The sequence below is a fragment of the Osmerus eperlanus genome, chromosome 11 (genome assembly GCF_963692335.1).
Source record: "Osmerus eperlanus chromosome 11, fOsmEpe2.1, whole genome shotgun sequence".
Taxonomy (NCBI): domain Eukaryota; kingdom Metazoa; phylum Chordata; class Actinopteri; order Osmeriformes; family Osmeridae; genus Osmerus; species Osmerus eperlanus.
The window spans coordinates 6,397,361-6,467,699 of record NC_085028.1 but is presented as its reverse complement, the minus strand read 5'-3'; the positions used below and the strand labels follow the sequence as shown (position 1 = coordinate 6,467,699).

The 70,339-nt window shown below is 45.2% G+C and overlaps 4 protein-coding genes, 1 long non-coding RNA gene and 4 gene segments (V, D, J or C); 4 read left to right on the top strand and 5 right to left on the bottom strand.

Annotated features, from left to right (window-relative positions):
• Positions 1–891, bottom strand: part of LOC134029059 (CD276 antigen-like) — a 4,662-nt gene extending 3,771 nt beyond the window's left edge. Inside the window, exon 1 of the mRNA XM_062473032.1 lies at positions 139–891. Coding sequence (XP_062329016.1) covers positions 139–193 — 55 coding nt within the window. The 5' untranslated portion in view covers positions 194–891. The remainder of the gene's footprint in view (positions 1–138) is intronic.
• An 814-nt stretch (positions 892–1,705) lies between these two features.
• Positions 1,706–6,514, top strand: LOC134029634 (uncharacterized). 3 transcript variants are annotated; one of them, XM_062473885.1, is made up of 5 exons: positions 1,706–2,037; positions 2,183–2,243; positions 2,720–2,950; positions 3,280–4,435; positions 5,278–6,514. In XM_062473885.1, exons 3-5 carry the CDS (start codon positions 2,818–2,820, stop codon positions 5,462–5,464), a joined length of 1,476 nt encoding a protein of 491 aa, XP_062329869.1. In that variant the 5' UTR covers positions 1,706–2,037; positions 2,183–2,243; positions 2,720–2,817; the 3' UTR covers positions 5,465–6,514. The 3 variants fall into 3 exon arrangements, with proteins under 3 accessions (XP_062329869.1, XP_062329870.1, XP_062329872.1); XM_062473886.1 differs by lacking the exon at positions 1,706–2,037 and having other exon boundaries at positions 2,044–2,243; positions 2,752–2,950; XM_062473888.1 differs by lacking the exons at positions 1,706–2,037; positions 2,183–2,243 and having other exon boundaries at positions 2,911–3,030.
• A 10,929-nt stretch (positions 6,515–17,443) lies between these two features.
• LOC134029477 (Ig kappa chain V region K29-213-like) lies at positions 17,444–18,061 on the bottom strand. The segment is given in 2 exon segments: positions 17,444–17,847; positions 17,988–18,061. Coding segments are annotated over 2 exon segments (400 nt in total).
• Positions 18,062–20,337: 2,276 nt separating this feature from the next.
• Positions 20,338–20,871, bottom strand: LOC134029337 (Ig kappa chain V region 3374-like). The segment is given in 2 exon segments: positions 20,338–20,636; positions 20,813–20,871. Coding segments are annotated over 2 exon segments (348 nt in total).
• Positions 20,872–23,215: 2,344 nt separating this feature from the next.
• LOC134029050 (Ig kappa-b4 chain C region-like) lies at positions 23,216–24,575 on the top strand. The segment is given in 2 exon segments: positions 23,216–23,327; positions 23,986–24,575. A coding segment is annotated over 1 exon segment (246 nt).
• Positions 24,576–29,936: 5,361 nt separating this feature from the next.
• LOC134029043 (Ig kappa-b4 chain C region-like) lies at positions 29,937–31,296 on the top strand. The segment is given in 2 exon segments: positions 29,937–30,048; positions 30,707–31,296. A coding segment is annotated over 1 exon segment (246 nt).
• Positions 31,297–35,150: 3,854 nt separating this feature from the next.
• scn4ba (sodium channel, voltage-gated, type IV, beta a) lies at positions 35,151–47,525 on the bottom strand. The gene is made up of 5 exons (XM_062472739.1): positions 46,658–47,525; positions 41,423–41,586; positions 40,603–40,822; positions 40,276–40,405; positions 35,151–39,846 (listed from the first exon to the last, which is right to left on the bottom strand). The coding sequence occupies exons 1-5, from the start codon at positions 46,749–46,751 to the stop codon at positions 39,753–39,755; spliced, it is 702 nt and encodes a 233-aa protein (XP_062328723.1). The 5' UTR covers positions 46,752–47,525; the 3' UTR covers positions 35,151–39,752.
• Positions 47,526–50,303: 2,778 nt separating this feature from the next.
• Positions 50,304–63,120, top strand: LOC134029196 (uncharacterized). Its single transcript, XR_009931622.1, has 2 exons — positions 50,304–50,560; positions 62,359–63,120. It is a non-coding gene; the product is annotated as an uncharacterized LOC134029196 (long non-coding RNA).
• Positions 53,352–62,660, bottom strand: scn2b (sodium channel, voltage-gated, type II, beta). Of its 4 annotated transcripts, none has more exons than XM_062473226.1 (7): positions 62,513–62,659; positions 61,955–62,044; positions 58,267–58,433; positions 57,785–58,001; positions 57,265–57,460; positions 56,703–56,769; positions 53,352–54,721 (listed from the first exon to the last, which is right to left on the bottom strand). In XM_062473226.1, exons 2-6 carry the CDS (start codon positions 62,037–62,039, stop codon positions 56,760–56,762), a joined length of 675 nt encoding a protein of 224 aa, XP_062329210.1. In that variant the 5' UTR covers positions 62,040–62,044; positions 62,513–62,659; the 3' UTR covers positions 53,352–54,721; positions 56,703–56,759. The 4 variants fall into 4 exon arrangements, with proteins under 4 accessions (XP_062329210.1, XP_062329207.1, XP_062329208.1 ...); XM_062473225.1 differs by lacking the exon at positions 53,352–54,721 and adding an exon at positions 54,741–54,874; XM_062473223.1 differs by lacking the exons at positions 53,352–54,721; positions 56,703–56,769 and adding an exon at positions 54,728–54,874 and having other exon boundaries at positions 62,513–62,660.
• Positions 63,121–70,339: the final 7,219 nt, after the last annotated feature.

Below are 70,339 nucleotides of genomic sequence, written 5' to 3'. Positions count from 1 at the left end.
ATGTCTCTCTCTATTTCTCTCTCTCTCTACTACATTTCCCATTCTCTCTCTCTGTCTTTGTGTTGCCAATCCATGTAAAAAGTTAATATAAGCAGAATTCACAGGGAGCTGGTGATGAAATGATGGTGTAACTCCTACCAACATGCCCCAGCGCAGGCCTGGTTCTCTCCTCCACACAGTAGCTGTCTCCCATCCCACCACTGGCGTGCAGCGCGAAGGAGCTGTAAAGCAATACCCTTCACAAAACAGGCAATGATTTCACTGCAGCAAGAGAAGAAGGTTCAGATCATGTCATCCACACAATGAAAGAGCTGCAACAGCATGTTCACACACTGGAATGGCCTGAACACTTGAATCTTAAATCTATTTTGTCATTTTGTTCATATTTTTGTAATGCAATCTAACTGTAGCCAAAGCATTATGTTACTTATCAACTGTCATTGTCATTTGAGAAAACAAATGCATGTACTGTAATATAATCTTGATTCATAATCTCATATTTCCTGTGTATCTCTCTGTTGGTGGACTTCCACCACAATAATGAGAAACCCAGAACCCAAACCTGTGTGTTCAATGTGTCATTGTGTGGTTTTAATGTAAAACAGGTTACACAAATGATGCATGTAGAACGCAATGAGGAGGAGTCTAACTGTCTGACTTTACATATACGGAGTGAGATAGGAGGAGACCCGATGTTTGGGATACTGTAATAGTAGAAATAAATGTCAACAAACAGATGGACACGTCGTAAATCCCTGGCAACAGATGTGCCATATAAAAAATAAATAATAAACTAGGGGCAGTGTTCCTTATTACTATAGCAACAGGGAGATGAAGCAACCCCCATCCAATTTTGGAGGATAGGAAAGGTGGGGGTGGGAGAGGGCAGGACAGGAGGAAGCATGGGAGTAGTAGCTCTGGGGGTTGTGGAATCTAGAAAGAAGGGGTGGGGGGGCAAACTGGATGGAGGAGAGAATCCACAGACTGAGAGGGATGCTGAGGGATACTAATGAGGGTTCACGCTGGCATCTTCATCTCTGCCCTTGCTTGTGTCCTCGGATGCTGGTGACCAGCAGAGAGCCCCCCCCCTGGAAAACATCAGAGGTCTGCCTGAAATCTACAGTGCTAAAAGAGTCTGTGTTTTCAGATTGTATTAGGTAATGTGGCACTGTCAAATATTTCCTCTCAACCGGAAACATCTGAAAATTACATTACAGCAGATAAGTGTTGCTTTGTAGACTTTCAACACGCAAAAGTAAAAACACTGTAGTGTTTGTAATTTTATTTAGATTTATTTATTTTATTTTTTGGGGGGGGGGTGATTGAGTGATATAACAGGTTATTTTTAAAATATTTCATGTGAGGCATGTATTAGGGCTGCGTGCTACAGGTTAAGCAGAGAAAATGTTCTCTGTAGTCCTCTAAGACCTTGAAGACACACTTATTAGAGTAAAAACAAAACACCACTTAAGGCGATCCGTGACAATTGAAAGTCATTGAACACTCGATTACCGACCAATAGCGTTCTTCCTCTATAAACCAATGGTGCGGCCACATTGTTACAGCATTCAGCGAATCCCCTGCGGGTCTGATGCAACAGGACTGCAACTAAAGTTACACCTTCCAACTGCAAGACTGTGTCCTTCCTCTCTGGCGTGAGATTAAATAGTTCCTTGTAATAAACATCAGCTAGTGCCGTTATACACAGCCTGTTGCAAGGGACTGTTTCTACGTTATGTATATCTTTGTAGCACTAGGAAGCGTATCTTTGTTGTATTGTTATCTGGCTTGATAACGCTTTTAAAGATAGGCAACCACACTTTGCTGGAGTAACTGATCTGGGTGTGTTTAGTAGTTATCGTTCATTGGAATAAATTGCGCCATATGTTTGGTATGAACCCAAATTTGGCTTATTTCTTCTGTTTCATATTGTGTGCTTAGGAAAAACACACAGGGAACTAACCGGAAAGTCCCTCGGATCATGACGTAGAGTTTAACTATACGTACAGTGCGGAAGGATTTGTACATTGTGATAAGGTCGGTTTTAGGAGTTCGAGAAGAAGTAGAGGATTTAAAAACTTTCTGTCCGCAGCACAACCCGTCTTAATATCACTTCATGTGAAGTCCTTGCGTCCCAAGGAAATTATGGTTCTCTAAACTGTTGTTCTTGTTACCTCTACAGTCGTTGTGCTTTGCATCTGCAACGCACTTCAAGACCAACCAACCTAGACAGGAAGAATGGGGTAAGTGAACCTTATTGAATGTCTTTGACCATGCATAAATGTAAATTAAGTCATTAAGTAGTCATATTCATTGGGAATTTATGTTACAGTCACTTTTGGATAAAAATGCCTTTTTGAGTCCTGACATTTAAAAAAACCCATCTCTCAAACTTTGAATAATCAATAAAATGTTTATTAATATAGTTTAAACATACAATATTTATATTAGGTTATAGTCATATTAACAACATAATGAGGAATGTTCTTCACATTTAATAGACATTATCAGACTTGGGGTGACTGTCATCATAGTCATCGTTATCTAAACAACAATGTCAATGGATGCCATGTTTCAAGAAAATGTTGCCACCTAAAAAAGTGATTTCAACCCATTCCAGCAGGTGTTCTAGCCATGGTTTCAGATGTGTGAAAAGGTGAAATTGATGTTGGGTAATATGGAATTGCAGGAATGATACTGATATTTATTTGTCCTACAGGTCTCCAAGTTTTTCCTCCATTTTGTCCATAGTGACGCTTGGCCCCATCTCTTTAAAATTTGGTGCATTTCAACGTTTTGACCAAAAAAGAAAGCAAGATGCTGGCATCGATCCTTCGCAAGAAGGTTCCTCTTGTTCGCATGGTCGACCCCATCATTCCCTCTCCCCAACTGGCTAGCCAATCAGGGGACGAGAGGGGGGCGGAGTCACCGGAGAGGCAACATTTAATTGGTGAGTTTCGCCAAGACGCTTTTTTATTTTTCCACATTCCTGGCAGGAGCCGCAGTGCAGCACGGGGCCAATGTCGTACAGTGAGTACAGCTAAGTGGATATTTATCGAGTGCAGACAATGTTGTTCAATCATTTTCAAGTGATCGGTTAGTTTTTTTTTCTGTTTTGATTTTTCATTTATCCATTTGGATGAAAAAAACTGTTCTTACCAGTTTGCAGCATAGTCATCATTTGTCGCTTCAATAAAATATTTTTTTGTTCCACATTTGTCACGGTTTCTGTTTATCGTGATGTTTTATGATTTTAACGCAAATTGTGTTTTTTCGCAGGTGATGGTCAGACAGACTGGATGACTGAAAAAGTTGATTTGTCTTCGTTTGTGTCGACGACTGAGTCCTCTCCCAGCTCGTCCCTACCGCCCTCACCTCTGGAGCAGGATGTCAAGGTGCCCTCAGACCTGGAGGTCATGACCTCTCTGCTGCAGGAGGAGCTGGCCCAACTCGAGGACTATTTCCGCTCCGAGTCCTCGGCCAACAAACTGGAAAAATCCTCAAAATGTGACAGAAGCGCCCAAAATATGGGCTCCCAGTCATACTACCAGCTACCCTACACTTCGTACAGCACCAGCCAATCAGAAACCAGTCCTGTGGTTGTTACCTTGGCAACAGGGGAACTCGACCTGGCAGGCTTTTGTGGCGGTCCAATTGCCAGACCTAAAATGCCGAGACCCGCCCCTTACAGCTACCACCGTTACCACAACAACAGCAGGAGAATGTCTCCGGAATCAGTGAAAGTCGGACAGGAAGTGGGGCACGAGCTGTGGAGCTCCAAGGGCAGTTACTCAGGGAGCCCAGAGAGCCACTACCCCACCCTGAAGACGAGCGTGAAGAGCATCGCTAGTGTGAAGAAGGTCAGAGAATGTGCTTTAATGTTGAAAGAGGAGGAAAGTTACTGTTTTTCAGAAGGAATGTTTTGCAGCGAAGAGATTGCCCGAGGGTTTTGTCTGGGAGGCTCCTTCGATAGCCACAAGAGAGAAGGACAGTTGATGCACGGCAGCGCGAAAGTCGGGGCCGCTTACGATGCCCCGGGAATCGAGGTCCTGCACTGCAACAAAGATGGCGGACTCCCTGGTGCTGGAACGGCTGCCCAGGAGCAGCTTGGCGGCGAGGGCTACTTCCACCAATCGCTGGCCACCGCAGAGCCTTACCACAGCTTCATAGCTGAGCTGGAGCAGCCGACTCAGGCACATGCTGTGGAGCCTGTGCACGCCCACTACCTCTACCCAGAATGCCTTTCAGACCAAAGCTATGAATGTCTGTCCAGAGGGGGAGGGGGGGAAGGGCCTATGGTGGGGGGTCCCCTCCAGCGCCCCGCCCCCCCCAGGCTAAAGGACGACTCGGTGCTGCTGGCCACGCCCCCTCTGGAGCCCCCGACTGGAGAACGCAGGCAAAAGAAGAGAGACCAGAACAAGACCGCTGCTCACAGGTAAACCGGTTTCTGTATTTTCCGAAGTATCTTGGATCATGCATGAGGGTGCACAAAAAAATTCTAGTTGGTCACTTATGCTTTGAATAAACTTCTGCTAATTGACTAAATGTAAATTAAATCAAATACTGTAATAAGTCACTATAATGCAGTCAGATATTTCACTGCATAAGAAGGTACTAACATATAACATTTAGTTACTTTCAATACTGTGTTTATAGTGGCTCAATGGCTCCTACAGTGTTGTTACTGGGGTTTTATCGTACAGTAATATCATGGTGTCTGTGATCTTATACATGTGTTCTAAATCAGTTAATAGGTCTGTTCCTTTCAGTGTAATTCTGTTAATTGTTCCCCCAAAATACGTGGTAAAAATCAGTTGAGAAGTTAGGTCCAGTCTGTTTGCATGATGTTTGTGACGTGAACATCAGGATGTTGAGGACCCGAGGCGGGGGTCTCCTCTGTGTGGTGAAGGAGGCACGGAGAGGAAGCCAGGTCAGACCCTGGAGACTCAGACAGAGACAGTTGTATACTGAATCTTTCCTCCTTCCCTAGCCAAAAAAAAACAAAAAACTGCTTTCTATTTATAAATGTTTTTATTTATTTATTTATTTCATACTGCAGTATCAGAGCAATTAAAAGTACACACGATTCTACATTTAGAGAATAGGTTTTCCAAATTTGAATGAGGATGTTAGGAGGATGTGAGGATTATGACAGGACCACTTGATGACTGTGGCTTTAGACATTTGTCCTTCACATCAGAAAGTGCGACCCCCACCTTCCTACCCAGGACCCACCATCCCTACTTGGCTGATTTCCCTGCCCTCTCTCCTCCCCAGGTATCGGGTGCGTAAACGGGCGGAGCTCGACTGTCTGGAGGAGGAGCTACATGGTCTGGAGGGGCAGAACCGGGAGCTGAGAGACAAGGCGGAGTCGGTGGAGAGAGAGATCCAGTACGTCAAGGACCTCCTCATAGAGGTATACAAGGCCCGCAGCCAGCGCCTCAAACAGGATGGCAGTGCCTGAGCATCCCGTGGCAGCTTGAACCCCGCCAGCACTAGGACCCAGAACTGCCTGGTCGTTCCACTGTCCGACCGGCCACACGATAGTTGCATGATTTCGGTAGTTTTTCTTCAAACGAATGACATGACGACCGCTTTACTATTGCTCCAAGAGGAGGACGAATCAACACAAACACCTTTCCGGAATGTGTACCTGGGTGGGCAGATCCAGTCTCACCAGGGCGAGGAGGGTAACCCTGGACATGTCCGTTACCACTGTGATAACCTGACCCAAGCTCCCGGCCTTGTGACCATGGAGGCTGAGCTTGCTGTGTCTGGCCGTTTACACAAGCTGTCTGGACAGTAGAAGTAGCAGTGATTGAACAGAGGTTTGCTTGTTGCATAGTGATATGTGGTGGGTGGCGTCAAGGCTGCTACTTGCTATATTGTTGGACATTTTGATTTCATTTTGTCAGTTTGATCGTTTTTGCCTCACCCAGTCTGAGTTTAATGGATTGCCAGGGAAATGTTTTCAATTTCAATGCTGTGCAAATGTTCTTTATCATTATAACCCGATGCTACCACTTCTCTCTCAAACTGTATAGTGTTTGTGCCGACTCACAAGGACGAGCCCGAAGTAGCTAATGCATGTATGATTTTGGAAAAGCATGTGTGATTGTTATTTGATGAAGGCGATATTCCGTTATCTGCATGGCTTAACTAACAACCTCCCACAGAGCACATACTTGAGGGACCTTACATAGTCTCGTCAACTGCCGACATCAGACAGAGCTTTAAACCCCTTCTCATTCTCAGGTTGGGTTTTTGTATGCGAGGAGGAGAACAAACATGGCGTCCACTAGCTTTTCCCCTTCCGCTCTATCTTGGCTGTACTTGCGAACAAACAATCATCCGTTGACACGACATTGAAATTGTTGTCGAGTAACTGTCTGTGACTTTATGACAATCTAATTCTGATTTGTTCAAATTCAGGCCGTAGAGTTCAATACATGTTACTGTCAGGAACTGATCAGGTAAACAACAGCCAAATAAAGCAATTGTGTTGTACCCTTAACTTTGTTGTGTCACTTATTGTTTTTACCATGTATGTTCCTAATGCAGTGTTATGATCATGTGCACAGAACACCCCACAATCCCAAATAACCCTAATACAGTGTTCCTATTTTGTTTGTATACAGAACACACAGAACCCTAATAAACCTAATACGATGTTACTGTAACAGTGTAATGGGTAGTGACGTGCTTTGTGTGTGTGCATACGTGTGTTTTTGTGTGTGTGTGGTATGTTTATATGTGTGTATTGATGTGTGTGTGTGGTAAATGTATATATGTACCTATGTATGTGTGTGTGTGTTTTGTGTGTGTGTATGTGTGTTTGTTATAGTGTCAGTAAGGAAAGTCCCATGGCTAAAAGTCAAACAGGCCGGTTACAGTTTTTTTTATTCGCTTTGGTACTATTTTCATAAGTATGTGGTAAAACCTCACAACTGTTAGTACAAAACTCAAAGCAGATCATCAAAAAGTCTGTTTTTTCAAACATGTAATCACATGTTCAATTGACAAAGTACAATGCACAAAATACACAATCACTTTTTCACGACACCTAATCAGTGTGTCATCAAAGCTGGGGGCGTAAACACTGGCAATTTCTTTCAACATAGCAGGATAGACAGCAAGGAATTGGAAGAGCTCGTGGACAAGGGATCCGTCAGAGAGGTGGGCATGGGCACCAACAGAGGTCAGAGAGGTGGGCATGGGGCCTCTAAATGTTATGTTTTGTTCTCATTTAGTTACATACTGTAATAGAAAGTATACCTATGTTACAATTATATCTGAAAAATAGTAAAAACTATGTAATTTGCCCAAATGATGAACAATGTCTTCATTGATCCTTCACTTGATTACACATAGGATGGATATTTTGGAAATTATTATTTATTATGTAAATGTGAGTAATGTAAGTGTATTGCCTAATGTGAAACTGTGTAATCTGTCTTTTACATAGTACTGTAGCATATTAATTTCAGCACTTCTAAGGCCGATTTGAAACATGTATCTTGCATTGTTTGCTGTTGGATGAACTGATTGTTAAAAGTACTAAACTGAAAGAAGATCATACTGTTGTGTTTCGGAGATTAAACCAAATGTTCCCATTACATATTACAATGATCTTGTGTTTGAAACAATGATTATGTGGACTGGAAAACATGTGCAACTGACTGAAAGCATTCCATCAGGTTTTGAAAGAATGACTAGCTGCGTTACAAGTGTGATCAGTTTGGATCTTTGTACTAAGAGTTTTGAAAATGTACACCTTACTTGTGAAAATAGTACCAAAGCGAATAAAAAAAACTGTAAAAGGGCAGACAACATTGGATTCCTGCAGTGACGTCACGGCCCCGCTATCTCCTATGCCACCACTTGGCGGGCATATGAGCAGCTTCATATCTGCCATACCCCTCCCTGGCCCCAGAGACACATGAGGCAATACAACACAATCCTTGCAGACAGAGAGATGAGAGTGGAGGAGGGAGGAGGAAGGAGACAGGGTTGGAAGAGAGGGGTAGAAGGACAGGGAGATGAGGGTGGAGAGGGGGGAGGAGGAAGTAGACAGGGTTGGAAGAGAGAGGTAGAAGGACAGAGAGATGGGGTGGAGAGGGGGGATGAGGAAGGAGACAGGGTTGGAAGAGAGAGGTAGAAGGACAGAGAGATGGGGTGGAGAGGGGGGAGGAGGAAGGAGACAGGGTTGGAAGAGAGAGGTAGGACAGAGAGATGGGGTGGAGAGGGGGGATGAGGAAGGAGACAGGGTTGGAAGAGAGAGGTAGAAGGACAGAGAGATGGGGTGGAGAGGGGGGATGAGGAAGGAGACAGGGTTGGAAGAGAGAGGTAGAAGGACAGAGAGATGAGGGTGGAGAGGGGGGAGGAGGAAGGAGACAGGGTTGGAAGAGAGAGGTAGAAGGACAGAGAGATGGGGTGGAGAGGGGGGATGAGGAAGGAGACAGGGTTGGAAGAGAGAGAGGTAGAAGGACGGAGAGAGATCTGTTTGGAGCTTTATTATGAGAGCTATGTTCTCAACTCAGTTTGAGTACTTTCGAAAACTGCAATGGGTACCAAAGTGCTGTACATGGAGTTACAGAAAATAAGATGACATACTGTATTTCTTCTATTAAACGCCGCCCTCAAATAAACGCCGCCCTCGAATAAACGCTGCACCAAAAATGAACATTGTGTAATAAACGCCGCCCTTGATTAAACTCTGTACCAAAAAAAATATGAAAAAGGTTATTTAATTGGTTAAATTAAAACAGTATTTATTACACAAGTAGCATAAATCACAAGTGTATTATAATTCCCTCGACGCACTGGCAGACACAAGTGGCTTTCTTGCTACAGGTTTGAAGCTTCTTCTCCAAATCCACCGTGAAAAGTAAACCGTTTTTCACGGTTATTTTCTCGATATATAACGAGAAAATAAAGACCACATTTATCTTAATATGAACATACAGTCAGGTCCATAAATATTTGGACATTGACACAATGTATCATTTTGGCTCTGTATACCACCACAATGGATTTGAAATGAAACAATCAAGATGTGCTTTAAGTGCAGACTTTCAGCTTTAATTTCAGGGTATTTACATCCAAATCAGGTGAACGGTGTAGGAATTACAACACATTTTATATGTGGCCCCCCCCCTTTTTAAGGGACCAAAAATAATTGGACAAACTAACATATTCATAAATCTAATTGTCACTTTTAATACTTGGTTGCAAATCCTTTGCAGTCAATGACAGCCTGAAGTCTGGAACCCATAGACATCACCAGACGCTGGGTTTCGTCCCTGGTGATGCTCTGCCAGGCCTCTACTGCAACTGTCTTCAGTTCCTGCCTGTTCTTGGGGCATTTTCCCTTCAGTTTTGTCTTTAGCAAGTGAAATGCATGCTCAATTGGATTTAGGTCAGGTGATTGACTTGGCCATTGCAGAACATTCCACTTCTTTGCCTTAAAAAACTCCAAACCAAAACTTGGTTGCTTTCGCAGTATGCTTCGGGTCATTGTCCATCTGCACTGTGAAGCGCCGTCCTATGAGTTCTGAAGCATTTGGCTGAATCTGAGCAGATAATATTGCCCGAAACACTTCAGGATTCATCCTACTGCTTTTGTCAGCAGTCACATCGATAAATACAAGGGAACCAGTTCCATTGGCAGCCATACATGCCCACGCCATAACACTACCTCCACCACGCTTCACTGATGAGGTGGTATGCTTTGGATCATGAGCAGTTCCTTCCCTTCTCCATACTCTTCTCTTCCCATCATTCTGGTACAAGTTGATCTTGGTCTCATCTGTCCATAGGATGTTGTTCCAGAACTGTACAGGCTCTTTTAGATGTTTTTTGGCAAACTAATCTGGTCTTCCTGTTTTTGAGACTCACCAATGGTTTACATCTTGTGATGAACCCTCTGTATTTACTCTGGTGAAGTCTTCTCTTAATTGTTGACTTTGACACAGATACGCCTACCTCCTGGAGAGCGCCGTCCTATGAGTTCTGAAGCATTTGGCTGAATCTGAGCAGATAATATTGCCCGAAACACTTCAGAATTCATCCTACTGCTTTTGTCAGCAGTCACATAATCGATAAATACAAGGGAACCAGTTCCATTGGCAGCCATACATGCCCACGCCATAACACTACCTCCACCACGCTTCACTGATGAGGTGGTATGCGTTGGATCATGAGCAGTTCCTTCCCTTCTCCATACTCTTTTCTTCCCATCATTCTGGTACAAGTTGATCTTGGTCTCATCTGTCCATAGGATGTTGTTCCAGAACTGTACAGGCTCTTTTAGATGTTTTTTGGCAAACTAATCTGGTCTTCCTGTTTTTGAGACTCACCAATGGTTTACATCTTGTGATGAACCCTCTGTATTTACTCTGGTGAAGTCTTCTCTTAATTGTTGACTTTGACACAGATACGCCTACCTCCTGGAGAGTGTTCTTGATCTGGCCAACTGTTGTGAAGGGGTTTTTCTTCACCAGGGAAAGAATTCTTCTGTCATCCACCACAGTTGTTTTCCGTGGTCTTCCGGGTCTTTTGGTGTTGCTGAGCTCACCAGTGCGTTCTTTCTTTTTAAGAATGTACCAAACAGTTGATTTGGCCACACCTAATGTTTTTGCTATCTCTCTGATAGGTTTGTTTTGATTTTTCAGCCTAACGATGGCTTGCTTCACTGATGGTGACAGCTCTTTGGACTTCATATTGAGAGTTGACAGCAACAGATTCCAAACACAAATACCATACTTGAAATGAACTCTAGACCTTTTATCTGCTCCTTGTCAATGAAATAACGAAATCCCTTTATGAGGGAATAACATACACCTGGCCATGGAACAGCTGAGCAGCCAATTGTCCAATTACTTTTGGTCCCTTAAAAAGGGGGGGGCCACATATCAAATGTGTTGTAATTCCTACACCGTTCACCTGATTTGGATGTAAATACCCTGAAATTAAAGCTGAAAGTCTGCACTTAAAGCACATCTTGATTGTTTCATTTCAAATCCATTGTGGTGGTATACAGAGCCAAAATGATGAAAATTGTGTCGATGTCCAAATATTTATGGACCTGACTGTACATGCGCAGCATAACGTTCACCAAAGTAAAATACACAATCCAACATGGGGTCAGATGGCTGAGCGGTTAGGGAATCGGGCTATTAATCAGAAGGTTGCCGGTTCAATTCAGGCCGTGTCAAAATAACGTTGTGTCCTTGGGCAAGGCACTTCACCCTACTTGCCTTGGGGGGAATGTCCCTGTACTTAGCCTACTGTAAGTCGCTCTGGATAAGTGCGTCTGCTAAATGACTTAATGTAAATGTAACATACCTCGTTGGCTGCATGCTGTAGGCTACACAAGGGAATAGAGGTTTCCTATCGCTAACATCCGATAACAAGGTTAAAACTTTCATCAGAGCATTAAATTGTCCGTGCTTCGCTGTTAGCTTGTCGACTCACGAGCGTTCCAAAAGGCCTTCAAAATAAAGGCACTGTACTCTTAACAAATAAAGTCACTTAATAATACACTGAATGCAATTATATAATTCTAAATTATGACATTGGTTGAAAACAAATTCTACATTATAATAATGTAATTGCAATAATTAGGCTACATGTAGCCTACAATATAGCGAGGTAGGCTAGCTTTCATCAACCCCAAGTTCGCGTGCTACAGATCTGTTGCTGCTGGTGAGTGCTTTCTGCACAGCATACATAGCTTTCTGTTTGAAAGCTGAAGTGTAAGAACTGCTTCAGATTTCTACACAATGTAGACACATGCGCGGCTTCAATGTTATAGGCTACTAGGCTTTGTGTTTGACCTTCTTGTCTATTCTTTGTTTATCAATGGCCGCACTGTAGCTGCAATTCTCGAACTCTCTTCCTAATTAAACGTCGCCCTTGAATAAACGCCGCCCTCGAATAAACGTCGCACCGGTATTTCTTATTTCTTCGAATAATTATGATACAGCTCAGAATACAACAAGCATTTGAAACAGACAAGGACAATATAAGACAAATGTACACATTAACATGTATAATGCAATTAATTCAAAGCTAGGGAAAATAAATATGTTTTTAAGGATCCCTGGAAAGACACTAGAGATGGATATGATGTTATGGCCAACTGAAGCTCATTCCACAGTCTAGGGGCTGCCATCGCAGCGCAATGGTTCATGTTCCCCACTAGAGGTCCTCTCAGGATTAGGAAACAAACTTTTAACAATAAAGGCATGTCTGTCTGTCTGTCTGTCTGTCAGTCTGTCTGTCTGTGGCCCAATGTCGAGAAACTGGCACTGTATGCAGTTGAAAATAACTGGCGTGTTGCTCAGGACACAAAGATGTGCAGATCCATGCGTGAAGTTGTTTGAGAGGTATGTATTTGAGAAATAAACATAATATAACTAAATTTAATAATACATTTGTCAACATGTTGACCTGCACAAAAGCGATGGAGCCATGGATGTCACATTATCCTGCCTCTCCTTCTCTGTCTTTGCAGATGATGGTTGTTCACAAGCCTGCCGTTGTCTGTCTTCCTCCTCCCTTCTTTTCTTCTACTGAGACTGGCAGTCATGAGGAGAACAGAGAGAAGAGCCAGGAGAGTCCTGGAGCTGGAGAGACAGCAGAACATACTAGAGGAGCAGAGACCACAAGGACAGGAGGAGGATGGAGAAACAAGAAACAATGTCACAGAGGAGAAGGTTGATGACGGCAGTGATGATGTTCTGCTGTCTGAGTCATGTTAAAAACCTAACAGTCACTGATCAACACTGAGTCTGAATGAGTCCCCCTTAATCCCCTGGGGTCAGGTGAGCATCTGGTGACAGTGCTGCTCTATTCTGGGAGTAGCAGAACCAGCCACCGTGAAGATGCAAATCTCAGTTTCACTCCCACAGCTCCTAATGTACAGTTGAACAGTTGAGTCTAAAATACCCTGGACTGGGCCAGGTGTGAGGGGGGGCTGGTCTCATTACTGAGGGGGGAGAGGAGGGGGTATAGTGAGTCATCTAACTCCTGTCTGAGATGAATGTTACACAGGAATGGAAGTGGGGACTTTCTCATGTCAGAGGTCAGACCAGGACCATGTGATCTGATGTAGAACACACTAAAGAGTTTATGACTGGTTAACATGATGACAGAGAGTGGTGAAGTGTGTGGTGAGGTCTCACATGAGGTTTCAATGAGACGTATGACAATGACAGAGGCAGAAAGGAGTTGATCATGATAGGGATTATGATCATTAGCAATGTAGACTAGCATGATTGTGGTATCTTTCCTGTGTACTAATCCTTTTAAATGACATTGAATTTAATTACTGTCCAGTAAATTTTCAGTATCAGGAAAGTTCATCAGCCTGATGAATGTATAACAGTCTCTGATTAACACTAAGTCTGAATGACGGTCAGTGAAGACAGGTTTTATCCTAATATAAACAGAAAGTGTTTTGTTTTTCTATAAGTGGTTTCATATCTTAACTTCATTAACTAAAACGCTTTAAGGAGTGCTTTGACATGATGGTGGGTTAGTTAACATCACTGATACATTCATCTCAGTGTAACAAAGACCAGTCAGTGTTCCATGTCACTGTCTCTTTCCCCTCAGCACCTGCAGTAGGTCCCAGCTGTAGCAGTGCAGTCACTGTGCAGTCTGACTGAGGGAGGTTTTTGTACGGCTCTATATCACTGTGTGAACACCCAGACACTGTTAGGGATGTGTAAACTCTGACAGTAGTAATCTCCTGCATCTTCAGCCTGGACTCCACTGATAGTCAGAGTGAAGTCACTCCCAGATCCACTAAACTACTAAGATCCACTGAATCTAGATGGAGTCCCAGACTGACGTGTTGTAGCCCCGTAAATGAGGAGTTTAGGAGCTTCTCCTGGTCTCTGGAGGTACCAGGCTAGATAAATATTACCGGCGACAGGACTGCTAACTTTACATCCTAAAGAGACTGTATCTCCTGCAGGAACAGCTTTCACTGCAGGAGTCTGAGTCACAGTGTACTGCCCTCTGGACTCTGGGTGTGAAGAGAGAAGATGAAAGAAGAGACAAATATTAAGGATTTATCTCGATCATACAAAGTATACGCATTGCAGAAAACATATATAATTAGAGGTAATCCTGAAGTTGATCTTTGATTATTTAACTCTCTTACCCTGTATGTAGACAGCCAGAGTCCAGATGAAGATGGTGATCAGAGTCATGGTTGTTGTGGGTTCTGTTGTCATGAAGGACAGCTCTCAGTCATGAGGTGTTAAACTCACAGGACTATAAACACTCCCAGACCACTGAAGCATGTGCTGCCTATGCAAAGTGTCCTCTCTGTTCAGACACACTTTCTTGGACCCACAGAGAAACTGTAGTTGAAGAGATGTGTGAACTGAGGCTTGATGCTGTGTCTCAATGATCACAGTCTCTGTCTCCCTCTAGTGGTCAGTGTCAGTATCTCAGTCTGTGTGTGGACTCAGTGATGCTGCTGACTTCAGACTCTATCTCTCTTCAAACAGACTCTGAATACATGTGATCTGCTGAGATATATTCATTATCAGTGACCTGTTGTTCAGTAAAGCCAACAGTGATTATATTCACCCAAAAACAACAGTCTTGTTGTGCTCTAGCGTAGTGTAAACACAAAGTTGTGTCATTATGTCAGAAACCTGTTAGAAAGGATTCATTAGTGTTAATGTCAGAATGTTCAACTTTTGTATGTTGAGGAGACTGCATGCAGCAGTCTTATTTACTGCACAGTAGCAGCTGTGTCCTGACACCATCTCTTTTCAAGGGCTCTGTTGATGGAAGCACATGCTATTTAGGTAACTTCACACATAGTTTTTTCCTGGGAATCCTGAACCGAGTGAACACTGATGTTCTTCTATGCTCAGCTTGTGAGCTACGTTTTGTGCACAAGTCTCAAGGCCCATCACCCCTTTACTAACGAGCTTACAGAGACACTCAGGTGAACTGGTGACGGACGGACAGCTGATGAAAGAAACAATGCAGAGTCACGGAACCAAGCAGGAAAACAGAGAGATGTTGGGAAGGGAAGAAACGGAGAGACGGATGACAGGGCGAGTTAGAAAGTCAAAGAGAGCTGGAGACACAGAGAGAGAGGGAGAGAGAGAGAGAGAGAGAGAGAGAGAGAGAGAGAGAGAGAGAGAGAGAGAGCGAGAGAGCGAGAGAGAGAGAGAGAGAGAGAGAGAGAGAGAGAGAGAGAGAGAGAGAGAGAGAGAGAGAGAGAGAGAGAGAGCGAGAGAGAGAGAGAGAGAGAGAGAGAGAGAGAGAGAGAGAGAGAGAGAGAGAGAGATAGAGAGAGAGAGAGAGAGAGAGAGAGAGGGAAAGGAGAGAAGGACGGCTGATGCAAAGACAGACTGGGAGACAGAAGGAGAGACGAAAGCCTGTGGACACAGACAGGGAGGACCTGCAAAGACAACTTGAAAGAGAGAATGACAGACAGAGAGATCTGGAAAGACGGCGAGGACACGAGCTCCAGGAGGAGGAGAAAAGACAAAAACAAATAGAAAGAGAGAGAGAGAGGATGCAAGACAGAAAGAGGATCTAAGAGGGAACTGGAGAGACAGAAAAATATAGACAGTGATGCCAAATGGGATGGAGGGCGCAAGAGAAAAAGAAGCACTGAAAATGGATGGTGAAAGACCTGAAGTGGATTACAGACAGAGAGAGATGGAGGGTCTGCAAGAACAGGAGCGACAACAGAAGGAGAGGGAGAGAGCAAAAGGAATAGAAAGAGAGAAGACAAAAAGACCAAAGGAGGACCTTCAGAGGGTGATTGAAAGACTTGAAAGAGAACTGAGGTGGGAACTTGAACTTGAACTTGCCGTTAAGTGTCTACACATGGGCCCGGTGGTCTCTTCTCCTTTAAGAGGACGTCGGGAGAGAGGGAAGATCCTTCCTTTTGTCTGCAGCACGCTTTTGTTTTGAGTTGTGGCAACCTTTTGACTTTTGTTAATACACCTTCCAACACTGCTCACTGTCATGAGTCACGCACACACATGTACACCAATGATTTACTGACTTACATACTTCACCTTTGGTTATGTTACATTAGTATTATTTAATAAATGACCACAGCAGATAGCCCTCGCACATGTGTTCGACTTTGTTCTGTCTCAACCACTGAGCCGGGTTCGTGACAGACATGAAAGTGAAAGCCTCAGACAACTATTGTCTCCAAAAAGCATTCAATTCACAAATAGATTTAATTTAAGATAGGGAGAGAATTGTGAGAGAGGATAAGAAAATGAAAGAGTAGAAGAAGAGAAGGTAGGAGGAAGACAGACAGCGGCAGGCTTGTGAACAACCATCATCTGCAAAGACCAAGAAGGATTGACAGGTGAATGTGAGACTGGTAGTGTTATGGCAGTTTTTGACATAGTTACAATATCTATGTTTCTTTAAGCGGTAAAAAGTAAGTTCCTTTGTTATAGACAGACGAATGTAAGAAACTGAGGCTCTGTGGTGTGGTTTACCCTGTAGAATGGACACTCAGATTGTCTTAAGGTATTTATGATACCTAACTAAGAGCCAGAGGGTCTTAGTTAGGTCTGGGGGTTGGGGGAGATTGTTATCTCCTGATGAGCGAGCTGACCTAACCTTTTGGCCAAGGAGATTGTGTCCTGTGTCCTGTTTGTGTATCATTAACCATCTCCGTCTTTAGAGAGGGAGCTGGGGCATCAAAGAACTGTGGGACACTTGATGTGGAGTCAAACTGTCAGTTAGTTAGTTAGTAGTGCTGGCCAATCACAGAGACCGCTATATTGATGGATTGACCATCAGAAGAACCATTTGTTCTAAGTTTATATAAGGCATGGTTTTAGGGTTGTTCTTCACCACTCTCTCGGACGACCTGTAGGTTACATCTGCATGTCTTTCGCTATGACCGGTCCAGAGTACTCTGTTAATTCTTAAATTTTACAAACTAAATAAATTGTATTGAAACCGCCATCTTGACTATTCAGATCTACACAGTGCCACTTGAATTTCCATCATGTCAATAGTCATGAGGAGAACAGAGAGACGAGCCAGGAGAGACCTGGAGCTGGAGAGACAGCAGAACATACTAGAGGAGCAGAGACCACAAGGACAGGAGGAGGATGGAGAAACAAAACACAATGTCATAGAGGAGAAGGTTGATAACAGCAGTGATGATGTTCTGCTCTGAGTCCTGTCAACAGTCACTGATCAACAGTCTGAATGAGTCAGTGTGTCAGTGTGTCAATAGGGACACGTTTTATAACAGCTATATAATGAATATTGCTGGACATAATTTCATCATAATCAAATGTACATGTTTTAAGGAGTGCTTAGACATGAAGGTGGGTTAGTTAATATATGAACATCACTGATATATTAATCTCAGTGTAACAAAGGCCAGTCAGTGTTCCATGTCACTGTCTTTTCCCCCTCAGCACCTGCAGTAGGTCCCAGCTGTAGCAGTGCAGTCACTGTGCAGTCTGACTGAGGGAGGTTTTTGTACGGCTCTGTATCACTGTGTGAACACCCAGACACTGTTAGGTAAGTGTAAACTCTGACAGTAGTAATCTCCTGCATCTTCAGCCTGGACTCCACTGATGGTCAGAGTGAAGTCACTCCCAGATCCACTACCACTGAATCTAGATGGAGTCCCAGACTGACGTGTTGCAACCTTGTGAATGAGGAGTTTAGGAGCTTCTCCTGGTCTCTGGAGGTACCAAGCTAGATAAATATTTCCAAGCACAGGACTGCTAACTTTACATCCTATAGAGACTGTATCTCCTGCAGGAACAGCTTTCACTGCAGGAGTCTGAGTCAACGTGTACTGCCCTCTGGACTCTGGGTGTGAAGAGAGAAGATGAAAGAAGAGACACAAATATTAAGGATACATCGCAATCCTACAAAGTATACGCATTGCAGAAAACAGTTAACATTAGAGGTAATTATGAAGTTGATCTTTTCTGACAGAACTCTCTTACCCTGTATGTAGACAGCCAGGAGTCCAGATGAAGATGGTGATCAGAGTCATGGTTGTTGTGGGTTCTGTTGTCATGAAGGACAGCTCTCAGTCATGAAGTGTTAAACTCACAGGACTATAAACACTCCCAGACCACTGAAGCATGTGCTGCCTATGCAAAGTGTCCTCTCTGTTCAGACACACTTTCTTGGACCCACAGAGAAACTGTAGTTGAGGAGATGTGTGAAGTGAGGCTTGATGCTGTGTCTCAATGATCACAGTATATGTCTCCCTCTAGTTGTCAGTGTCAGTATCTCAGTCTGTGAGTGGGTTAACATGGAGTCCGGAGGACAGAACATTGTAACTCAGACTCCTGCAGTGAAAGCTGTTCTCCTTTAAATCCTTTAATCAATGTCTCAACTCCTCCTTATATGATGCCACAAATGAATGTAGAACAAATATAGGTGCTTTTCAGATTCAACTGCTGACAGTGACAAGGGGACTCTAGCAAAGCTTCCTGTTAGTCTGCAGGCAGCATCATACAGAATGGCTGAGCACAGAACAGTTTCTAGTAAAAAAGTAAGATGTTTTATTTAGGCTCCTGTTGTACCAAGGTCATAGGTCATGTTGTAGACGTTACTTAGTTCTATAAAAATTCCTCAAGGCTTCCAGCTTGATACAGTGAGGAGAGAGTAGAGACTAACAGTACAGGATGAGTTAAGATGTTGACATGTGTGGAACCCCACTGAGACTGAGCTCCCATGGTGCCTTCAGCACCAGACACACCACCTCCACCCAGCACGCAGCTCTCCAAGTTCATCACCACACACACCACCTCCACCCAGCACCCAGCTCTCCAAGTTCATCACCACACACACCACCTCCACCCTTCACGCAGCTCTCCATGTTCATCACCACACACACCACCTCCACCCTTCACCCAGCTCTCCAAGTTCATCACCACACACACCACCTCCACCCAGCACCCAGCTCTCCAAGTTCATCACCAGACACACCACCTCCACCCAGCACCCAGCTCTCCAAGTTCATCACCACACACACCACCTCCACCCAGCACCCAGCTCTCCAAGTTCATCACCACACACACCACCTCCACCCTTCACGCAGCTCTCCATGTTCATCACCACACACACCACCTCCACCCTTCACCCAGCTCTCCAAGTTCATCACCACACACACCACCTCCACCCAGCACCCAGCTCTCCAAGTTCATCACCAGACACACCACCTCCACCCAGCACCCAGCTCTCCAAGTTCCAGACACACCACCTCCACCCAGCACCCAGCTCTCCAAGATCCAGACACACCACCTCCACCCAGCACCCAGCTCTCCAAGTTCCAGACACACCACCTACACCCAGCACCCAGCTCTCCAAGTTCCAGACACACCACCTCCACCCAGCACCCAGCTCTCCAAGATCCAGACACACCACCTCCACCCAGCACCCAGCTCTCCAAGATCCAGACACACAACCTCCACCCAGCACCCAGCTCTCCAAGTTCATCACCAGACACACCACCTCCACCCAGCACCCAGCTCTCCAAGTTCAGCACCCCTCAAGTTTCCCACTCTTGAGCTAATTGAGGACCAGCACAGCTACACCTAATTCCCTCATCAGCCTCTGTTCCTACAAAAGCAGAGCCACAGCAGCTCAAAGGGAGAGAACAGTACCTGTGGGCAGATGGGTGAGAAGTTGAGTGCGGCACCAAGGAATGAAGACCGTGAACTAACCAGTTTTTTCTATGTCCACTGTGCAGCAACAGACCGAGTCATCCCAGAGGAGTACGGCTTCCTCTCTACAGAGGAGCAGAAACTCTACAGCAACAATTCCACTAAAGATGGCTGACCTGAGTTTTCCTTTAGTTTTTTCATTATTCATCAAAGGCACAGCTGTGCAAACCTGACTTTGTCCGACTCCTCTGCTCTGGCTGTGCTATACATACGGGTCTCTGTGTGATTGATTGTAAATAATTCACTCTGTAACATCTCCACTTCATTCGTTTGACCACCAAGACCCAGGCAGTGATGGATCAATTACCTGTACTGATACATTTCTGTAATTAATAAGTAAGCATGTATGTTTTTTCTTGGCAACCACAATGGTTTCCTATGAGTTATCATTATTAAATACTGTAGATATTCTTATCTTCTACCTTTACTGGAGTCTCCTTAATGTAAAACACACAGAACCAGAACACCTTCAGTGCTCATCTTCTTGTAACATTGTTGGTTCTAGAAGATAATGGTACAGTAGTTGTTGTTTAGACCTGTGAGCTGCACTCCAGAGAGCAGATGTGAAGCAGGGAGAGTACTTCCTCATAGCTTGGGGAGGTTTTTGTACGGCTGGATTTCACTGTGTGAACGGTAACGCTTTATGTTGCTGACAGTAGTAATCTCCTGCATCCTCAGCCTGGACGTTATCGATCGTCAATGTGAAATCAATATTAGATCTGGTGCCATGATACCTGCCTGATGTAAAGGTATAATAAAAGTTGATGATGAATTTAGGAGCTTGTCCAGGTTTGTGATGGTACCAGGCTAGTTCATCATCGATGTTACTGCTGGCTTTACAGCTGAGAGTGGCAGAACCTTCAGGCTGGACCGACACGGCTGCAGGACTCTGGGTCATCAGGATGTCACCTGCACACCCTGACATGAGCAAGGATCAGATTGTTATTGAGCAAGAAGAAAGAATACAAATCAACAGAAGCAGTCGTCATGTCAACGTCAGCTGTAAACATCCTCATCTTTAAGGTCTTTAAAGCACCGGGGTGTTTTTAGAGAGGGAGTATGAGTTCAGTAAGATCTGATTCTAAATGACTTACCTGTGGATAGCATGGCCAGTACTACGATGGACAGGGAGCTTGAAGACATGGCTGTGTTGAGGTTCTTATCCAGTGAGTGATGAGTGTTGGACAGGCATGGTTATAAACACTGCTGACTATGCAAACAACACAAGCTCTATATGCAAATGTTCCAGAGACTCTCATGAACACACCAGTGCTGCAACGTTGTGGTTGATGGTCTAACGCTACCGTGAGTGAATAATAGTGACCAGACTCCATGCAGTGCATCCTGTTGGACTAGTCATTGCTCATGAGGGGCATTAGGATCATTCTTTACTTTGACAAACTGAAGAGAGAGAAGTCTGGATCTGTGTCTTTTACAGACAAGACACATTGTTTATATTCCTTAATCTGAATTTAGAAAGTATGCATTTAGTACATTTGTGAATATTTACCACTCTCAGCTGGATTCTAAATTAAGAAGCACCTATGTAGATTACAGATCAGTAAAGGTCAACTGTTATGTATAATCTCAATCATGGAAAAGTAGTCCAATGATTCAGATCATATTGATTATGATGACTATCACTATTATAACTGCAATGATCCTCATCCTCATCATGGTTTTCAGGGAGGGACAGAGGGTGTGTACAGTATGTGATATTTGATGTTTCATGTGACCTCATCTACTGACCAGTGTTCCATGTCACTGTCTCTTCCCTCTCAGCACCTGCAGTAGGTCCCAGCTGTAGCAGTGCAGTCACTGTGCAGTCTGACTGAGGGAAGTTTTTGTACGGCTCTGTATCACTGTGTGAATACATTGACACTGTTAAGGACGTGTACACTCTGACAGTAGTAATCTCCTGCATCATCAGCCTGGACTCCACTGATGGTCAGAGTGAAGTCACTCCCAGATCCACTACCACTGAATCTAGATGGAGTCCCAGACTGAAGTGTTGTAGCAAGGTAAATGAGGAGTTTAGGAGCTTCTCCTTGTTTCTGGAGGTACCAGCTCAGACAAGGATGTCCTCCTCCACAAGTAGCAACATTACTGCTGGTTTTACACTGCAGAGAGACTGTCTGTCCTGGGAGACCAGCTTTCACTGCAGGAGTCTGAGTCAGAGTGTACTGCCCTCTGGACTCTGGAACAGAGACGACATAGAGTATTGTTAAACACAATGTTGAACATGACAAATGTTTTGATTCACAAAAGACACATTAATCGGAATCGCATGTACTGTATATGTAAACACCCTTGTTATGAATGTCACTGACTTCTTACCCTGAATAAAGAGAGTTAGGATCCACACAACGCTGATAATCAAAGTCATGGTTGTTGTAGATTCTGTTGGTATGAAGAACAGCTCTCAGTCATGAAGTGTTGAACTCACATATAAACACTCCCAGACTACTGAAGCTCATACATGCAGCATGCAAATAAGTCCAGCATGTGTCATCTATTTCAGTTACTGGGGATGTTCCCTGGAGATCTGCACATAAAAATGTCCTTCCCCATTATGTCTACGTGGATGTTATATAACTACAAAAACACAATTACAAGTTAATATAGTTAGGTTTGAAAACAGTCTGGTGTACTACAAGTCTATTGTATTGTAAGTGGATTATAAAACATGTTGAGAAATGTGTGTGGAAATGTAGGGACAGTCAGACATTCATGTCAATAACCTTCTGTCTACATGAACATTGTTGACCTGTCTCCTTGTCATTCTGATCTTGATGACAAGACCATCAGCAGAGATAGTCTTCCTCATGTGGTCATGTATTCTATCATCAGCCTGTTCACTCATGCTTGGACTAAGTTCCTCAAATCAGTCAGTGAACACTTGTGTCAACTAAAGCTGCTGGGATTCTCTACTAGTGGAGTCTGTCCACTGTGACTTCACCCCCACTGTTAAGTCTGGGATCAGCATGTAGAAGTAAGGAATATACAACATGGATCACTGTCCCAGCTGCTCTCTAGCCTGTGGACAATATGGAGGAATACTAACAGTGGATGTAATGCTGGACACTGGCTCTGCTGTTGTCATGGAGTCTGATGAGGAAGGTTGAAGCAGACAGCAGCTGTGTGCTCTGGTAGAGCTGCAGCATCACAACACAGAGAGGTTTTTGTACGACGACTTAACCAGAGTCAATCACTGTGGTTGACTTTTGGTGGAGGCACCAGACTGGATGTTGGAAGTAAGTATCTGAAAAGGATTGAATCTTCTCTGTGTTCAACTAAGTATATCTTTACATCTGAGTGTCACTTTTCTGAAAATAGTTATTATTTTCAACCATTTAGAAAACTCGGAAAAACTAGATTTCAGGCTTAAAATTAAAATACATGAAGTCTAAACCTTTTTCACTATTCTGAAAATTAGCTACTCAAAGGTATCATTGAGAAAGTATTCTTGATGCTTTAACAAAGAAACTAAAGTCTAAATAAGTTGTGGTGAATCCAGCAGCAATAGGAGGGAGGTTTTTGTACGGGCAGTAATAGAGGTTGAATCACTGTGGTACACTTTTGGTGGAGGTACCAGACTGGATGTTGGAAGTAAGTAACAATCTTTACTGAAAGGGATTTAACTTTTTGAATGGTTGATTCTACATAGACATTTTCAGGTTTTATGTTTTTTTTTCAAAAAATGTCCACTTATTTTTTGTAATTTTCTCATTAAAATCAGCATGGTTAAACCTTCAAATCCTTAGAGAGCATAAATATTTTTAAAATGAGGTATATCTTCTGGTGAATACTGTAAATGTTATAATTTCAACTGTTTAATCCTAGTTTGTGTTTTTACTTCATCTTAATGCTGTTTGTTCATGGGTGGATGCACTGATTGTCTGATGAGATTTAACATGTTGTATTTAGTTATTTATGCACCTGCATGATCATATATTAATATCTACAATGTCTATTCATGAAATGCATTCATATTTTGTAATTATTTTGATACAAACTGTTGGTTTTACACAAACAGTGACCATTTTAATGATCATTTCAACTGCCCGAAAAAATACCTTAATTTTGTTGCCTCATATCACATAATATTTACTAATGTTTATGTAATAACTTAATGTCTTTTCTTTGTTAAAACTATGATAACTTATTGATATTTTCAAATGACTGCAAAGGTAATTGCATTAGTCTTTGGCTGAAATAGCAGAAGTCCATCTCTGCCAGTAATCTGACATATTGTGTTTGTCTCCAGGTAACCGTGCCCCCACCCTGACGGTGCTGCCCCCCTCCAGTGAGGAACTGTCCAGTAAGAGTACGGCCACGCTGATGTGTCTGGCCAACCAGGGCTTCCCCTCAGACTGGACCCTCAGCTGGAAGGTGGACGGGAGCAGCAAGAAGAGCCAGGAGGCCAGCAGGGGGCTCCTGGAGAAGGACGGCCAGTACAGCTGGAGCAGCACCCTGACTCTCACTGCCCAGGAGTGGGCCAAGGTGCTGGAGGTGACCTGTGAGGCCCAGCAGGGCTCCCAGTCCACGGTCACTCACACCCTGAAGAGAGAGCAGTGTTCAAAGTAGCCCCAGGCTCACCCAGCCCTGGGGAGAGGGGCTGCTTCCTCTGCTGGGACTCTGTTCTGTGTTCAGCCGTTCTCTGTCCTCCTGATGGCTCACATGCAGACTAACAGGGAGCTTTGAGTCCACGTGTCGCTGCTCTCTGTACACTGAGCTGTTATCAGTGCTAGTGTTGATGTGTTCTGCTGGAGGTCACTATTCACTCTGTACGTTGGCTTTGCTTTGATGCTTGAATGTTGTTGTTTTAGTTGGACAATAAAGAAGTATTCTTGAAAATATGGAATTTGACTTTATTCATTAACTTGTTGATACAGTAATCATGAAATGGAATTGCACATTGAAATAGTTCATTGCGTTACTGTAGTTTCATCAGATCATTTAAGCAACACAAGAAACACAATGATAGATGATAAAACACTACTGTTTTGCTGATGCTACGGCTGTACATGGCTGTAAACAGATCTAGACCACACACCAGTCAGGTTCCATTCATCATTGATATTCATCTGTCATCATGACACAGCATACAGCTCTACAGGAGAGTTTACCTTCTACCACCATGATACCATGGGATTGTGTTCACACAGTAAGGACAGACTCATCCAAAATCACTCATGTTCAATCTGAACAACATTTGAGTTAAGTCATTAAATACAATAGTTTAATGTGCAGTGATAAAACATGGTCCCTAATCTGTGGGACCCTGATGATAATCCCCCTTAATCCCCTGGGGTCAGGTGAGCATCTGGTGACAGTGCTGCTCTATTCTGGGAGTAGCAGAACCAGCCACCCTGAAGATGCAAATCTCAGTTTCACTCCCACAGCTCCTAATGTACAGTTGAACAGTTGAGTCTAAAATACCCTGGACTGGGCCAGGTGTGAGGGGGGGCTGGTCTCATTACTGAGGGGGGAGAGGAGGGGGTATAGTGAGTCATCTAACTCCTGTCTGAGATGAATGTTACACAGGAATGGAAGTGGGGACTTCCTCTCAAGTCTTCATGTCAGAGGTCAGACCAGGACCATGTGATCTGATGTAGAAAACACTAAAGAGTTTATGACTGGTTAACATGATGACAGAGAGTGGTGAAGTGTGTGGTGAGGCCACACATGAGGTTTCAATGAAACATATGACAATGACAGAGGCAGAAAGGAGTTGATCAGTAGATTTTCAGTATCAGGAAAGTTCATCAGCCTGATGAATGTATAACAGTCTCTGATTAACACTAAGTCTGAATGACAGTCAGTGAAGACAGGTTTTATCCTAATATAAACAGAAAGTGTTTGGTTTTTCTATAAGTGGTTTCATATCTTAACTTCATTAGCTAAAATGCTTTAAGGAGTGCTTTGACATGATGGTGGGTTAGTTAACATCACTGATACATTCATCTCAGTGTAACAAAGACCAGTCAGTGTTCCATGTCACTGTCTCTTCCCCCTCAGCACCTGCAGTAGGTCCCAGCTGTAGCAGTGCAGTCACTGTGCAGTCTGACTGAGGGAGGTTTTTGTACGGCTCTATATCACTGTGTGAACACCCAGACACTGTTAGGTAAGTGTAAACTCTGACAGTAGTAATCTCCTGCATCTTCAGCCTGGACTCCACTGATGGTCAGAGTGAAGTCACTCCCAGATCCACTACCACTGAATCTAGATGGAGTCCCAGACTGGCGTGTTGTAGCCCCGTAAATGAGGAGTTTAGGAGCTTCTCCTGGTCTCTGGAGGTACCAGGCTAGATAAATATTACCGGCGACAGGACTGCTAACTTTACATCCTATAGAGACTGTATCTCCTGCAGGAAAAGCTTTCACTGCAGGAGTCTGAGTCAACGTGTACTGCCCTCTGGACTCTGTTGTGAAGAGAGAAGATGAAAGAAGAGACACAAATATTAAGGATACATCTCAATCCTACAAAGTATACGCATTGCAGAAAACGGTTAACATTAGAGGTAATCCTGAAGTTGATCTTTTATGACAGAAATCTCTTACCCTGTATGTAGACAGCTAGAGTCCAGATGAAGATGGTGATCAGAGTCATGGTTGTTGTGGGTTCTGTTGTCATGAAGGACAGCTCTCAGTCATGAGGTGTTAAACTCACAGGACTATAAACACTCCCAGACCACTGAAGCATGTGCTGCCTATGCAAAGTGTCCTCTCTGTTCAGACACACTTTCTTGGACCCACAGAGAAACTGTAGTTGAAGGGATGTGTGGCGAGGATGTGTGGCGAGGCTTGATGCTGTGTCCCTCTAGTGGTCAGTGTCAGTATCTCACTTTGAGTCTGTGTGGACTCAATGTGACGCTCCAGACTCCAGACATCTTTATTCAAACAGAGACATGATCAGGAAGAGTTACACTTGTCTGTTTGTTCACTCATATGCGTTCCCCAGGTCAGATCTCACTTTTACAATACACAAAGAACTCAGCTGCTTGGGTCCTGACCCACACATCTTCAGCTGCTTGGGTCCTGACCCACACATATTCAGCTACTTGGGTCCTGACCCACACATCTTCAGTCAGCACATTCCCCCTTTTCTCTCCAAGTTACACTGGCTGCCAGTTCAATCCTACATTTATTTTAAAATTCTTAGTTAACCTTAACATTTTTTGTAACACCTCACACTACGTCCTGATCTCTTCGTTCAGCTGATTCTATCCCTCTGTACCTGCCTCTCTGCTAATGGAAACCCATGGGTGGAAGGGCCTTCTCATGCCCTGCTCCTAAACTGTGGAACTCACCAGATTCATCAGATTTGTTATGGTTAATATCTTTTCTTATTGTTATTGCATATTGTATTTTATGACTCACATTTTTACTGTACTGTAGCAATTGAGTGCAATAAATATATTACAAATATCATGTAATACTATTATTATTACATTACATTTAGCAAACACTCTTATCCAGAGCGACTTACAGTAAGTACAGGAACATTCCCCCCGAGACAAGTAGGGTGAAGTGCCTTGCCCAAGGACACAACGTCATTTGTCAGAGCTGGGAATCGAACCGGCAACCTTCTGATTAATACCCCGATTCCCTAACTGCTCAGCCATCTGACCCCCAACAAGGAATGGTCAGTATTATTATCAGTATCATCTTCATCTTTACAATAAGCAACGATCATTAATGATGTCTTCATAACTAACTGAAGCTCAATTTAGTATATCTATACATCTATATACACAGTGCATATCAAGAAAAGTATATATTTTGTTGCATAATTGGGAATCATTCCTGAATGTTATTTTTGTACTGTGCCTGGAATAATACAGACTGGTCCTTGTTGTCACAGTTAGAACTCTGCACTTCCGGTGCTTATTTACTTTCTATATGTAATATTCTGTCGCCTTGGATCAAAGCGTCTGCTCAACGAATAAAATCCTCCTAACATCTCCTTCCTTACCTCTAGAGGGCCCTGCAGGGGCACCCGACTCGCCAAATGCAGAGTCATGCAGAGCAAGCCCTGACCCCAGATCCTTGGCTTGAAGCAAAGGCCGCGATGGATCTTGGTGGTATTGCATTTCTGTTTCAGCAACGGGCTTGTTCCGGTGATTTTATTATATTAACTCAAGTCAAAATATTTTAATCTATCTTCCTCCATTCTTTTCCTGTTCTCGGATACACACACACATATATTCTAGCATGCATACCAACACACACACCTACATAAACACAAACCCATTTCTAGCGCACACACAAACAACACACACACACAGACACAAAAATAAGCTAGCATGTGTTTGCATGCTCAGACAAAAACATGTCAGTTAGCATGATGACTATCACTATTATAACTGCAATGCTCCTCATCCTCATCATGGTTTTCAGGGAGGGACAGAGGGTGTGTACAGTATGTGATATTTGATGTTTCATGTGACCTCATCTACTGACCAGTGTTCCATGTCACTGTCTCTTCCCTCTCAGCACCTGCAGTAGGTCCCAGCTGTAGCAGTGCAGTCACTGTGCAGTCTGACTGAGGGAAGTTTTTGTACGGCTCTGTATCACTGTGTGAATACATTGACACTGTTAAGGACGTGTACACTCTGACAGTAGTAATCTCCTGCATCATCAGCCTGGACTCCACTGATGGTCAGAGTGAAGTCACTCCCAGATCCACTACCACTGAATCTAGATGGAGTCCCAGACTGAAGTGTTGTAGCAAGGTAAATGAGGAGTTTAGGAGCTTCTCCTTGTTTCTGGAGGTACCAGCTCAGACAAGGATGTCCTCCTCCACAAGTAGCAACATTACTGCTGGTTTTACACTGCAGAGAGACTGTCTGTCCTGGGAGAACAGCTTTCACTGCAGGAGTCTGAGTCAGAGTGTACTGCCCTCTGGACTCTGGAACAGAGACGACATAGAGTATTGTTAAACACAATGTTGAACATGACAAATGTTTTGATTCACAAAAGACACATTAATCGGAATCGCATGTACTGTATATGTAAACACCCTTGTTATGAATGTCACTGACTTCTTACCCTGAATAAAGAGAGTTAGGATCCACACAACGCTGATAATCAAAGTCATGGTTGTTGTAGATTCTGTTGGTGTGAAGAACAGCTCTCAGTCATGAAGTGTTGAACTCACATATAAACACTCCCAGACTACTGAAGCTCATACATGCAGCATGCAAATAAGTCCAGCATGTGTCATCTATTTCAGTTACTGGGGATGTTCCCTGGAGATCTGCACATAAAAATGTCCTTCCCCATTATGTCTACGTGGATGTTATATAACTACAAAAACACAATTACAAGTTAATATAGTTAGGTTTGAAAACAGTCTGGTGTACTACAAGTCTATTGTATTGTAAGTGGATTATAAAACATGTTGAGAAATGTGTGTGGAAATGTAGGGACAGTCAGACATTCATGTCAATAACCTTCTGTCTACATGAACATTGTTGACCTGTCTCCTTGTCATTCTGATCTTGATGACAAGACCATCAGCAGAGATAGTCTTCCTCATGTGGTCATGTATTCTATCATCAGCCTGTTCACTCATGCTTGGACTAAGTTCCTCAAATCAGTCAGTGAACACTTGTGTCAACTAAAGCTGCTGGGATTCTCTACTAGTGGAGTCTGTCCACTGTGACTTCACCCCCACTGTTAAGTCTGGGATCAGCATGTAGAAGTAAGGAATATACAACATGGATCACTGTCCCAGCTGCTCTCTAGCCTGTGGACAATATGGAGGAATACTAACAGTGGATGTAATGCTGGACACTGGCTCTGCTGTTGTCATGGAGTCTGATGAGGAAGGTTGAAGCAGACAGCAGCTGTGTGCTCTGGTAGAGCTGCAGCATCACAACACAGAGAGGTTTTTGTACGACGACTTAACCAGAGTCAATCACTGTGGTTGACTTTTGGTGGAGGCACCAGACTGGATGTTGGAAGTAAGTATCTGAAAAGGATTGAATCTTCTCTGTGTTCAACTAAGTATATCTTTACATCAATACTGAGTGTCACTTTTCTGAAAATAGTTATTATTTTCAACCATTTAGAAAACTCGGAAAAACTAGATTTCAGGCTTAAAATTAAAATACATGAAGTCTAAACCTTTTTCACTATTCTGAAAATTAGCTACTCAAAGGTATCATTGAGAAAGTATTCTTGATGCTTTAACAAAGAAACTAAAGTCTAAATAAGTTGTGGTGAATCCAGCAGCAATAGGAGGGAGGTTTTTGTACGGGCAGTAATAGAGGTTGAATCACTGTGGTACACTTTTGGTGGAGGTACCAGACTGGATGTTGGAAGTAAGTAACAATCTTTACTGAAAGGGATTTAACTTTTTGAATGGTTGATTCTACATAGACATTTTCAGGTTTTATGTTTTTTTTTCCAAAAATGTCCACTTATTTTTTGTAATTTTCTCATTAAAATCAGCATGGTTAAACCTTCAAATCCTTAGAGAGCATAAATATTTTTAAAATGAGGTATATCTTCTGGTGAATACTGTAAATGTTATAATTTCAACTGTTTAATCCTAGTTTGTGTTTTTACTTCATCTTAATGCTGTTTGTTCATGGGTGGATGCACTGATTGTCTGATGAGATTTAACATGTTGTATTTAGTTATTTATGCACCTGCATGATCATATATTAATATCTACAATGTCTATTCATGAAATGCATTCATATTTTGTAATTATTTTGATACAAACTGTTGGTTTTACACAAACAGTGACCATTTTAATGATCATTTCAACTGCCCGAAAAAATACCTTAATTTTGTTGCCTCATATCACATAATATTTACTAATGTTTATGTAATAACTTAATGTCTTTTCTTTGTTAAAACTATGATAACTTATTGATATTTTCAAATGACTGCAAAGGTAATTGCATTAGTCTTTGGCTGAAATAGCAGAAGTCCATCTCTGCCAGTAATCTGACATATTGTGTTTGTCTCCAGGTAACCGTGCCCCCACCCTGACGGTGCTGCCCCCCTCCAGTGAGGAACTGTCCAGTAAGAGTACGGCCACGCTGATGTGTCTGGCCAACCAGGGCTTCCCCTCAGACTGGACCCTCAGCTGGAAGGTGGACGGGAGCAGCAAGAAGAGCCAGGAGGCCAGCAGGGGGCTCCTGGAGAAGGACGGCCAGTACAGCTGGAGCAGCACCCTGACTCTCACTGCCCAGGAGTGGGCCAAGGTGCTGGAGGTGACCTGTGAGGCCCAGCAGGGCTCCCAGTCCACGGTCACTCACACCCTGAAGAGAGAGCAGTGTTCAAAGTAGCCCCAGGCTCACCCAGCCCTGGGGAGAGGGGCTGCTTCCTCTGCTGGGACTCTGTTCTGTGTTCAGCCGTTCTCTGTCCTCCTGATGGCTCACATGCAGACTAACAGGGAGCTTTGAGTCCACGTGTCGCTGCTCTCTGTACACTGAGCTGTTATCAGTGCTAGTGTTGATGTGTTCTGCTGGAGGTCACTATTCACTCTGTACGTTGGCTTTGCTTTGATGCTTGAATGTTGTTGTTTTAGTTGGACAATAAAGAAGTATTCTTGAAAATATGGAATTTGACTTTATTCATTAACTTGTTGATACAGTAATCATGAAATGGAATTGCACATTGAAATAGTTCATTGCGTTACTGTAGTTTCATCAGATCATTTAAGCAACACAAGAAACACAATGATAGATGATAAAACACTACTGTTTTGCTGATGCTACGACTGTACATGGCTGTAAACAGATCTAGACCACACACCAGTCAGGTTCCATTCATCATTGATATTCATCTGTCATCATGACACAGCATACAGCTCTACAGGAGAGTTTACCTTCTACCACCATGATACCATGGGATTGTGTTCACACAGTAAGGACAGACTCATCCAAAATCACTCATGTTCAATCTGAACAACATTTGAGTTAAGTCATTAAATACAATAGTTTAATGTGCAGTGATAAAACATGGTCCCTAATCTGTGGGACCCTGATGATAATCCCCCTTAATCCCCTGGGGTCAGGTGAGCATCTGGTGACAGTGCTGCTCTATTCTGGGAGTAGCAGAACCAGCCACCCTGAAGATGCAAATCTCAGTTTCACTCCCACAGCTCCTAATGTACAGTTGAACAGTTGAGTCTAAAATACCCTGGACTGGGCCAGGTGTGAGGGGGGGCTGGTCTCATTACTGAGGGGGGAGAGGAGGGGGTATAGTGAGTCATCTAACTCCTGTCTGAGATGAATGTTACACAGGAATGGAAGTGGGGACTTCCTCTCAAGTCTTCATGTCAGAGGTCAGACCAGGACCATGTGATCTGATGTAGAAAACACTAAAGAGTTTATGACTGGTTAACATGATGACAGAGAGTGGTGAAGTGTGTGGTGAGGCCACACATGAGGTTTCAATGAGACATATGACAATGACAGAGGCAGAAAGGAGTTGATCAGTAGATTTTCAGTATCAAGAAAGTTCATCAGCCTGATGAATGTATAACAGTCTCTGATTAACACTAAGTCTGAATGACAGTCAGTGAAGACAGGTTTTATCCTAATATAAACAGAAAGTGTTTGGTTTTTCTATAAGTGGTTTCATATCTTAACTTCATTAGCTAAAATGCTTTAAGGAGTGCTTTGACATGATGGTGGGTTAGTTAACATCACTGATACATTCATCTCAGTGTAACAAAGACCAGTCAGTGTTCCATGTCACTGTCTCTTCCCCCTCAGCACCTGCAGTAGGTCCCAGCTGTAGCAGTGCAGTCACTGTGCAGTCTGACTGAGGGAGGTTTTTGTACGGCTCTATATCACTGTGTGAACACCCAGACACTGTTAGGTAAGTGTACACTCTGACAGTAGTAATCTCCTGCATCATCAGCCTGGACTCCACTGATGGTCAGAGTGAAGTCACTCCCAGATCCACTACCACTGAATCTAGATGGAGTCCCAGACTGGCGTGTTGTAGCCCCGTAAATGAGGAGTTTAGGAGCTTCTCCTGGTCTCTGGAGGTACCAGGCTAGATTATTATTACCAAGCACAGGACTGCTAACTTTACATCCTATAGAGACTGTATCTCCTGCAGGAAAAGCTTTCACTGCAGGAGTCTGAGTCAACGTGTACTGCCCTCTGGACTCTGTTGTGAAGAGAGAAGATGAAAGAAGAGACACAAATATTAAGGATACATCTCAATCCTACAAAGTATACGCATTGCAGAAAACGGTTAACATTAGAGGTAATCCTGAAGTTGATCTTTTATGACAGAAATCTCTTACCCTGTATGTAGACAGCTAGAGTCCAGATGAAGATGGTGATCAGAGTCATGGTTGTTGTGGGTTCTGTTGTCATGAAGGACAGCTCTCAGTCATGAGGTGTTAAACTCACAGGACTATAAACACTCCCAGACCACTGAAGCATGTGCTGCCTATGCAAAGTGTCCTCTCTGTTCAGACACACTTTCTTGGACCCACAGAGAAACTGTAGTTGAAGGGATGTGTGGCGAGGATGTGTGGCGAGGCTTGATGCTGTGTCCCTCTAGTGGTCAGTGTCAGTATCTCACTTTGAGTCTGTGTGGACTCAATGTGACGCTCCAGACTCCAGACATCTTTATTCAAACAGAGACATGATCAGGAAGAGTTACACTTGTCTGTTTGTTCACTCATATGCGTTCCCCAGGTCAGATCTCACTTTTACAATACACAAAGAACTCAGCTGCTTGGGTCCTGACCCACACATCTTCAGCTGCTTGGGTCCTGACCCACACATATTCAGCTACTTGGGTCCTGACCCACACATCTTCAGTCAGCACATTCCCCCTTTTCTCTCCAAGTTACACTGGCTGCCAGTTCAATCCTACATTTATTTTAAAATTCTTAGTTAACCTTCAAATTTTTTGTAACACCTCACACTACGTCCTGATCTCTTCGTTCAGCTGATTCTATCCCTCTGTACCTGCCTCTCTGCTAATGGAAACCCATGGGTGGAAGGGCCTTCTCATGCCCTGCTCCTAAACTGTGGAACTCACCAGATTCATCAGATTTGTTATGGTTAATATCTTTTCTTATTGTTATTGCATATTGTATTTTATGACTCACATTTTTACTGTACTGTAGCAATTGAGTGCAATAAATATATTACAAATATCATGTAATACTATTATTATTACATTACATTTAGCAAACACTCTTATCCAGAGCGACTTACAGTAAGTACAGGAACATTCCCCCCGAGACAAGTAGGGTGAAGTGCCTTGCCCAAGGACACAACGTCATTTGTCAGAGCTGGGAATCGAACCGGCAACCTTCTGATTAATACCCCGATTCCCTAACTGCTCAGCCATCTGACCCCCAACAAGGAATGGTCAGTATTATTATCAGTATCATCTTCATCTTTACAATAAGCAACGATCATTAATGATGTCTTCATAACTAACTGAAGCTCAATTTAGTATATCTATACATCTATATACACAGTGCATATCAAGAACAGTATATATTTTGTTGCATAATTGGGAATCATTCCTGAATGTTATTTTTGTACTGTGCCTGGAATAATACAGACTGGTCCTTGTTGTCACAGTTAGAACTCTGCACTTCCGGTGCTTATTTACTTTCTATATGTAATATTCTGTCGCCTTGGATCAAAGCGTCTGCTCAACGAATAAAATCCTCCTAACATCTCCTTCCTTACCTCTAGAGGGCCCTGCAGGGGCACCCGACTCGCCAAATGCAGAGTCATGCAGAGCAAGCCCTGACCCCAGATCCTTGGCTTGAAGCAAAGGCCCCGATGGATCTTGGTGGTATTGCATTTCTGTTTCAGCAACGGGCTTGTTCCGGTGATTTTATTATATTAACTCAAGTCAAAATATTTTAATCTATCTTCCTCCATTCTTTTCCTGTTCTCGGATACACACACACATATATTCTAGCATGCATACCAACACACACACCTACATAAACACAAACCCATTTCTAGCGCACACACAAACAACACACACACACAGACACAAAAATAAGCTAGCATGTGTTTGCATGCTCAGACAAAAACATGTCAGTTAGCAGGTTACACACACATACATACATACATACATACATACATACAACACATACTGTGGGTCTGAGGACAGATGTCTGTAAAGTGGTTGATTGGTTGTCCTTTTTTTCCACTAGGGAGCAGCATGACCCAAACAGTAACATCTATAAACTCAGATAAATAAAATATTTCTCATTTTTGTCAGACTGTCTCTCTGGGCTGTGTCTCACTATTGTACAGTTATTATTGTAGTCTCGTCAGCTGTGAGTTCAAGTGTAGAATAACGTCCTTTCATTTGTGTTCAAAAAGGATGAGGACTGAAGGAACACATTTTATAAAATGAAAAAACGAATAATAATAATACAAATAATAAAAAAATCAAATATGAGACATTCTATGTTCACAATTATCTGTCATTTTTATTCAAACTGGTATTTCCCTTATATATACTTTGAGGTGCATAGCCACGAGGAGGAGGAACATACAGAATACAGGTACAGAGGAAGGTTAGACTTTCATTGTAGATGTGGTCAGGCGAGCGTGTTGACAGTCCAGTCAGTGACCCCATTACAGAGAGGGTGGTGTGTATTCAGACCAGACCTCCATGTCTGACCACCTGTCTGTCTGACCACATGTCTGTCTGACCACCTGTCTGTCTGACCACCTGTCTGACTGACCACTGTTTGTGTATGGAGAGACGATCACAAACTGCACACCTACAAAATGTGTGTGTGTGTGTGTGTGTGTGGAGCTAAAGAGCAGTGAAGCCTCAGCCAGCGTTCTCTGATCATGTGGCCAGTAAACGATATTAGGGGATATGATCACATTTTGTCACCTGAACATCAATTGTAAGAAGAGATAAATATAGACCACATGGGGCCTTGGGCTTTCTCAGCCTGGTTAAAATGCAGTTGGGCAAAAGAGATTTCTGCAGGAGAGGTGGAGGTTGAGACACCTCCACCTCACTGATTCAGGGTCAGACGTAAAGTCATGGTTCCGGTTGAGAACCGGAGGCAGATTGATCAGGTGACCTGACACCAGACCAGCCTTGTTGGTCTGCTCTGCTGTGGAATGTGGGAAGTGAGGAGCTGACCAGTAGACTCCTGGCTTGGCAGTGGAGTGGTTGCTCCGGCAGTAAGGGTAGTTCCTATCAAATCTACCTTCAATCCAAATATAAAGGAGGAACCTGGAGTGTAATCCCATCCTGCAGCTGCCAGATTTCAGTTTGTACTGGTAGGGTTGAGCCCATCCTAACTTCTAACAAAATATAGTTTGAATATTTTTATAGTATCATATTTTTTGTGAAGTATTTTCTTTTCTTTTATGACAAATAAAAATGCTTGTCTTTGAAGATGCCCCGTTAGCTTCAGCATGGTGGTTCCCACCAGCCGAGCAACAGTGGTGTCCAACAGTGTCCCTGGTAAGTGTAAGGTCAGACTGTCTGAGTGTATCGAGTACCGGAAGCTGCCACCAGAGGGCAGTGTTGAGCTGCATGCAGTATTATAAAACATGCAGCATATGATGCGCCACTGCGTCTGGCCTCTCACAGGCCTAGCTCGTCTCTGCTGCAGCCATCAGGCATGACCAGCAGAGCTCAGAGCTTGTGGATTTGCTCGTAATATAAGGGGCTGGAGCAGGCATTACTACTAGAAAGAAGAGCAGTGATTGGAGCAGAGATAGACGGGGGGGGGGCGGAACATATCTTAATATCCCACCTCAGCTAAAGTTTGTAGTGAAAAGCACACAATTTGTCCTATAAGACACACACAAGGATTAAACAGCTAAATAACTAAAACTGGGACATACATGAATGGTTTGGTGGTGAATGAATGATCCCTGACCACAGCAGTTTGTTCCAACAGTGACACTGACAGGAACGAGGCAGCAGTATTGCTTTTCCTTAAAGGACTTTGAATGTCCCTCCTTCACTCAGAGAAACACTTTTCTAGCAAAACAAGGAGGCAATATACTATTTGTGTGTGTGTGAGAGAGAGACATAGAGACAGAGAGAGGACAGTGTATATGTAAGAGAGAGAGAGAGAGAGAGAGAGAGAGAGAGAGAGAGAGAGAGAGAGAGAGAGAGAGAGAGAGAGAGAGAGAGAGAGAGAGAGAGAGAGAGAGAGAGAGAGAGAGAGAGAGAGAGAGAGAGAGAGAGAGAGAGAGAGAGAGAGAGAGAGAAGATAAGCATGTGTGTGTGTGAGACTGAGAGAGGGGAGCACGTGTGTGTTTATGTGCTGCTTCTGGTAATACAATCAAGCCTAAAATTGCCTCCTTGCGTGTTTAACATTCACAGGGTTTGTTTAGGGTAAAACCAAGGCAAGAAGATGAACTATGACCTTTCGGCAGGTCGTGCATAGGTCAGGCAGAGCGCCACCATACCACACATCCGCACAACGTAAAGCAAACTATACCACAATTCTGTCACCCCAGACATTTGAGTGTTGGTATGGCAACGCCCAGGCTAAAAGCTTATCCTGGCCACACCACGGCCAGAGCTCCTGATCACAGGTTAAGTCAAGTGCTAGTCAAGAACTTCTGCAAGGTGTACAGTTACCCCAGGGGGAGAGGAAGGGAGGGAGGGAGGGAGGGAGAAGGGGGGGAGGGGGGGAGGGAGAAGGGGGGGAGGGGGGGAGGGAGAAGGGAAGGAACCAGAGTTGACACACCAGGGTAAAACCCAAGCACAGATCTCCTAGTCTGTATACTAAGAGGTCACATCAGGATACAGTTTTTCTGTTTTAGCTTCAACACATCATTCACCTAAACAAGGTGCAGAATAACTGTTGGCTGCTTGTAACTAGCGGTGATGATGGTGCAAAGCCCAAAAAGTCAACTGGATTGCCCAGACAGGAAGCTGTTTTGCCCAGACAGGAAACTGGCATTCTATGCCTCCCTTCAGGATCACCGTGGCCCCTCCCCTAACCTCACCAGGACAACAAAACTTCCTGTATTCTCCTCTGGCTCCTCCCCTCCCCTAAAGAACATTCTAGATCGGTGATGATCGGAGAGATTAAGAGTAAAGTACCTGAATAAGGAGCCCATCACATCCCTAACTACCAACAAAAAGCTAGAGCACAAACAAGGACATCAATGCGATGTGGTAACATAATGATACAATGTTGACCCAGACAATTGTTACCCCCAAATAGTCCACAAACCACAAAACAACATCACCTATGAAATACTTTTGACATTTGTAGCTTTCTGTGACATGGACAAAAGGTATGGCTCTCATTCGACAGCAGGTCAAAGAGTTTCAGGTTCAAGTCCCCCTGTCCCCCCCTCGCATGTCACTTTGGATCAAAGCTTATGCTAAATCATTACATTATTCCTTACTGTCTACAGTCTGGTGAAATTAAGCTCAAATAAATGTCACCACAATCAAAATGTTAAAGCTTGCCTAATGGACGTTCAACAATACTGACAGTATACTGCAGCTACGATAATACTCAGGTTACTCCAACTACACTGTGTAGTGTATGTATAAATAGGGGTATGTATAAATTCCATGGCGTCTTCGATTCTAAACCAACAGACCACGACAGAGCCGAAAGTAGAACCAGCAGCATCTCTGTCTTCACCTTGTGCTGCTGGTCACACGACAGGGTTCACTTTTACAGGATTATTTACAGAGTTTCTTTCTATAAACCCACCTAGGTTCACTTCAAGGGAAGGTGACTTGGTTGAGATGCACGTGAGTCACTTTGTAAACAACAGACAGAACCCCCAGCAGGAACAGGATATTCGTGTGATTCCTGACCCGGCTGGTGGGTCGGGTGGGGGGGGGCATTCTGCTCCCACAGGTCAGCTTAAGTTCAAACGTCATCGGCCCCCATCTATGACACTTCTCTCAGGTAAACCCGATATCATAGCTGCTATGTGCTACACATAAAAAACAGAACACATGCTAAAAAAAATCATTTGTTAGTTATTATTAAAGCAGCAAATAAAAGTAATTCTTCTCTATATGGAGGTTTGTTTCCAGGGATTGTCTTTTGAAGGGGTGAGTACTCGAGAATTTGGAAGGGGTGTTTTATAGCAGTGTCATTCCTCCCTAACACAAAGGGAGCTAAAAGCAAAACCAGGCACCTGTGTTTCATCTAAAGCAAAATAATAAAAAGAATCAATAAATCAGTCAGATCAGAAAAGTGCTTGGCCAGATCCAACACATGATCCAATGACCTCTCCTCTCTCTGCCCAGTCGTAGCAACTGACTGGAACCCTGAATCTGGACCTAAACTCCCAGGCTGTGACCCCTGACCCTGATGGAACCCTTCCACTTCCTCTAACAGTCTTTAGAGCTTCCTCAGAACCTGGACCAGAACCACAAACAGACCCCAGGACCCAGGACTCAGGTCCAGGTCCAAGTCCAGATCTAGAACTAAAACCAGTACCTGGACCAGGACCATGAGTCAATAGTGTGTTTTGGCTTCAGGCAGCCATGGGGCAGTGTTGTACTGAACATGGGTTCTGTGTGGTCAGAGCAGTGACTGTGTCTGGTTGGAATTGTCCTATATCTTGTATACATATCTTGTGCTAGCTAACTACTGTATACAGTATGGCAGTCAGTAGTCTATGGCAGTTTGTGGGTGATACTGTCTGGTGGGTCAGTGCAGAAGTGAAGAGAACATCAGAGTATTCTAGAAGGTTCCACAGTTCTCAAGAGAAGTGCTGGCTCACTATGGTCCAGGTTACAGCCTGATTCTATGACATATCACGTAAATGTTTTACATTCTGATTTTCAGATTGCAGAATCGTAAGGGGTCATTGGTCTGTGTTGGATCCAGCAGGAACACCTTTTGTCTACCTCAAAATCCCAAGCAAAATCTAAAATATATATTTTACATGACATTGTTTTTCACCTACAGTAGGCTTATATAATATATTATATATATATTTCGTTCTCTAGCTCTGTCATATTTGCAAGTGTACATATACACGTGTGCAAGGTCATCCATCCAGCACGTCCACACATGGCTACAAACACACGGACGTCTTCATGCCTTTGGTGTTGCTTTGTCGTCTCCTTTGGCTCCTGATAATCCGTTTTCTGTGTTGTCATTTCCTGAAGAGCTCACAAGGCACTCTTTACTGAAGAGAGAGAGAGAGAGTGAGTGGGCGAGAGAGAAATAGAGAAGGAGAGGGAGAGCACAAACGAAAGAGAGATATTCTGTCACATACTGAAGACATTTCCAAAGAGTTTTGCCAGTTCTGATGCAATGCAGCTCCTTTCTATTTGAAAGCTTAGCAGTTTCTGTCGTCTCCGAGAGTGGTGTGGGAGAAATCGAGGATTTGCTCTGTGCTTTTTCGCCACCAGTAGTCAGGCCTAGCTTCTAGGAGTTCTGATATGATAAGAACCTGCTCTTTCCAGGACTGTCATGGATACACAATATTGATTACAGTAGGAACCCAAAGTATACAAATGAGTAATGAAAGAGATCAGCTAACCTACTGATTGCGATGAACATAAGCACATAAGATATCCTAAATTCCTCCCACAGCAGTCGCTACAACGCTTACTTCTTATCCTGGTCCTTGAGCACGAAGTTCTGAACCAGGGCTTTGACCACCATGACAACTATAATCAAGCCGATGACTCCACCCACCACAGACACAATGATGGTGGTTAAGGTGGTGTCCACCTCTTTCACTGCAGAGAAAAACAGAGAGACGGAGAGTGTGTGTGTGTGGGGGGGGGAGAGAGGAGTAAAGATATATGGACAGAAATTAGGACGGCATGGCAGGTTTGTCTGCAAAAATGCCCGAGGGCACATTTAAGAATGTGGGAAAGTGTGTGCACAGTGTGGGAGCATTTGTAACAGTATATATTAGCGTGGTCTGTCTTACGCTCCCCGACCACGTAGAGCCTGTAGATGGCGCTGTGGTTGCGGTTCTTCTCCTTGGGGTTGCGTGCGAAGCAGACGTATTCGCCCTCGTCCTCGAAGGTCACGTTCCACAGCAGGATGGAGATGTTGTTGATCTTGCTGGAACCCACAAAGTCCACCCTCTCGTGGTACACGTACACCCTGGGCTCCATCCCCTCCGATGGGATCATGCCCTCACACAGCTGGGGAGAGAGGGGTGGAGGGGGAGAGAGAAAGAGGGAGGGGAGGGGAGGAGAGAGGGGTGTTGGAGGGGGTAGAGGGGGATGGATAGAAGGTAAAAGAGTAATGGAGGGGAGGTGTGAGAAGTATGGAAGAGTGGGAGAGAGGGATGGTGGAGGGGGAGAGAATGAGGGTGGGGAGGGGAGAGAAGGATAGTGGGGAGGGGAGAGAGGGATGAAGGGGAGGGGAGAGGATGAGAAGGCAGCGCAGCGGGAACAGAAAGAAAGATAGATGACAAAGGAAGGCAGTGAGAGGAGAGGGAAGAGAGGGAGGAGAGAAGGAAAGGACAAATGATTAAAAGTTTCACTTCATCACATCTGTACTAAGTCTGAATAAACAACCTAGCACTACACGTTTCATGCAACGGTAACATTGACTCCCACAGTTGGGTAGGGGACAATGTTGGACAGTGTTGAGGTCAGGCTTGGACAGTGAGATGGTGGTCAGGGTTGGCCAGTGATGGCGTCAGGCTTGGAGTCAGGATTTAACAGTGTCAAGGGTCAGGGTTAGATCAGTGTGTCGGGGTCAGGGGTCATGGAGTCATCATGTTGCGTGTGGCGGACCCTGTTCATGGTGCCATTGTCGTTGTAGTGCCAGTTGAAGTAGAGGTTCTTGATGCCAATGCAGCTGGCGTAGGTGCAGGGCAGTAGGACTGTGCTGCCGTTCATCGCCTCCACGAAGGACACCTTCCCTGTGGACACCTCCAGACCCTGGGCACACCACACACCTGGTACAGACACAAGACACAAGGACTGACCCTGGGCACACCACACACCTGGTACAGACACAAGACACAAGGACTGACCCTGGGCACACCACACACCTGGTACAGACACAAGACACAAGGACTGACCCTGGGCACACCACACACCTGGTACAGACACAAGACACAAGGACTGACCCTGGGCACACCACACACCTGGTACAGACACAAGACACAACAACTGAACCTAGTATAGATACAAGACACAAGGACTGACCCTGGTATAGACACAAGACACAACAACTGAACCTAGTATAGATACAAGACACAAGGACTGACCCTGGTATAGACACAAGACACAACAACTGACCCTAGTATAGATACAAGACACAAGGACTGACCCTGGTATAGACACAAGACACAACAACTGACCCTAGTATAGATACAAGACACAAGGACTGACCCTGGTATAGATACAAGACACAAGGACTGACCCTGGTATAGATACAAGACACAAGGACTGACCCTGGTATAGATACAAGACACAAGGACTGACCCTGGTATAGACACACAGACACAAGGACTGACCCTGGTATAGACACACAGACACAAGGACTGACCCTGGTATAGACACACAGACACAAGGACTGACCCTGTATAGACACACAGACACAAGACACAAGGACTGACCCTGGTATAGATACAAGACACAAGGACTGACCCTGGTATAGACACACAGACACAAGGACTGACCCTGGTATAGATACAAGACACAAGGACTGACCCTGGTATAGACACAAGACACAACAACTGACCCTAGTATAGATACAAGACACAAGGACTGACCCTGGTATAGATACAAGACACAAGGACTGACCCTGGTATAGACACACAGACACAAGGACTGACCCTGGTATAGACACACAGACACAAGGACTGACCCTGTATAGACACACAGACACAAGACACAAGGACTGACCCTTAGAATGACAAACACAATTCCCACTGATTCTGATACAGAGGCCCTGACAAAACAATTCCCTTCTGACAAAATACAGAGGGGAAATGATTTCCAACTTGACAGAAAATGACCATGACAGGTAACTTAACTTGTGTCAGTTATCTTCCTCAAGCCTCTTTGCAAACCACACCACAGACATGCGAGGCTCTGACACAGCAGGCAGGGAGAGATGTGTGTCCTTCATGAAAGCAGGGTGTGACCCCTGATGAAGGAGAGCGGCCCCCAGGCTCAAGAGCAGAGACACGCAGGGTAATCTATGGCGTCTCTTGCTGTGGCTGTCAACCCCCGCAAGGACACACTTTAACTGGATTGGTTTAAAGGAGACACACACACGTGCACTCTGAAACGGACACACATTGACACTGAGAGGCGCACACACTGACGCACACGCACATTGAGGGGGAGGAGACTGAGGGCAGACTGCTATCTCTGCTTCCTGCAGTTTGGCGGCCATGTTTGGAGTGACACAGCAGGCAATGGTATTCTCACCATGTGTCCTACACACACACACACATCATGTGTCCTGCACACAGCACAGCTCCACGCTATTAATAACCCACTCATCCCAGCTCAACATTACATTCCTCTGACCAGACTCGCTGTGTCGAGGTGTCTCCCTCAATTAGACTTGCCTTCCGTCGTCTAAGCATTTCCAACCTAACTGTTGCCCATGACAATGTATTCATTTAGCAGACGCCCCACCCGAGACCTCTTGATCTGCGGTCACATGCTCTTCCACCTGCATTTGGTGGAATGCAGGTGGAAGAGCTGTGCCCACCTCTATTACAATGTAAAGCAATGCTGACTGTTATCTGGAGGACGACCAGATGGATAGGGAGGAAAAGAAAGAAATGAGAGCAAATAGAGGAGAAGAAAACCCGCAGGAGGAGCGGAAAGAGAGGACGAAGAGAAAGATGGGAGGAAAAGAAAAGGAGGAGAGGAAATAGAGGAGAAAAGGAACAAGAGGAGAGGAGGTAGAGGGGGTGGAGGTGAGGAGCGGAGAGAAGAGAGGAGGAAAGAGAGGGGAGTAGGAAGAAGTAAAGATGTGGTAAACACAGGAGCTGAGAGGAATGAGAGGCAAAGAAGAAAGGATGAATTATTAAATGAGTTTATGGTGCGGAGGGGAAAGGCCCAGGAATGGGCAGAGGAGAGAGTGTGGAAGAAATGAAAATGTGAGGGATGGGAGAGAAGAGAGGGAGGCAGGGAGGGGGTTTAGAAGGGCAGGAAGAGAGAGAATGAGGCATGGGGGCACAGAAGAGGACTGTGAGATTGAGAGAGGTGGTAGAGGAGAGGTGGAGAGAGAGAAGGGGAGGTTGGAGTGCAGAAGGAGTGATAGCTGGAGAGGGTAGAAGAGAGGATGGAGGGATAGAGGGACGTGGTGGAAGAGAGGTAAAGAGAGGATGGAGGGATAGAGGGAAGTGGTGGAAGAGAGGTAAAGAGAGGATGGAGGGATAGAGGGAAGTGGTGGAAGAGAGGTAAAGAGATATGGAGGAAATTGGCAACAGCCAATAAGACCATCATAGGACAATTGTCTAATCAATTCTAATCTAATCACTCTAGGTGTTCACAACCATAGCCGATTAGGAACATATAACACAGGTGTGTGTGTGTGTCAGTGTGTGTGTGTGTATGTATGAAGACAGATGTTGAGGTTAGGGTAATCTCAGATTGGCATGGCATATCACAGCTGTGGTGTATTCAACAGGACCACTGAGGGAATAATGGGTATGGCTACAATTTTTCGTTGCCACGTTAGCTTTTGTTGCCAGGGTAGCTTTGGGTTGCCAGGGTAGCTTTGGGTTGCCAGGTTAGCTTTGGGTTGCCAGTGTAGACATGGCAAATATCAAAACTGCCATGACTGCCATGACTGTCACCTGACAGTCATGATTACATGCAGTAAATGTCTCGACCAAAACCTTGAATCTGACAACTCTCTCTCTCACACACACACACGCACACAACACAAATGCACACAAATGTACAGTTTACACACTCATACACTGCAACACACATACACACAATCCCCACAGACACACACAAACACAAGTACAAACTCAAACATATTTACACACATACATACTCTGCACACACACCTGCACTTCATGCCACAGAGTGGGGAACAGCTGTGATAGATTAGATGAGATTGGACTGGATTCTTAATCTGGTTCCGAATGTGCATGGGATGAACCAGGCCTTCAGTATGTAGATGAGCTAAGAGTGTGTGCCTGTGTGTGTGTGTGCGCGTGTGTGTGTACCTGTGTGTGTGTGCGTGTGTGTGTGTGTGTGTGTGCCTGTGTGTGTGTGCGTGTGTGTGTGTGTGCCTGTGTGTGTGTGCGTGTGTGTGTATGAAGACAGATGTTGAGGTCAGGGTAATCTCAGATTAGCATGGCATATCACAGCTGTGGTGTATTCAACAGGACCACTGAGGGAATTATGGGTATGGCTACAATTGAACAGGTTTGATTTGGGTTGCCAGGTTAGCTTTGGGGTTTTACGGTAATGTACAATATATTAATTTAGCATTCAGACCCTTTCGTCCAAAGTGACATACGAGGAAGGGGGATTAGAACCCGAGAGAGACCTCTTCACCTTCTATATACCTATATAATCAGATTCTCTAGCTCGAAGATATACCCAACCTGCCAGTGTAGACATGGTGTTATGTAATTGATCAGTTAACCACTGATCAATTAACAATAATTAAATATTACAAATAAAGATTTCTATATTACTTTTATACTGGTTTGAATGTTCTGAATATAATAAATAATGTTTACCCTGCTATATTAACTATAATATTGAACATCAAGGCCATAGGAGCCCTATCTAAAGACTTAACAAAAGCTATCTAGCACCTTGAATTCAAAGCTTCTCCCTGTGCTTGCAAAGGCTATGTTGATATATATGTTACATATATGTAATAAATACTTTGATTTTGTCTTGAACTTGTACATATGTGCTGACAGCTGCTTTGAGCTGGAGGAAATAAAGGGATTTTGTTTTATACAGTACGGTACATTTTTTGATTCACTACACTGCCTCTATCTATCCATTCATCCGTCTGTGAGTCACACACAAACAGATCCTTTCACACACATACTGACACACACACACATACACATGTTCATACACACACAATCACTCTCTCTTTCTCTCACACACACACTCACACAAACTTTCAAAACTCGTCCATACTCTAGAGCCTTGTATGGTCCCATACATATTAACCCCTGCTCTGCCAGCAGTGAGGACAGACTTGGCCTAGTTGCACAGCCTCTATTTCACCTTGACAATAATAACACACAGAGATGACACACCCCAGGGGAATACTGTCAGGCTGGGTGTCCATGGCAACACAGACAAGCATGGTGGGGGGCTGGAAGGTCCATAGTAATTGGATGAGTATAGCTTTTTGGCGTGATGGCGCAAATCACTTTTTAAGGTAGTGTAAACAGCATTCTGATACAGCCAAATGATTCCACAAAAAGTTCCCTACACAGACAATGATTTGGCTTTGTTTACCATTGATGTCACGTTGTATGGGTTTCTGAGTGTCCTAATGCTTCTTCAGAGTACCCCCTAGCCCCCCCCCCCAGGGTTAACGACAGGGTCAAGGCTGTTCTGTAGAGGTTCATGATGCGTCAAGGGTGCCAGGAATGTTCAATTCCATTTAAACTGTGGTATTGATTTCCTGTTAAGGAGATGACACACACACACACAAGCACACACACACAGGAACACACACACACACACAAACACACACACACACACACAGTCCCAATATAGAAAGTCCACTTCTCCCCTCCCTGTTCGGTGACTTGTAAACAGACATGCTACCCTTTCAACCAACAACAACACCAAGCTGGGAATGGACAGACAGACAGACTGACAGACTGACAGAGAGAGAGAGAGAGAGGGGGACAGAAGGAGGGATAGAGAAAAAGATAGAGACAGAGGAAAATAGATTTAAAAAAGGATACAAGGAAGGAAGAGAGGCAAGGAGAGAGAGAGAGAGAGTAAGAGAGAGGGAAAAAGACAGAGAACGAGTTGAGTGAATATAGATGAGAGACTCACCCAGCATTAGAGAGATGACCAGCGTGGCGTGAATGACATCTCCAGTCTGTAAACACCTGGGCAGGGGTGCCCGCTCTCTCCCTGTCCTCCTCATGTCCACTTCTGTCTGTCCGTCCGCTACAGCTACCCTCAATCTGTGTGTGTGTGTGTGTGAGCGTGTTTGTCGGTTGTGGAGTGTGTGGGATAGATGATGAGGTAGAGCAAACTGATGAAGGAAAGGCTTCTTCTCTAAGTCCCTCCCTCCAACGCTCCCCTGCTTTGCGCTGAGACCCGTGGATGTAGAGCACAAGAGAGTGAAAAATATATTTTTAAAGAGAAGTGGTGGAGTTCTGGCCGGTGAGGAACATTCCCAGACAGACAGAAAAAAAAAAAAAATGGAAGGATGAATGTCGCAGATTTTTCAGTCTCTCTCTCTCTCTCTCTCTCTCTCTCTCTCTCTCTCTCTCTCTCTCTTCTCTCTCTCTCTCTCTCTCCTCTCTGCTCTTCAATCACTCTCTCCCAAACAGGGACGCAGCAGTGATTATCAAGTCGGCGGAGGTCCCAGCCCGAGCGGCAGGTAGCGAAGCAGAGATCTGTCTCGCCTGCAGATCAGGAGAACCAGACTTGAGGCAGCCGGGGAGGTGAGCTCTCAGTCCAGCCCCAGAGACAGAGACGTGCGCTGGGACAAACAGCCTGGAGCAGAGCCAGCCAGCCAGCCGGGCCAGGGTTTTTTAGGCAGGCAAAGCGAAGAGCGCAGCACAGAATGCAGGCAGCAGACAGGCGGGAGGCAGGGAGGCAGGCAGGCAGGCAGGGAGAATGGTGATGTGTGTGTGCGTGCGTGAGTGTGTCGCTCCTGCCGGCGCAAAAAGGAGAGAACGAGGAGAGCTACTGCAGGAGAGAGAGAGAGAGAGAGAGAGAGAGAGAGAGAGAGAGAGAGAGAGAGAGAGAGAGAGAGAGAGAGAGAGAGAGAGAGAGAGAGAGAGAGAGAGAGGGAGCGATAGAAGGAGACGGAGAGTGAGATATAGAGAAGAAAGAGTGAGAGAGAGGGGGGAGAGAGAGAGCAAGGGAGACGGGGGGAGAGAGAGTGTGAGCGGGGAAGGGAAGGCAGAAGGAGGGGGGCACCTGGGGGCTAAAAAAGCTATAAAACATGTATGCAGACACACGCACACACAGAAACAAACACACACACACACACACACTGACTCCGCTGACTAAGCTGTGTGGTGTGTGTGTGTGTGGGGGGGGGGAGAGGGGGGGTTGTCACTGGTTTCACAAGGAAGTGGACAGAGCTATAGGCTGGGCGTACTGGTATTACAGGTTACAGAGCATTCTCACTTCCTTTTCCGTTCCTTCATCCCTTGTTCCTGCTACCTCTCCCTTCCTCTGCAGTCTCTCCACCTGACTGTGCAACTAAATCTTCCTTTAGCTAAATGTAGCATTCCTTATGGCTTCTCCCCAAACACTGCCCCCCAACCCCAAACTACACACACTTTAGTACTACTGTCTTCTATATTTGATCTCCCAATCTCTTTTCTATCCTTATTTCTCTCTCTCACCCATGTTCTCCTCCCCCCTTCTCTCAGTTCTCCCCCCCAGCCAAGCAGGCCCAGGGAAGGAGCAGGGTGGATAGACCAGGAGACGAAGAAGGGAAGGGAGAGGAGATAAAGTGAGAGGAGAGGAGATGAAGGGAGAGGAGAGGAGGGGAGACGATAGGAGAGTAAAGGAGAGGAGGGGAGAAGCTAGGAGAGGAAAGGAGGGGTGAGGAGGGGAGAGGAGAGGAGGGGTGAGGAGGGGAGAGGAGAGGAGGGGTGAGGAGGGGAGAGGAGGGGTGAGGAGGGGAGAGGAGGGGTGAGGAGGGGAGAGGAGTGTAGAGGAGGGGAGCCGAGAGCAGAGGAAAAGAGGGGTGAGGTGGGGAGAGGAAAGGAGGGGAGAGGAGAGGAAAGGAGTCGGAGGAGGGGAGAGGAGAGGAAAGGAGGGGAGAGGAAAGGAGGGGAGAGGAAAGGAGGTGTGAGGAGGGGAGAGGAGAGGAAAGGAAGGGAGAGGAGAGGAAAGGAGGGGTGAGGAGGGAAGAGGAGCCTGTCAGATCCCCCTCACTATCAGATAGCTCAGATATTTGACCCTCGGGCATGGATAGTATCATGCAGTTATTGATAGGCTTGGGCATGGAGTGTGTGTGGGGGGGTACACACAGTGTAATTATAGCTTGACCAAAAGGCTCAGCACCTTATTTTGCAACATATCGTGTTTTAACCCACAACTGATCCGGCCTAATAAACTATTAAAAAAGCATGGATAGAAAAAAGCAAATGGCGGAGAATAAAATGTTATACACAAAAGTAAATTCTACATTGTACAATTTCTTCACCCTCTGAGCCCCCTTACCCCCCCCCCTCTCCCCTCCTAGTCCACCCAGCCCCCTCTAGAGAGAGGGTCCAATGACTCATGCCGTTGGCGGTGTGTTTGATGCCCGGGGGTGAGCTATGAGGGAGTGGGGTGAGGAAGGAGAGAGAGGGGTGAGGAAGAGACTCACAAAGGGTGAGGAGTTGAGAGCAGCAGGAGGTTGAAAGGCCATGTTGTCGGGTTGGTGGGGGTTGAGGGTTGAGGCAAAGGTCAAAAGTCACTCTACTGGAGCTGAGAGGACGTTTTCACAAGCTGGGGAGGTTGAGAGTCCTCCTAGAAGCACTATGCGTGGAAGAATGAATCTCAGTCTGGTCAATTGAAAATCAAGTGAGATGTCCCTTTAAACAATGTACTTTATCAGTATTAAATACAAGCCTAACTTACACATAGAAGGCAGAGAGGAGGACTGGGGCTGTATGGAATAACTAGTCTAACAGTATGAGGGACCCAAGCCAGGTGGCAGGTGGGGCAGCTTGATTTATCATCCCACCCCTCCCCACAGAGCCACTGTTAATGACACTCCCACGTGTACGCAGGCACGCAGGCACGCAGGCGCGCACACCCGTAAGCAAGCACGCACGCATGCGTGAATATGCATACTACGTACCCAAAGGCAGACACACACACACCTTGTTTCTTCTCCTGGCAATGTGACCTTGGGGGACATAATGCAGCATCACATGACAGAGAGAAGAGGAAGAGGGTTGGGGGAGAGGGAGAAAGGGAGGGGGGAGAGATGTGGGAGGAGGGGGGAGGGAGGAAGGGATGTGGGAGGAGGGGGGAGAGGAAGGAAACAATGGGGGAGGAGGGGGGAGAGGAAGGAAGGGATGGGGGAGGAGAGGGAAGAAGGGGGAAATGGCCGGGCGGGGCAGGGGCGGTGGCCAAGAAAGCAATTCCCTTAATAACCTGCAGTGTAAAGGAGAGGAGGAGAAGGAGTAGAGGAAGGAATACATGAAAGAGGAGGAGTACAGTACAGGAGAGAAAGTTTCCGAATGGGTTCACCACCCACCAGATTTGTTCTGCATTTCCCTTCCCCCCTCGGTCCCAGTCACATGGTGCAGTAAAGCAGTCTGCTCTGCCTGGCGACTTCAGTAGTGACCCTGACCAGTCCCTGGATATGCAGTAGGAACGGCAAGAGCTGCCCCTCCCTCCCTCCCTCCCTCCCTCCCATCCTCTCTCCGTGCCCTCTGGACACCACACACGGCTCCTCACTCACTTCCATCTCGTCCTCCCCCATCCCCCTCTCCTCTCCTCTCTCCAGCAGCTTGCCGGTGGATGAACACATTCCAGACAGTCTTAAGTGGAGGACGACGTGAATGCTTTCTCTCTCTGCGTCTCTCCGCTACGCCTCCTCCGCCTCTTCCCTCTCACTCTCTCATGCTTTCTGTCTCTCTCCCTCCTCTTTCTCCCTCGGTCTGTCCTGCTACTGTCTCTCCCTCCTCTCTCCCTCGGTCTGTCCGGGTCGGGACGGCCGTTTCTCAGTTTGTCACGGGGCTGGTTCCTTGTGCTGCCTCGACAAAGCTGGTGAGTTCTGACAGGAGTTTAAGTCGCACTATTTATGTGCACTATTTGCACTATTTATACACACTATTTGCACGTTGCTTTGTATGTATGTAATGTCAAATATAATGTAAGTCGATTATCGGTCTGAATGTTCTGTTTTACATGACAACATACTGTGTGAAAATTAACTCGGGCATGCTGTGAAATCCATGAGTTTAGTTGCATGTTCAATCTATTGTAAGGTGTTTCCATGTTTTTTTGGCACTCTGCCTAAAGTTGCTGGTTTTGTGTGGTACTGGGAGGTGTGGTGTACCGTCTTTAAACTTCATTTCTGCGTCAAACTTCAATTTGACACGACAATGTCAACCCGAGCCTTATCGTGCTGATTAGATATGACACAGAACTGCATCCCTTTCCCCTTACCCTTTACAGTGAGCTGCTCTTTTTAGGACTGACATTTTCAATGTCAGTAGTCGGGAGTCAGGTGGCTGAGTGGTGAGGGAATCGGGCTAGTAATCAGAAGGTTGCTAGTTCGATTCCCGGCTATGCCAACCAAATGACGTTGTGTCCTTGGGCAAGGCACTTTACCCTACCTGCCTCGGGGGGAATGTCCCTGTACTTACTGTAAGTCGCTCTGGATAAGAGCGTCTGCTAAATGACTAAATGTAAAATGTAGTCTGATAGTGTGTTCTCCAGTTCTTCACAGTTAGTTTAACTCGCTTGTGGTAGGGGGCGCTCACCAGAAAGAATGAATACCACTGGGGCTGAGGCCTTGCCGCAAAGGCCATGGGTTCGATTCCAGACCAGGTCCCTTACCACATGTCATCTCCTCTCTCTCCCCTGCCTTTCCTGTCTCTCTTCAACTGTCACAAACAAAAAAATGTCAATGTCAGCAAATGCCAAAAGCATTGGCCTTAATCTTAATTTTTCTATAACGGTAGTTTATACAGTATACTTGTTACTACTGATAGCGGTATTGCATATGTAGCAGTTGTATTTTAATGGGACAGTAGTCTGGTATTCAATTGTGTTAAATGGTATGTTTACTGGTTGCAGCTCATTATAACAATACTGCAGTGTGTTATTGGTACATAAATAGTTAAGTGTCTACTAAATGAATATAAGGTACAATGTTAACAATGAGTGTAATAATGTACTTCAACATTAGACAGTATTCTGGCAGTTTAGAGTGTAGATAGGTAATTTATAACCTAATTTACAGCCGCTAACAAAAGCAGTTGTGGGACATAAGTCGTTTACTGTGGCAGTAGTGTCTCTGGAATCTAGGTAACTTTCAAGCTAGTAGTCCGCAGCAGTTATGTGCTAGCTAAATGTAGGTTTGGATAAGGAATACAGTAGACACTGTATGGTGAAGGGACACGAGAGAGGGATAGCATAAGAATGAGCGGTGTCATTGTAGAAGAATTTGAATTACAGTATAAATATGATTAAAAGGATAGCTGATGACTAGCCTGGTTGTTCATGTGCATTATCCAGGAAGATGCACAGTTCTGGTGGAAATACAGTCAGGTTACACAGGGACGACAGCCACTGTAACTAACCTTAGTCCTGAGCCCGGTTACCCAAAATGAAAACAAGGAAAACATTTTTCTTGAATAATTTTTATTTCAAAATACGAACATGATTATATTTATATATACATATATTCTAAAATAGACAGTGCAGCACAAGCATGATTGGATGTTGAGTGGAGTGTAAGAGGGCCTGTATTTGGACTGTCAGAGCAATGTTTCAGAACCATGTCAGATATGCTTGGTACTGTTTCCCATAGTAGTCCTGTCACCAAGCTAAACCAACCCACCCAGGGTCAGCTTACTGGCCTACAGACAACTCACTTCAGCTCAAAAAACCCATCTGTGAAGCTAATTAGCGATGGTAACCCTGCTAAACCTACAAATCTCAATAACCCATATTCCGTAAAGCTTTGTATCAGGATGTGCGTCTTGTGCAACATGACAGTAGACTACAATCTATGATTTTACAATCATAATTTTGGATTGTAAAGTTGAATTGTGACTGGTTTGGTTGTGACCCACAGATTGCTGTGGCTTGTTATGAATGCCAGTCATATTACCACCAAGATCCCCTGTTTCAAGTTCTAGACCTTAATCTGAAACCAGCTCAACAACATCCTGATGGCATCTACTGCACTACCAACACAAATTAACAGCATTCACATTCACAATGGTATAAAAAGCAACAATATCAAAATGTAAATACCAGTTAAAATCAACAAAATATAAAGGAAAAGGGATCATGAGTGGGAATGTTGTGTAAGAACAGGAACCTTTGGATGTTAAGTGACCGAGTGTTCCTAGTACGAGAGACAGTCCCTAGCAGGAGAGACTGTCAGAAGAGACTGTCTTTAGCAGAAGAGACTGTCCCTAGCAGCAGAGACTGTCTTTAGCAGAAGAGACTGTCCCTAGCAGCAGAGACTGTCCCTAGCAGGAGAGACTGTCCCTAGCAGCAGAGACTGTCCCTAGCAGGAGAGACTGTCCCTAGCAGCAGAGACTGTCCCTAGCAGGAGAGACTGTCCCTAGCAGCAGAGACTGTCCCTAGCAGCATAGACTGTCCCTAGCAGGAGAGATTGTCCGTAGCAGGAGAGACTGTCCCCAGCAGGAGAGACAGTCCCTAGCAGCAGAGACTGTTCCCAGCAGGAGAGACTGTCCCTAGCAGGAGAGACTGTCCCTAGCAGGAGAGACTGTCCCTAGCAGGAGAGACTGTCCCCAACAGGAGAGACTGTCCCTAGCAGCAGAGACTGTCCCTAGCAGGAGAGACTGTCCCCATCAGGAGAGACTGTCCCCAGAAGGAGAGACTGTCCCTAGCAGGAGAGACTGTCCCCATCAGGAGAGACTGTCCCCAGAAGGAGAGACTGTCCCTAGCAGGAGAGACTGTCCCCATCAGGAGAGACTGTCCCTAGCAGGAGAGACTGTCCCCAACAGAAGAGACTGTCCCCAGCACGAGGTAGGAGCTCCTGGGCACAGATGTACTGTGGTACCCAACAAGTGATACCCAACAATGTTAGTTATTTTAAATGCCCCGTTTATATTAGGCTAGTAGGATCATGCTCAAAGTGTTTGTTGGACGAAACATTGTCGTTCACATTGCAAATAATGTTACTCATAATTAAATTAGGACAATTCCAAAGCAGTGTATTTAAGGTTAATGTTAGCCTGTATTTGTGATAAATGTTACCTGTATTTGAGTAAGTTTAGCACTTGTATTTGTGGTGAATGTTAGCCTATTTTTTTAGTAACTGCTAGCCTTTTTTGTGGTGAATGCTTTCCTGTATATTAGGTGAAGTTTAGCACTTTTGTGCTGAATGTTAACTTGTATTTGTGATAAATGCTAGCCTATATTTTTGGTGAATACTAGCTTGTGTAGTATATTTTGATACTTTTCTTTGTGGTGAACATAGGGCTGTCATAATATTTATGTTTCTATATTTTGATTTATTTATGGTTTATGCTGATAATTAGCCTTGCCTTTTATTGGTGCAAACATGATGCGTGATTATGACGTTTCAGGAAGTGAGGTTAAAAAGTCGCTCCTGGCAGTTGTGAAGACAAATTAACTTTACAGACGGTTCCTTCAGTAATACGGTACATCATATCTCACGAAAACAACAGAGGCCTGATTCCATGCTGGCCAGACTGTGGCCTGTCACAAGGTGATATAGTAAATTGCATGCTAATGCATGGTATAACTCGATCGAGGATGTTTCCGCATTCATTCATAATAAAATACATTTAGAGTTCATCCGTCACAGTAGACAGTAAATGTGATGATAGTTTAAACATGACAACGTGTGTGTGCAAGCAATGCAGGATGGGCTGCAGCGATGAGACCATCATGTAAAGTACCTCAAACATCTGAGTCACCAGAGAAGACTAGAAAGACAAACACACACACCTAGTATCACACACAAACACACAACTCCCCCCCCCCCCACACACATACACACAAACACACACACACTATCCATGCCCTCTTTCTCCATTGTATTAGACACAGAGAGAGAACAAGATGGTGAGGAAGGCTGTAGGTGGAACCTGGTTACCAGTCTGTCATCTTCCTCCTCTCACACATACAGTAGAAACAAGATGGAGGACTGGGCGTCGAGGGCAGTGCGGCTGGGGCTTCACATGGCAGTCATCTCATCTGGCAGGGGGAGGGGAGAGTGGAGGAGGGGTGGGGGTGGGAGTGGGGTGGGAAAAGGGAGGGAGGGTGAGGTGAGGGAGGTCAGGAGCTTGGTGATTGGGTGATGAGTCAAGCAAGGTTCACTATACATCTTCAGGCAAGGAGTACGCATGTCTGAAGGTAGGGGAGGGATGGATTGATGGGTGGACAGATGGAGAGAGGGAAGGGTTAATGGATGGAGAGAGGGAGGGGTGGATGGATGGAGAGAGGGAGGGGTGGATGGATGGAGAGAGGGAGGGGTGGATGGATGGAGAGAGGGAGAGGTGGTTGAATGGAGAGAGGGAGGGGTGGATGGATGGAGAGAGGGAAGGGTTAATGAATGGAGAGAGGGAGGGGTGGATGGATGGAGAGAGGGAGGGAGGGGTGAATGGATGGAGAGAGGGAGAGGTGAATGGGTGGATGGATGGAGAGAGGGAGGGAGGGGTGAATGGATGGAGAGAGGGAGGGGTGGATGGATGGAGAGAGGGAGGGAGGGGTGAATGGATGGAGAGAGGGAGGAGTGGATGGATGGAGAGAGGGAGGGAGGGGTGAATGGATGGAGAGAGGGAGGGGTGAATGGATGGAGAGAGGGGTGAATGGATGGAGAGAAGGAGGGAGGGGTGAATGGATGGAGAGAGGGAGGGGTGGATGGGTGGATGGATGGAGAGAGGGAGGGGTGGATGGGTGGATGGATGGAGAGAGGGAGGGGTGGATGGGTGGATGGATGGAGAGAGGGAGGGGTGGATGGGTGGATGGGTGGATGGATGGAGAGAGGGAGGGGTGGATGGGTGGATGGATGGAGAGAGGGAGGGAGGGGTGAATGGATGGAGAGAGGGAGGGGTGGATGGATGGAGAGAGGGAGGGGTGGATGGGTGGATGGATGGAGAGAAGGAGGGGTGGATGGGTGGATGGATGGAGAGTGGGAGGGGTGGATGGACGGATAGGGACGGATGGAGGAACGGATGGATGGTGCAGGGGAAGGATGGGTTGATGGATGATGATGAGTTGGAAGGAAGAACAGGAAGAAAGAGGTCTGCATGAGAGTCTGTTTGATGAGGAATAGATCTTCATTACATACTGACAAAGGAGGAAGAACAAAACAAAACAGGAAAAAGGAACTTGTCAAAACATTCACATTCAATAAAAGCAACTGTACTACTAGTTAGTATGAGGACGAAGGGAACAATGCGTTACTACTGTCTACTAAAATGATTACTACTACAGGATTCATGGCTGTATACAGGGTTCAGAAGAACACTGCCACATGCAAAATCACTAATACCAACACATTCACATGGCATGATGAACCTAAAAAACACACACACACACACACACACACACACAGAAAGACAAGCGCTTTAGTAACAATACCAAGCAGTTCAACACAGGTCTTGATAGTAAGAGAAAAAGGAAGAGTCAGAAGTCAATATTGACTTGTGTTACATGTTCCAAATGCACAGGGGGCACCCAGACATCTTACCCCATTGGACAAAACTAATTTCATTTGGCAGGTCTAACTTGCTAAAATATTAGTATTGGTGGGGACTGATATCCTGTTCTGCCCTGATTTGCTGATTGGAACATACACACAGTCAAGACAGATACGGAGAGGAAGTTGAAACACTGCAGTTACAAATTTGCAGGAGCAAACTTGACTAAATTACAGCAACATTTTACGATAACACTTGTAATACTGAGAACGAATACTATTGATGTATTGATTCCCATGGACATCTGATTATTACTGAATCAAGTTTATGTAAACTATAGAGAAGTTGAGGAAACACTTTCAACTGTAGTTTAGTTAGTATTCCAAGTAAAGCTGTGTCTATACTCTGATTCAAATCCAGACTTTTGCTCCTTCAAATTGGGGAATAAATATTAATGAGAACACAGAGGAAAAGTCACTCCTGGTTGGCTAACTGGGATCACATGACCACCACAGCAGACCAGCGATGTTTACCAGTGTCATGAAGGGTGCGGAGCTCTGCCGAGGCATGGGACTTCAGGACCAATCAGATTAGCACTGTCTGGTTCACAAAATAAAAAAAACAAGAAGAAAAGCTTGAGATTTACTTGGTATTTAGAATGATCTGGTCACATCTGGTGAAATGCATTTACCCCCCCATTACAGCCCTGCAGGTGTTGCAGAGACCCTTTCCTGCAGCTCTGCAGGAAAGGGTGGACAGCAGCGTAGACAGTTGTAGGAAGATAAGTCTCATGACTCAGATCTCAAAATACGACAGGCAGAGCAGAGAAGAAAGGAAGAGGAGGAGGATTTGAAAGAAGGATGAGGAATAGAGAGCGGAGGAGAAGAAGCAGGAAGGTGAGGAAGATCTCTGGGAGTTAGTCTAGGAAACACATCAGTGGAGAAGAGGAGGGGGAACATCTCTGGGAGCTAGCTATCCTACAGAAGGAAAGACAACAGAAGGAGAAAGTGGAGGAGAAAGAGGGAAACTGTGGGGTAGTTATGTAGGAGGACCGACTCGTTAGTCAGACGGATGTCTAGTCTGAGAATGGCTCACTTGGTTCCTTCCTCGGCGCCTCCCTCCGGGTCTAGCTTGCCCTCCTCTTCAATCTTCTGCTCCTCTGACACCAGTTCCTGTTTCCTGTGGTGGCGCAGACACTTCACCACTACCATCGACAGGATGAGCAACGCCAGGATCCCGCCCACCGCTGCCCCAATCGCCACGGCAATCGTCGAGTCTCGGGGAGGTGGAACTGGACCGATAAAATGAGGAGAGAGAGAGAGAGAGAGAGAGAGAGAGAGAGAGAGAGAGAGAGAGAGAGAGAGAGAGAGAGAGAGAGAGAGAGAGAGAGAGAGAGAAGAGGAGAGTGGGGTTGGCAGGTTCATCAATAAGTAAACGAGTGGATAGTACTGAGTCATCCTTTCCAGGTAGGGCAGACACACACACACAAATCCAGCAAGCCAGTGATGGGGAGGAGAGAGGGGCAGACAGAATGAAGCAAATTTTGGAAGGATGGATGGATGGAGGACGGATTAATAAAGGAGAGAGGGATGAACTAAAGAAGGGGTGTCCCTACGTTCTGTCACCACGTTCAGCTGGATGGTTCCCTGTCCCTGGATGCGATCTGGAGGGTTGCGGACGTTGCAGTTGTAGATTCCCTCGTCCTCCATTTGGACGTCGGACAGCGTGATGGACAAATCATTCTTGTCCAGGTTACCGGCAAACACCACCCGGTCACCGAAACGCTCAGTTCGCAACGGCAGCATTCCTTTCTTTTGGTTGTAGGCCATGAACTACAGGAGAGAAAGAGAGAGAAAGAGAGAGAGAGAGAGAGAGAGAGAGGGGGGGGGGAAATAAGATGAGAGACAGAATGAGAGAAAGAGAGGGAAAGAAGGACAGAGAGAGAGGGGAAGATAAGATGAGAGGCAGAGTAAAAGAGAAAAAGTCTAACCTTCATTTGACCTTCAGGATATATTTATTGGTGGGTGTGATTTAGGGTTACAGGGTCAGGGTTGCCAGGAATCACTTTTAGGGGTCAAACGGTAAGGGGTCCCTTACCATCTCTCCTGTGTCATTACGAGTCTCCTGGAAGGTCCAGTTCATGACAAACTTGCTGCTCTCCATCTTGTAGCAGGAGTTGAAGGTGCAGGTGATCTTCACCTTGGTTCCGTTCAGAGCATTGATCTGCTGAGGAACCTGAACGTCCATACTGGATCCAGGACCGACTACAACCACACCACCAAAACATACAAACATTAGAATACCAGAAAGTCCAAACAAGCCTTTACCAACAAGAATAAGTACATATGTATTGTTAGTCCATAAACATGGACATCAGAACAGAAGAACTGAAGCAAAGGCTAGAACCAGAACACAATAATAGAACCTCCCATTTGACTTTGGGTCAGGTACAGCTGGAACCAAACAAGATAGAGAACAGCTTGAGAACAGATAATCAAGAACCCGAGCCTTAGAACGGAACACATGTGTGTGTGTGTGTTTTGTGAGTGCTGTGTGTGTATGTGTGAAAGAGAGAGTTGTTTGTGTTAAAGTAAAAGTGAAATAGTTAAAGTAAAAGTGAAATAGTCATCTAAACACTGATGCATTAACCATAACCTGTTTATTATCCCATGATTGGCAACACTTATACAGAGGTAATATGATACATAACAGATCCCTGGGTAGAATACTCTGCTCTCTACATACCCTCAGGACTGCTGCACCACAGAGTGCATACAGTCTGCTAAGGTATATGGACTGAGTGTGCATAAACTCTGCTAAGAGGTATATGGACTGAGTGTGTGCTGGGCTGGGTCTGTGAGCTGGGCTCTGCACCATTCCCTCTCTCCCCTTCGTTCTGTTTCCCTCCCTCTAAGTCTCTCTCTCCAGCTCTCTCTCTCTCTCTCTCTCTCTCTCTCTCTCTCTCTCTCTCTGCAGTGTGCAGTGTTCGTTTCTGGACAAGTTCCCACTCCTGCTGCAGTCTCCCCCCTTGCCTCTCTCCCTCCCTCATATCGTGCTGCAGTACAGCTGCTGCTGCTCATAGGAAGGAGGGGGGGGGGGGTCGGGAACCCACACACACGCACACACACACCCAGACCTCACACACACATCTAAGCAGTTGTGCATGCAGAGTCAGCAGTTAACACAGTATGCCTGGCGCTAGCTATGATATGTCACTGACAGACCAGCCTCCCCCTTCTCGTGCCAAGGTAGCCAACAGCAGTGATGATCACCAACTAGCACAACAGTTAACCTGCTATTACACTAACTAACTTCTACACAAACAGCTGACCAGTTGTCACAGCCAGTGATCTTAGTAACACTACACAACTGTCTGTACAGCTATCTAGCAGACTGCTACTTGACTTAAAAACATATATATATGTGGGTAGGATGAATGTGTGTGGGACTTGTAAGCGACAGAGAGTATTGAGATAGACAGAGGATGTGAGCAGGAAGAGGCATAAACACTGCTGTGACTCTTAACTGCTCTCACAGGACATGAAATACTGCAGTATAACAATCTCTGCCTCTGTCTCTCCACCCCTCCCTCTCTCTGCCCTGCTACGTTCCCTCCCTCCCTCCCTCGCCTCGTCTCTCCACCCCTCCCTCTGTCTCTCCCTTGGCCCCTCCCTCTCTGTCCCAACTCCATTTCCTCCATGGTTACCCCTCCCTCCCTCTTTCTCTTACACACCCCACACTCACTTCCTACCCCCCTCCCACCCTATCATCCTCTCCGGAATCCTGGCTCCATTTGCCATGCTCAAGGTCATTGTACAACACAGGTAAAACACACACACACATGCACACACACACAAACCTAACTCATCAAAGACAGATTATAGATGGTAGTGTGTGTGTTGTGTTGTGCTGATATATACAAACATTTAGAGTGTGTGACGCACGTGGAAGTGAGTGAGTGAGTGAGCGTGTGAGTGTGTGTGTGTGTGTGTGTGTAAGGGGTGGCAAGTCTCACTCAGTTCATAACAAGACATCATCAGACACCATCACTGCATATGTCGAGTATGGGACCTGCTGTCATACGGTAGCAGATCCACACACAGCTACAGTTTTTACTGGCACAGTCTGCCCCCTGGTGGTCACTAAGACACACTGTACTCTGAGGGCCTTGGTTCACACAAGACACAAACATATTTTATTACCAGTTCAAGTTTAGAATCAATATGAGTTTGATGCAGTGTTTTGTCTTGTGTATGGATATGGAAAGAAATGGGAGCCTGTGAAACTTTTCAAAAGCGATCTTGGAAGTCTAAATGGTTCAAGTCATAGAGTCCGGTTAGGGTTTATTTGAACACTGTCCACTGTACTGTTTCCAAACTCACAAGCTTTCGGTCAGAAAGGACCAGGGTTTCAAACTGCAGCTGTATAAATCTGAAAGAGCAATATCTTGAATCTGTGGATTAAATCTTAAACTGTGGGATTCTATATGGAACTAATTAATCTCACACTGTCGGGCTCTATAGGGAACCTTCTGATTATTGATTAAACTGTACTGTTCTATGTTGAATGATTCAGATGGTTCTATTGTAGACTGGTGGGATTTGTGGCCTGTGTCGGAATCCATTTCCAGATCCGGTTCTGTTGCAGGCACCATAAGGTTCAAGCAAATCACCTAGGTTACCAACATCACGTCTCCAAAATGCAGGCAATCATCCGTTGTTGCCATGGAAACAAATAATGTTTCTTTATCGCGTGGGAAGATGCAATCACATCAACTGTTATGTCTACTCTGTCATTTGAGAGTCCGTGCCCCTCCTAGTGTTTGCAAATGGTTGGTGCAACAGCGGTGTGTATGACGCACCTAAACAATAAAAAAAGACTGGAGCGAGAGACTTCCTCCGTCAGGGGAGGAAGGCGATTAGGACGGACCGCTCCGAAAACCGAACAGACTAGACTGTCAGAGGTAAATGATGACGCTACCGGGGAGGCGTGCCTCCTCACGGTCCAGTTGCATGTTAGGCGGGACTATATCTGATTATTTTCTGATAATAGCCTATTCATATCACAGCATCATCCACCTCCCGAACCTGTTGTCACACACACACACATCATATTATTAACCTGGAGCCGCGTTCGGTCCATCTGGGTGATGGTTCAAAGGCTATAGGCCTATAGGCCTTGGATACAGTCCACAATCCAAACAAATAAATCACAAAAAGTCGTAAATAGATGAATGTGCCACGGACGTATCGACACCCTTTTGGCTAGGCCTACTGTGCTGTCTCCGTTGTAGTCTAGTAGAACTAGGTCAAGCTTTTATTGTTTTGATTTAGGCTGCTGTGTTTATCTCCGTGTTACAACGAGCGCAGGTCTCTTGCGGTTTCATTGATTGGTGATATGTATATTGAGCTTGCAGGCTATGGACTTGAAGATGCCGCGCAGATAACAGGTGTCTCGAGAACCGGTTTTAAGACGAGGCTACCAACATAAAAAATCCGAGACTTTTAGAAGGCCAGCTCCTCGTTAGAAAAACAAATTGAAGGAAAAAAAACGTAGTTTAGGAATAGCCTATTACACACACACATAGGCTACACACAAACACAGCCACAAAGGCTAGGCTACACACACACACACACACACACACACACACACACACACACACACACACACACACACACACACACACATCTAGAAACATACTTTTCATCCGTGATGATAAAAAACATGCAGCTACCAAATTAAAATCCTGGAAAGACTGGCTGGCTGTTTTAGCTAGGCTACTTACCCATCATAAAAAGCATCAATCCCACGATGCTCAAGCGGATAGCTGGCATCCCCCTTTTCGGTTCTTGTTGCGCTGTGAAAGTCATTTAATCTATCGGAAATAAAACGTATAATCCTTAATAAAAAAATACATAAATATAGTCTAAGCTTAGCTTTATATTAAAAAATTTAATATCATATTTGTTAAATTTTCTGAGGCAGGGTATGGCTGGCAGTGTCTGTAGCCGTATGAATAGTTTATCTTATGGTTGAGGTTTTCGCGAATGGAGGCGGGAGCGAATTTGATTCGTAGACTACTCCCTCCTAGGCGTCTTCTCTCCCCGTTTTTCATTTTTATGATTTTGTGTTCTGCATGCCTCTGAAGCTTAAAACTACATATGCATGTTTCTTTTTTATTTGTTACAGAAACTGCAGGATCATGGACTCACATTCAGAGAACAAGCCCATGAACCAGAAGCACAAACAGCAACAAGGATGCTATGCTACTCAAAGATACCCGCGTATAACAATCACCAACACACACTAACATGGAAAAGTCAATAAGAATAGCCTACTGTACCACTCTCTCCTGTTACCGCTGTAGTTTGTAAAAATGTGGTGATGAACCTATTAGCTAGTGAAGCTACTAGAAACAACACGAAAAAACACTGTGGTCGTTGCTTCCAACCAATAAACTCCCCGAGCCCCCCCCTCTCCTCGGTGCTCAGATATAATAGCAGAGCAGGGAAGGCGGGATGCACAGAAGGAGGGAGACAACAGGAAATACAGTTATTTACTAGATGGTGATTAATGCAAATAAAAGCAAATTGTGACAACTCGCGCAGCACCATGGACAACATCCCATTCAGCACCTTGGACAGCGGCACCAGCAAGCCCTGGATCAGGTGATCAGAGGCAGGTATGTCCGGGTGCCGCTCCCAAGGGAGACAACGAGCTGCTCAGGTGCAGCTCATGAGCTAAATGGAGTGCTGCCCATACAAGGCGGTTGAGCTTTCCCTCTCTGGAAGGGGGGAGGGGGTCAACAGAGTAGGAGCTGGACTCCAACATGTTAAGTGCTGAGGGTCCAGACAGCCCAGCTGGACCAGGCGCCTCTGTCCCCTCAACAGAGGAAGAATCTGAGTTTTGTTTTTTTTGTTTCTAAATAATAAACGTCTTCCCTTTTGTACCTACCTTGTTTGTGAGTGGTGCTGTGCTGTTGCCCCTGGCTACGTCCCTTGATTGCCACAATATAGATGATGGAGGACTAATTGTCATGCTACAAGTCAGAGTTCCCTGGATCGAGTACCAGTGAGAGGAAAGATTGGGAGGACTGATGCGTGATATCCCCCGTTACACATGCATGTGAGTGTGTGAGGATACGTGTGAGAGCATGTGTGTGTGACAGACAGACAGTCAGACAGTCTGACAGTCTGACAGTCAGACAGTCAGACAGTCAGACAGTCTGACAGTCAGACAGACAGACAGTCAGACAGACAGTCAGTCAGTCAGTCAGTCAGTCAGACAGAAGGTCTTCCTCCTCTCGTGCTACCTTCTCCTTCCTAAGTGCTCTCTGACGTCTCATTGTATCCTTCATCTTCACGACACAACCCTGTTTAGCTCGGAGAGAAATCTCTTAGCAGTAATGGGTTGGAAGACATATCATCGACAACCTCCCATTATATTACTCGTGAGTACACGGAAACACAGATGTTCTACAGAGTACTCGGCAAGCCATTAGCAAAGCCATAGAAGACCTTCACCACAACAAATTATCAATGTGTGCTTTTACATGCATCTGTGTGAGTCTATGTGTAACTCCTAATCATCTAGACATGAGCAACCTTATCTGAATGGGTTCATTATCATCTGCCAACACATTAACTGACAATTGTAATGTGCTGTAGGCTGTGCTTTGTGCTGTATCATTACAAAACCATTTAGCGTCTCACACCAGACAGGTGTGAGATCCAGACTGAAGAATCATGATAAAAAATAATGGGTAAGCCAGTCAATATACACATTCTGTGCTTGACAGATACTGTATAAACAGTTGAATCAATAAAACTACATTCCTCACTGTGTTTGTTCTTATCTTCTTCCTTGGGTACAGTTTCTATAGGCTGCAGTTCTCACACTGGCATCTGCCGCCCTCTTCAGGACATGTCAAGCAGTACAGCTGTGGAGATTCCCTTGCTGTACAAAAAGAAGGTGCTCTGTGATGTGAATCTATTATAAAGAATATCAATCAGAATTGCATCATACTTGAGTCAAAGTCAAAGAATACCACTATTATTATAAAGAGTTGGTCAGATTCTGTCAATCAGGATGAACAAATAAACTGATTGAGTAGTGTTTACTTTTCTTCCCGTTACTCATTTTCACTGTGCCCTCAATTAACAAGGACAATCTCACCTGTGACCCCACCATGGTTATGAGAGTGAGTGCTGCTTGAATTTCCATTCAGGATCAAGAAAGTGACTAAATGAAAAATAAAGAAAATATCTAACACTCAGTGTCAGTCTGTCACCACCAGGTGACAGTGTTGGACCATGTCAGATCTTTTCACGAGAGGGCTGGAGACCCCCAGAGAAGGCTGCATCTGTGTCGTTCTGGTGTCAATTTATTAATAATTTATTTGGAATTAATGAGCCCTTCCCTAATCACCTCATGCATATTCCATAAGGGATCATGCGCATACACACGCATACAGACATAAACACACAGACACACACATGCACGCACACACACACACACGCACACACACACGTACACGCATGCACACACACACACACACACACTCCAACACACACACAGAGATGCACACACAAACACACATTTATTTTCAGTTAGCACATACCATAAACAGGGAGAGGTTGGAGGTTGCTGAGGAGTGACTTTCCGTAATGGCCCAAACTGCAGACGCACACATACACACACATACAGACACACACACTTTTGGCATGAGATTTTTTAGTCAGGATCCACTGAGAGCTTGTGTGTGTGGTTGTGTGTGTGCCTGTGTTTAACTATTGGCACCAGCAGTCTTCAGCAGCTATCATATCTGATACTGTGTGTCTGGACAGCTCACTGGAGAGTCTGATAGAGGGTGGCCACAAGGAGACGGACAAATATTGAGACAGCCAAAGTGGGAGAGAGTCGATGAGAAAAAGATTGGTTTGAGAGAGAAAATGAGAATCTGAGAGGGAAAGAGAGAGAGAGAGAGAATGAGAATCTGAGAGGGAAAGAGAGAGAGAGAATGAGAGTCTGAGAGGGACAGAGAGAGAGAGAACGAGAGCCTGAGAGACCGAGAGAAAAAGAGTGAGTGAGAGATAAAAGCAAAACATATGTAAATCACATCAACAGTGTAAGCCGCAAGGAGGGCTGGTGTGTGTGTGTGTGTGTGTGTGTGTAAGCGTGCGTGCGTGTCAGATAATGTGTGTGTGTGTGCTTGGACGGGGATGAATTAAAACTTTACAGTTTTCTGAATTACAAGACTCTTTCCAGTTCCATTCGTTCAGACTAATTGAAAGTAATAATAGGTGCACATTATGCTGCTCTCTCTCTAATTACCTGCATTGTTCAGATTCTGTCTGGCTCCATCTAAGAGGTGGGGGTGGAGGGGGATGTGGTACAAGAGTGTGTGTGTGTACGTGTGGGTATGTGTGTGTGTAAGCGCGAGTACATGTGTGAGTAAGGGAGCCTGTGTGTGTGTGAATTTGTGTGCGTGTGTGTGTGTTTGTCCATCCAGCTGTGCGAGAATATTTGTCTCGTCCTCCGTGCCTGCGATTGCACACGCTGTGGCCGATGTGAGTGCCGCCCCTCTGCCAATTGGAACGGAAAAGAACCACCTCTCTCTCTCGAAGGTTTAAAGGTGATGCGGGATTAGAAGGCTTCTCGTTCAGCATGAGAGCGGTGTTTAATAACAGTCCCGTAGAGACAGGCTGGCTGTGATCTTCATCTAAACACTTGTTGCTTACAAGTTTTGTGAGTCTCAGACAGTTTTTTTCTCAGTAGTGTTATGTCTGTGTGTGTGTCTGTCAGTGTGTCTGTGTGTGCGCGTGTGTGTGTCTGTATGCGTGTGAGTATACTTGTGTTTGTGTAGGTGTGTGTGGATGTGTGGGTGTCTATGTGCACATGTCTGTGTGTAAGTGTGTCTATGTGTGTGGGTGCGTGTGCATGTTAGTGTGTGTATATATGCTTGTGTCTATGTGTGTGTGTGTTCTAGTGCAGTCCTGCCAACCCCGGAGGTAGCGACTGGAAGACAGACAGGAGAAGCTGGAACCAGGGACTTGGAGAACTGCATCCCTGTCCATCTGGGTCCTCAAACAAGCCTGCCCCTGCTCTCTATGAAGACACCATCAAACACCTTCAGCGCACTTCGCTTGGACCAGACACCAAGAGAACTAACACCATCCGCAACTTGCTACTTCCTGTTTATACCAGAAGCTTGTAGGTTTGGACATGGGTTGTCCAGAGGTATAAAATACATGGTCAGACATGCGCACACACACACACACGCGCCTCCCAGCATGCACATGCACACACGCTCACACACACACACACACACACACACACACAAACACATACACGCACACACATGTACACACACACACACTGTTAGTCATGCACACACACATCCACACAGACAGATCCACAGTACAAACTCACCTTCGTTCTAGAATCTGAATTCCCTAATAAGCCTGTACACCCTCTAATCCTATTCTTCCCATCTCCCCCTCCCTCCTTCCATCTCCCCCTTCCTTCCATCTCCCCCTTCCTTCCATCTCCCCCCTCCCTCCATCTCCCCCCTCCCTCCATCTCCCCCCTCCCTCCTTCCATCCCCCCCTCCCTCCCTCCCTCCCTCCCTCAATCTCCCCCCTCCCTCCCTCCCTCCCTCCCTTCCACCATCCCCCCCCCCCTCCCTCCTTCCATCTCCCCCCTCCTTCCATCTCCCCCTCCCTCCTTCGATCTGCTCCATCCATGCATCTCCTCCATCTCTCTCCTCCATCCATCTATCCATCCACTTCGTCCATGCCTCCATCTCCTCCCTCCTTCTCTACTCCCATCTTCCACATCTCCTCCCTACATCCCTCCACCTCTCCTCCTATCTTTCAGGTCACGCGCATCCTTCCAGTAGAGGAGGAACCTTTCGATCTCCTCCTTCCATACTTCCATCTCGTCTTTCACGGCTCTGCTGCGACACCTCTCCCTCCTTCCTTTCCTCCTCTTTATTGAATTCTGCACTTCTCCTTCCTTCCTCTGAAGCAGGCCCATACAGGAAACCTCAATATCCTCTCACTAGCACAAGCACTCACACCAACACACTCCTCACCGGGACACTCAGCTCAATGCTGCAAACACACACACACCCACCACACACATAATCCACACCACACACACATACGCACCCACACACACACACCACAAACCACATACACACCCACACCACACATACCCCACACCCACACACACACCACACACACGCGCACACACACTCACATACACTCCCGAGAGAAACGCAGGAGGAGATTAAGGGACAAAGAAGTGTGACACGACGCGCAGCGCTGTGCGACGCTCTGAAATAGCGCATTGTCGGAGTGCCGGGAGCGAGCGAGGAGCTAGGCTCACAGAGAAATGAGTCACAGCGGACAACCCCCTCCACCCCCCCCCCCCCCCCCTCCATTAGTCATGAATTAGCCTGATGTGCCTCCATGCAGCAGCAACACTGCTGCACATTGTCCATGAGCCCCCGGGCAGATGTGAAGCCAGCTAGATAGTGGAAGGAGAATGTGTGCGTGTGGGGTGTGTTGGGGGGTGTATGCATGTGTGGGGTATGTCTGGAGTATGTGTTTGGTGTGTGTAGGGGTGGTGTGCGTGTTTGTGGGATATGTGTTCGGGGGGGAGGTTTTGTATGTCGCGTGTGTTTGGTGTGTGTGTGTGTTCCTCTCTCAGTCAGCAAAGCCGAGAAAGCTTGGCCAGCACCCACATGCGTCTCACTTGGCCTTGGCCGGCTCGGCGGGAGAGATGGAGAGAGAGATATATAGAGATTGAGGGAGAGAGGGAGGGCTGGAGAGAGGGACGGATGGAGGGTGTATGGGAAGGAGGGAGTATGGAAGAGATGAGCACAGAGAAGCTGGGACAGAGGGAGAGAGGGATGGAGAGGGGGAGGGGGAAGGGAGTGAAAGAGGGTTGTTTAAAAACAGGCTGCATTCTGAAAAGACTGTTATCTCCCCAGTGTGGGGACAGTAGGGTCACATGCACACACACACACATACACACATGCACAGACATATACAAACACAAGAACAAATACACAAGTATAAAAACACACGCACACCTACACTCACTCGCACACACACACACACACACACACACACACACACACACACACATGCATGGAGGCATCTCAGATGATCTTCTGACCCTGATGTCTAACCCGGGGCTGAGATTTAATTAAGACTTAAACAAACACTGGACTGAGGGAGAAAATAAATGGGAGAGAGAGAGAGAGGGAAAAGGGAACAGAGAGAGAAAGAAAATAACAATGCAAGAAAGAAAAAAGAAAGTAAGAGAAAGAGGGAGAGAGGACAGAGAGAAAGAGAGAAAGCGTGAAGACTGAGCGGCCTTCAGTAAATTGCATGGCAGCAGTTTGACATTGAACAGGCCTGTGAGCCCCTGGAGAAGCATCCTTCGCGTCACGTTAGCTGTTAGTTTCTGCTCCGTCATGACTCGGTTTCAGAGGCACAGCAGATGCACACCATGAATACTCTAGCAGCGCTTCGTTAGTATACAGCATACACTATGAATACTCTAGCAGCGCTACGCTAGCATACAGCATACACTATGAACACATCTAGCAGCGCTACACTAGCATACAGCATACACTATGAACACTAACAGCTCTACACTAGCATACAGCATACACTATGAACACTCTAGCAGCGCTACGCTAGCATACAGAATACACTATGAACACTAACAGCTCTACACTAGCATACAGCATACACTATGAACACTCTAACAGCTCTACACTAGCATACAGCATACACTATGAACACTCTAGCGTAGCAGCGCTACTGCTGTGATAATGCTAAAATTCACTCTACATACATTATGTAGCACAAATAAAATCCAGCATTTGTTTATTGCACTTCTAAGCTAACATCATCTATGCACTGCAGTGTACATCTGTTTGCAAACATGCAGTATATATACAGTATATAGAATACTGTCTCTCCACATACACAGCTAATGCAAGCAGATTCATTGTCACTGCTGCTGAAAAACTGAGCTTTTGTGTATACGTGTGTACATGTTCATGTGATGGTGTTTGTGTTTCATTGTCTAGATGCAGCTGTGCGAGTATGTTTGTGTGTGTTTGTCTAAGTGGCGTGAGCACTGGTGTGTGCATGTTTCTTTTGTGTGTAGTACAGTGTGCTTCTGAACCGCCCCTATTCCACACCAGCACACCACAACCATTCCACATCTATGTACTCTGTCGGATCTGAGGGTGACACTACACCCCCTGTGGGTCGTTCTGCTGGAGAAATATGATCCCTCGGTTGACCAATCGTTAATGAGAGAAAGGTGTATCTCCGGAGATATCTACCCTGTATGGAAACGAATCAGCCAATGACATTGCACAATAAATCAGCCAATGACAGTTGTGAAGACATGACGCCCAGGAGAGTCATCTCCCATCTCCTGGTTCTGTAATCACAACTCCCAACTACAGCTCCATTGGAGAGATTGTAATAGTGTGTTAGATTGTGTGTGTCAGGGAATAGGTGTGTATGTGTGTGTGGGAGATTTTTGGAGGGTTTTCAATGTACCCATCTGTGAAGGGATCCCACAATGTAAAAAACAAGTTGAGTGTGTGTGTGTGTTTGATCTGGCAGCTTTCTGCTTGGGTCTCCCCTGGCAGATGGAGATAATGTTGCTGTGTGTGTGTGTGTTCACACCTCCAGGTGAATTCCTCTCTCTGACTAAGTTGTGAATCTGTGGGATGTTACACTTCCACCCCCAAACAGAGCATGTGCAGAGTGCAACCCTGGCCCCAGCACCTTCGATGCCCTCAAACTACTGATGATGTTAACACACAACGCCCGGGACCAAAGATGTGTGTGTGCATATCTGTGTGTGCATGTGCGTGTGATGTATATAGTTACAGTAATACACACCGTCGAGCAGCAAGAAAGATTTGTTTTCATTTGTCATCTTCCAAGACAACAGAGGGAATTCAAACACCACAGAAAACATGAATAGAAGAGTATTCTATCTTTGCAGGGCTGAAAAGGTGTCTAGGGAGTCCTCTGCCTCCCAATCTGTTCAACAGAAAGCCAAATTTATGATGAATAACCTGACTTCAGCACCAGAATTGTGTTTTATGCTTAAAATGTCTAATAAC

Bases quoted from the DNA above. Each gene is read 5' to 3' on its own strand.
- scn4ba (XM_062472739.1), bottom strand. From the start codon at position 46,751: ATGAGGAGGACAGGGAGAGAGCGGGCACCCCTGCCCAGGTGTTTACAG. The intron at 40,823-41,422 runs GTCCGCCACACG...CTCTCTCCCCAG, and splicing joins ACAATGGCACCATGAACAGG to CTGTGTGAGGGCATGATCCC. The intron at 40,406-40,602 runs GTAAGACAGACC...TTTTCTCTGCAG, and splicing joins GCTCTACGTGGTCGGGGAGC to TGAAAGAGGTGGACACCACC.
- scn2b (XM_062473223.1), bottom strand. From the start codon at position 62,039: ATGACTTTCACAGCGCAACAAGAACCGAAAAGGGGGATGCCAGCTATC. The intron at 58,434-61,954 runs GTAAGTAGCCTA...GTGTGGTTGTAG, and splicing joins ATTGATGCTTTTTATGATGG to TCGGTCCTGGATCCAGTATG. The intron at 58,002-58,266 runs GTAAGGGACCCC...TCTCTCCTGTAG, and splicing joins GTAATGACACAGGAGAGATG to TTCATGGCCTACAACCAAAA.
- LOC134029634 (XM_062473885.1), top strand. From the start codon at position 2,818: ATGCTGGCATCGATCCTTCGCAAGAAGGTTCCTCTTGTTCGCATGGTC. The intron at 2,951-3,279 runs GTGAGTTTCGCC...GTTTTTTCGCAG, and splicing joins GGAGAGGCAACATTTAATTG to GTGATGGTCAGACAGACTGG. The intron at 4,436-5,277 runs GTAAACCGGTTT...TCTCCTCCCCAG, and splicing joins AACAAGACCGCTGCTCACAG to GTATCGGGTGCGTAAACGGG.